Source organism: Streptopelia decaocto (assembly GCF_964273445.1).
Source record: "Streptopelia decaocto genome assembly, chromosome: 2".
Taxonomy (NCBI): domain Eukaryota; kingdom Metazoa; phylum Chordata; class Aves; order Columbiformes; family Columbidae; genus Streptopelia; species Streptopelia decaocto.
In genome coordinates this window covers 118950376-119021438 of record NC_138655.1, presented here as the reverse complement: position 1 = coordinate 119021438, position 71063 = coordinate 118950376, and the positions used below count along the sequence as shown (strand labels likewise).

Below are 71063 nucleotides of genomic sequence, written 5' to 3'. Positions count from 1 at the left end.
TAAGTGAAAACAAGAACATTAGCCCAAAATTAGCGGCTGAACCTCAGAGCTTTCCCTCACCTCATCGTTGTCCCGGCTGAGAAAGCTTCACGTAACGACTGTGATTTACAAGAAAGCACAGTTTTCCCCTCAAAATAAAAGCCGCGGGGGGGCAGAGAGACGCACATCCCCCCTCCTCGGGGAGCCCCCGGCCCCTCGGCGGCTTTTCTCCCGCACCCTGCCCGACCTACCTGCGTGAGCCGCGGCTGCTCCGCTCTGCCCCGGGCTGAGGAGAAGAGGGAGAGGGCGCACCCTTGGTTCAAGCGGAGGAGGGAGATGTGCAGCGGGTCGATGCAGCTGAAGCGTTACCGCGCCCGGAGATGCGGAGGGGAGCCTTGCGGGGCGGAGTGAGGCTGTGCCCAGCGAGGGGTGCTCGGGAAGGGCGTCCCGGGGTGCAGTCCCTGCTGTCAGCCCGGTGCAGACACGGCCGCTGTTGGAGCCGCTCCAGCGGTGAGGGGGGCAGGTCGTGCTGGGACCAACCACCCGCCTGCAAAAATTCCCGCAACGCGGCCGCGTCTCCCTCTTTTCCTCCCTCCCTCCAGCAGCAGCTGCTCTGCTCTCTCCGGAAACACTGATCAGGCTTTGCCTGCAGCTGGTGCAGCAGGGTGTTGCTGGCTGTCCCTAAGTCATATTCCTCAGTTCCCTCCCAAACCAGAGACAGAAAGAGGGTTTTGTCTTTAGAGGCGACACTGTGGGTGAAGCAACGGTATATCCCTGCCTTTTCTAAAAGGAAAAAAGTGCTGTCTCAGGAGGGCTTTTCTCAGCCCTCAGAAATGGATAGTCCTCCAGTCTCAGAGCTACCTTTCCATTCAAGTTTCAGAGTACTGGCGTCACTTGTTTTGCAGTGTTTCTGGAGTTCCTGCCAAACCTAGACTGCTCAGTGGAGCTAGCACATGCGTAAGAAATATACATAAAACATACGTGGGAAACATATGTAAAACATACGTAAGAAACATATGTAAAACTTGCTGCCATCACCCATCTGACCCATGCGATCAGCTACAGACAAGGATCAGCCTACAGCTTGCAGGAATGGGCTTTGCCAGAGACACGAGCACTGGAATCACAGTGAGAGACTTCAGCCACTTTGCCACTGTTTGCTTATTGTTCTAGGATAGAATCATAGAATATCAGGTTGAAAGGGATCACAGGGATCATCCAGTCCAACCTTTCCTGGCAAAAAAGGATGCTGATTCACATACCGTAAATAACTAAATGCACCTCTTTGATTAGTTTTCTCATAATGATCTTGATGAATTACATTATCTTTGGCCTCTGAATAAAGAAAGGAGAACAAGCAACCAGCTGCAGCCTTGTGAGCCATCTATAAGCATCCTTCCATAGACTACTCATTTTGGGAGTGGTGGTAATTTCCTCTTTTTGATGACAACACATTATTAAAGCTGGTTTAATGATGGTCTTGGTGGATCAGTTCAGCTGTTTCTAGTACATGAAGACAAAGCCTGCCATCCCTCCTGATTCTCTGTTGCATGTAACTCTTTTTTCCTGTATCATTTCCATTCCTGTGGCTTCTTTTTCATCTCCCATCCAAGTGTATTTGCTTTAATGCACTAGCTAACTATATTGGTCTGCTCTGCTGGGGCAGAATCTGCCTCAGGTGTCCATTTAAAATGACAAGTGAGCTGGGTTGATAACCCCACAAAAAAATCATATTCTTTTTGCTACCATCAAACATAAACATTTTGAAATAAAAAATATGACATCAACACCCACTTCAACCAGTCCTACAACTGACCTCCACCAGTGACTAAAATTCAATACTTGCAAAGAATGCAAACCCTACGTTCTATATCATCCACTTCTATAAAAGCAGACATAAGAGATTTTTTTTTCTTTCTATACCATTTCCAAGAGCTGGGCTGTTGCATGAGCTGCTTTTCTTGTGTAATTTATTGCTATGCTGAAGCCACAATAGCATTATAAGCGATACAGGCTATAAAATCCCCCAGCTGCTTTCAAAGTCCAGTACCCTGGTCCTGAACCAAATGGACTAGAAACGAGATTCTCCTCCAGGCCTGCCCAGTGTCTGTGGCACAGTAACTGGTTTCATCAGATCCTCTGCATCAACCCTGGGAACCCATCTTAGATCCACTACTTCTTTTTTTTTTTTCCCTGAGCCTACATCTTTGGCTTTTCTTCAGTTCCCTCCTCAGCCCCATCCCCCCTTGTCATAGTTCCCTCCACCTGATCCTCCATCCCTTCCTCACTCCCAAGGCACAGGTTGAAGTTGCTGCCATTTTCCCATTCTTTGCTAAGCCTGTATAATGCATACCTCTCCTCTCCATCATTTGCTTTGATGAAGCATCTATTTCTTCTCGCCCTTCAAGTATTCTTGTTTGAATGCATTTAGCATAACTAACTGTATTGATTTGTTTTGCTTGGACAGAATCTGCCCCAAGTGTCCATTTAAAAATGAGAAATGAGCTGGATTGCTGACAGCCCCAGGGAAAAAAAATTATTGCTTTTGCTACCATTGAGCACAAAGATGTGGAGTTAAAAGACAATGACTGATATTGGCAGATTCATAGATGAATACCAATTGCTATGATCAGTAGCAAATTCTAGAAACTAGAAAATATTGTGGGCATGAAGAAAGTGTTTGTTACAGACACATTTCTGCAGAGCATTTACAATATCACATTTACACAGGTTACACAGTGGATATGGCTCCATTTCCCTCTACAATGACAGCAGCAACATCAGGAGAGGGGATGGATGATTATACATCTGTCGAGGTTTTGACTGCGGGGTGACAATAAAACCCTGGCAGATGTATTGTTAACCACCTCTTTGCCCCCTTCCCCCTTCAGCTACTCCCTCTCCCCCCTCCCCACTAAGGACAGGCGATCAGGAGGGAAAGAAGGACAGGGAGAAGAGAGTTGGAAAAATTAAAAATGTTTTACTAATGCTACTAATAAGAATAGAGAAAATAACACAAAATATACAAAACCAATCTTGAAAGTCTCAGCAACTGCAGAGCCGGCAACCAAAGTCCTGGATTGGACTCTGCAGCCAACCGGAGCTGGATTCAGTCTCTCACTAGGCCTCAGTTCGCAGGGACCACTAGCAAGGTCCTCTCCTAATGTCAGCCATAAGCAAAAGAAGGGACGAGATCCTTGTGATCTCCCACTTTTATATGAAGTACTCACGTGAATGGAATGTTATACACAGTTGGTCAGTTCCTTGGTCACCTGTTTCTCATTGCCCCTCTCACGAGATGTGCATCAATCCTTATCAATAACTTTGCATTCCATTGCTATGTTTACTAAAACATGTATCTGACTTTCCAGGAAAATGCAGCTAATATGAAAGCTTTAGCTGACAGGCAAATTCACTAAAAGAGAAACTTGTTTTTAACAAAACCAGGACAACACCTCAAAAGACTGCATCTGTTCCTTGTGTAAAGCTCATACAGCATTTGATGCTTGAATATTAAGAGATCTCAAAACATCCTCTGAAAAGAGAGCAATGGGGTGAAATTGAGAGAAATGTTAATGTAAAAATGGAGGTAAGAAGATACTGGTGGCTGCAATAAGATGAGTGGTTTCTTGCATGGTATTTTGTAAGCTCACAGGAGCGAGGTCTGTCCCCCATTTCTGTCCACTCTTCACAAATTCCAGTGAACAAGGCTTCTCCCTTTCCTCCTAATCTTTCACTGCCTTTTTCACCACTTGTATTGGCATCAGCAGAAGGGTGTGATGCCCTTTAGCTTGGTTCATCACTTCCATCAATCTTTTTGGACAGTTTTATCCCAGGACCTTTCATCAGTATTGACAAAGACCCTTCATTCACCAGGTTTCTGCTTCCAAAGACCTCCTGTCTTCATGTTCACCTATGTTCCTTAGGGTCAGCTGTGAGAACTGGCAATGCAGGCAGAACTGCCTAGAGAATCTGGGACCCTCTGGACCAACAGGACTCAGGACATTTAAATTAAATAAAGTTTCTAGGCCATTTTTGCATCCAACATTTTACTCCAAGTCAAAAAGCATTTTTTCTAATTGTTTCGGGCAAGTGTTCTACATATTATAGCAGCATACTTTGTTGGTTGCCTGATTTAGGAAGATAGCTCCCTAGGTTTTCAAGAAAGCAAGTCACGAACCACATCTGAAATCCACATTTTGAAGAATGTCAGGTGTGATTCTCCTCAGAGACTGTCCTCAGAGATCAAGAATGCATTTTTGGGTGGTTTTTGTTTGTTTGTTTTACTTTTACACAGTCACAAAACTAATTTTTAGTAATCTTTAAAAGCATTTGCTGCCCTATAGTCTTTTATCATCACTGACCAAAAAAAAAACCATAAAGCAAATTCACAGCTATGGCATAAGAAATTCAGTTTTTCCCTCTTTGTTTTGAATAATGGCTGGATGTGGACATTGCCTTTTCCCTTTCAGAATTTCACTGATGGCTTCTTTGACATACCTCAGACAGCCACTTGCTTCTTTGTGTTTTTATTCCTTTACCACAGCCCTAAAGCTAATGATGTGCCTTAGATTCAGTTTCTGAATCTTCTGTCTCATACACATGACTCTGTGGTATAACAATAAGAGTTTTCTGGTCCACATCTTGTGAGGTCTTGAAATGAAAATGAATTTAATTCTGAAGCTGAACCAACATGCTTTCAAATCTATTTATTTCCCTCCCTGAGACTTAAAGCTTTATACCTTGCATGTCTTGTCCAAATAATCAAGAGCTGCTTTAATCCATTAAAAACCCTCGGGGACAGCCTTGCTCACATGGTTATGAGCCAGGATAAGTTGTGAGCATGGGCAAAATAAGCACATAATTAGGGCAGCAGATTGCTGGGACAGCAGAAAAACACAGCCCTTTGTCTGTTTTGCTTTGCCTGAGTTTTAGAAAGCCAAACGATCTGCTGCAGCAGGAGAGGGTGTGGGACAGCCACGCTACGCTGCTGGAAGGAGAGGAGCTCCCCCGGGGTACCAGTGGCTGCTCCCATCCTTCTTGCTCCCTGCCCTCAAGCTGCAAGCCAAGCTCACAGAGCTTTACAGAAAACTCATTCCATTTTTTTAGCCATGCCTGCAAACATATGTTATATCCCAACACGTATATTCCATTGTCATAAAACTGACCACAGCAATCTGATACAGCAGTACCATAGTCTTACGAGAAATTAATTGTTGTACTCAAAGAAATACATTCTCTCCAGTGAATGGGGATAAATTCCAGAAATTACTCCTTGGGACTTAATCCTTTAAAAATTGCTGTGTGAAAAACTGCTAAACATGGAATAATTCTGTGAGGCTGACAACTCTACATGAATAATGTTTAACTTTTCCTGGTTCAGAAGTAATTGCTGACAAATTGCTAGTTCAGGAGAAGAGACTCATCCTCTATGTTTTCAAAGAAGCATGAAGAATTCCTGGTGGCAACACTTCTATCACCTTTTTGTGCTCTTCCAGGAATGGATCAAATTGGCTGAGTAACTGTAAAATTCCTAGATAAAATTGTTTCCATTGCAATTGCAAGTGCAATGGATTTGCACTTGTAATTGTTTCCATTGCAGGTCAGGTTATCTCCTTGAGTACAAGATCTGTGGATGAAAAAAGCTCTATTAAACTCTTTCTAAGTCCACCTGCCAGTATTGTTATTCACCCTTGCATTGTTTCGCTAACTCTGAGTCAATGAAACAAGTTCTTTTTGTTGCTTTCTGTGCACTTACATTAAACTGCAATTGTTTGGGCATGTTGATAGGCTCAGAAATGCAATTATAGCCATTAAAGTCAGTTGTACAGAACAAGAAGCCTGTGGGAGAAAACAACCAGCACAGAAAGGAGTAGAATGATCCCTGCTATAGTGATCATAACAACCATTTCTAATTTGCAGACTCACCCTTACATAGTTCCTGCTAGAAAACAGCCTGCACTGAATAGCTTGTTTGCTCACCAACTGAAAAAAGTATAGAGAGATTTACTAAGACCACAGCTTTGATTCTGACAGATGGAAAAGCTTTTTCACAGCCAGTATGGGGGAACAGTACTTCTTGCTGATGGGAGTGCAAAGCTGGGTCTGGTGGAGGGCATGAGGTGCACACTGGATGTTCCTACAGTCTTCACTGTGTTTCATTATCTTCATTCACCTTTGCAGTCATAAGTAGAGTACCATTTCTCTAATTCATTATAGTAATGGTAAATAATACTCCTGATCTGAAAAATGCATCCACTTTTGGTACACTGTGATTTGTCCTTTTGTTCATTCCTCTTGTCTCCATTTTGGTACCCTTATGACCTGCATAAGAGCATGTCACACACACACCATTTCACCATTGGCTGATGGGTTTATGAACCCTCTCAAGGCAAAGTCTCTGGATTAAGTCAGGCAGATTTGTGACCAGAGTCAGTCCAGAGTGTAACTATGAGTGCCAGAGACAATATAAAAGCTAAGTGACTGAGATCCTTCCTGCAGCTGGAATCTGTTATGTCAGTCCTAAGCAACAGGCCCCATCAACCATGCAATTTGGTGTAAATCCACGGTAAAGCCAGACACATTAAAGGCAGCTGATGTATGGACCAGCCATGCCCGCCAGCGCTGTCTGTCTCAAACACAAACACTGCATCAGCAGTATGAGCACAAAATAGGAAGGGTGCTAAATTTGTATGAACACTTTGAAAGCTGGTGTCAGTCTGCCTAGGTAATAGTTTCTTCTCCTCTCTCCCCAAGTCAGGCCTGATGGTATCCTGTCTGTTCCACCTCCAAAGCCAAATCCAGCTTTTGGCCTCTCAGCATGACACTTATCCTGCATCTTGCTTTGCTCATCACCCAGTTTTCTTCAGCTCTTCCCACTGGTCGTGCTGTTCTGGTGAAATGGTTTTCCTTCTTGAATGACTCACACGTTCCTTCAAATAAATCCAGGACAAAAAAACCATTCTCCTTAAAAAAGCATATGTATGACGATCTACTGTGGACAGATGGGACATGTTGTACACTAGCCTGGTGAGAATATTTGTTGTTGTATCCTGAGTAAGCAGGAAGAGGCAAGTGCCCTTGCAGCCATGATGGCTTAAGGACATAGTGAGGACAAGTCTATAGATGGAGGCAGTGTCTTATACTAGACCTTGTATAAAGATGGGATAGTTGGAAAAACTAGACAAGCTTTGAGCCCTCCAGACCTTCTTCTGGCCTGAAATAGCAACAGCAGACTTCAAAGGCAGAGACAAGTTTACAACAATTGCTTGAATTTAAGCAGATAATTACCTGGTAGACTGTTTCTGAGGAAAAAGAAAAAAAAAAAAAAGTAATTTTGGTAATTCTTTGGAATAAAGCAGACATTAATAGGGGGAAGACAGACAGCAGAATACTTATTTCCTGGGGAAATAAGAAATATAGGAATATGGAGCACCAAGGAGAGGCAGAAGGAAACAATAATGTGCCATGAAGCCAATGTTTCCATTGAATTCCTGATTTTAAAAGTTTTTGGATGACTGCGCAGTATCAGGTGACCAAAAGCTGAAGGTCCTAAGTGTCACTGGTTCGTTATAGTCATGGGAGCCATGGTTAGTGGTCTCCAAACTATAGTAGCACTGGGTAACGGACAGGAATTCAATGCACTGGGCCCAAACCCTGGTCGGCTACTCTGTGACAACAGCCAGGGCATGGTCCTCCTATCTCCCCCCAGTCACGGTCTGTCCTGTTGAGCTCTCTGAGGAAAGGATTATCTCTGAAGTGGAAGAGTCGTGGTACCAAGAACAGCGGAGCCCGCATTTGTCCAGGGTACAGGGCAGGACGGTGCCGAAAGAGATTAATCATCAGGAGCCAGCACATGCTCGTAGTCCAGGTGACTTTGATGAAGATCCACAAGTATGAAAGCTGACATCCCTGGAGTCACTTCACATCAGTGCAAACGATTATCACCCACATGAAAACACATCACTTATCTACAGTTTCAAAGCTATTTGCCAAGAACAAATTAGCTTCCTGTTGTACTGCAGTTATACAGATTTTTATGTAAACCTGTATATGCAAAGTTTTAAATGTGAGAGGCTGCCAGACAGGCATTTTCACTTGGACTTCTGTCTGCTGAGCAAGGCTAACCGTATTTCAGGAATATGCCTACGCATACTTTAATACTATATTTTTTCACTTTGTTTCTCTTTCTTCACCTCAGTAATTCAACCCTGCTTTCCCAAGACTAATACAAAAGAACTAACAGATGAACCGGATCAGACAGAAGGTGGATGTGTCTTGTCTCTTGAAAATCGGTAGAGGCAGATGTCTGTGAGAAGGCTGTCAGGACTGAAACACCCTCTCAGCTGCTGCCATCTCAAGCCTTACAGACCTCTTGAGTGAGCTGTTGTGTCCGCTCTAATAGCCCCTGATGGACCTCTCTGCCCCTGAGTGGATTTGATGGCTTTCCTAGCACATGCATGTGCAGCAGGCTAATCCACAAGGTGTCTGTCTGTTCCTTAAAAGTTCAACAGCAGCTCACGGTCAGGCTTAATCAGCTTGGCTCTCCCAGCAAGTTCCAGACTTGCACAGAGAAACCTTTTCCAAAAATGTCTTTTTTTTTAAATTCTGTGAGACACGCTTCGTTCTTTTATAAACTGAAGTATATTTATACAGTGCTTGATAAATATACAGTTGGGAACTGTAGATTTTTTAGTGTGTATTTATGCTTGCCTACTGCTTATTATTAGATTATTAATTTTAGTATAATGAGAAAAAATTAATACCATGAAATGCTCTAATATTACTGCTTCAGATTCCTGTGTCTGCATGTGTAATCCCAAATAGGACTAGAAAAGCCTGTGCAGTAATAATGGTAATAATAACAATACTAATTTGCAGGCACCCAGCCTTTCATCCTGGTTTGCACCAGGAGGTGCAGGTCCGTTATAATAACAGTAAAAAAAATGGCACACAGACTGTGTAAGGTGTCATTTGAAATGCTATTTATTGTTGCTAAGTGTATAAGGAGAGATTGGTATAATCTTACGTGTGATGAGCAGGTGATGAGCACCATGTTGGGCAGACACCTTCTATAGAGGAAATATTCCCCCATTTCATTCATTGGAGCTACCATAGGGTTTTCTTACCAGAAACAACTCTATTCAGCATTTCCACTGCCAGAGAGAAAGAACATGCACATGACGACTTGCAACTGCACACCTAGATGACAGCATGGACATCACTGATGCCAAGAGGCTCCTCCGCAGCAATCAGTCACCAAAGTTTATCCTGAGGCCATGTGGTTTGTGCCATGCAACTCTTCCCTCCCAGAGACAATCAGGAATTAGGACTCACTCCTCAGTATTTTCTCCTCCATTACCTGTGGCTGACATTTCTGAGGGGGATGTCATGAATCCTGTTTGGAGGCATTTCTCTGCCTCCATCCCCAACCTAGAGAGCCATGGGGACAAACTAATGGCTGTGCACTTCACCAGGAGGTGAATGGGTGGCAGATATCTATATTCTCTGCTAGGTCTGGACTTCTACCCTTAACCACTGACTGAGCAACAACAGTGAAGGCTGGCACCATAGTAGCTTCTCTCTAGATACAGGTGGTAAGGAAATAGCTATGGCAAAACCTCATTTCCCTCCCAGGGTTTGTGGTCTAGGTTCTTGGGTTAGACTGGTTTTGCCAGCTAGTCCCGCCCTGAAAAGCAAGATGGTCAGAGCAAAGAAGTAAAAAACGCCTGTTTTTAAATAAGTGAATAAGATCTTGTCTCCTAACAAATACTTGCCTTGCAAGGATTTATTCCCAGAGGCTTTTGTGAATGCATTAGTTTTATATCTAGATCTTCAGTAGAAGACTACATGTCGCTAGGACAGAGACGTGCCGCTGTGAACAGCCGGGGGACCAGATATTTCATAGTCTTTGGAAATGATTTTAAATGGTGGTCCCAGCAATTCCTGTGTTTAAAATACATTAAAGCTATTCACGACACTGCCTACAATGTGATTTACCAGGCTGGGGATTGAAATGGCAGGAGTAAAAAGGTTAATGCATTCAAGGCAAGAGGTGGGAAGAGCAAACACAGGTAGGATGGTGAGCCAAGCTAAGAAACACAAAGGTTTTGCTTTTTCCCACATGGTTTCCCTGCTGGTTTAGAAATGTTATTTAGACTAAGGTGTTGGGGTCAATTTGAAAAAAAATAATAATTCTTTATATGCTCCCAAAATGAAAGATCTGCCACATGTCTTGCACTGAACCACTGGTGGACTCTAATTCCCCTGGTGAAATGTGCTCTCAGATGCACTAGTACTGAGAAGCACAGGGAAACCATCACTGAATTTTGAGCCGAATTTGAAGTGAGAGTATGACCAGTCCTGCTTTGTGTACACCTCTCTATATTTCTCACTTACTTGCAGAACATGGGAAAGGAGAAGAATCCCAGGCTTTCTTCCCCACTCTAGTTCTCACTCCCTGTGCTTTTTAGATCTCAGTCACGGTATCTCTGTCTCCATGTTCACCTGTCTGGTGGTCGGCAGGGGGTCCTCCAGTGTGCTTGTTCACTTAATGGGGGTTTAACTTTCATTTTCACTGCAGTCAGGAAAACAGAGGGAGCACTGCCCATGACATATGCCAGCAGGTACTAAAAAGACTGGAAATAACATATGCATAAGCTTGAAAATGGAAGCAGATCCACTTTGCAGTGATCAACTAGCACGACAGAGGAACTGATCCTATTTAAAGACCATTTTTTTAACCTGCTGGAAAAGCAGGGCCAAGGAAGCCACAGAGGGCAAAGAGATGTTAGAAAATACAACCAGAAGACAGAATGAAGAAAAAATAAATAAATAACTCTCCTTGCAATGAGAGGGCTTTGTAGAGAATTGTAGCCATTAGCTATGTAGCAATTAGCAATTCCTCCTAGAAATAAATTCTGCATCGGACCTGTAGGCAATATTCTCAATTGGTATTAAGCAACAGAGCTCTCAGCCACTTCAGACTAGCACAGGATCTGCCCCTACATGGATCACAGAATGATTTTGAGGAATCCTGCACCTCTCCAGGAAAGAGGCAATTTTCTTTTGCCTCAGTCATGTATTCCGCCTAGAACCTTGTGTCCTCCTTGGGCCTAAGCAGAGCTCCCTGCTGCCCCAGCATCCAGGTCCAGCAAAGAACGGCGGTTCTGTGCATCAGCCCTCTTTGTCTATGTTTATTTTTGCAATGTCTCATCTGTACAGAACTATATTAGTTCACTCATATCAGCATTGCGAACTTCTCTTAGCACCAGACTATATTCAGATACATCCCAGAACATTTTCCCACAAGCTCTTGGGAGCCTCTGCTAACCTCATGCCAGTGGCACTTTAAAATATATAACAAACCTACCCCTTCCAGGAAGAAAAAGGAGATTTAAATCAGAACAAGGTCTGTGATAGGAGACAATGTTGCATTAGCACAGAGACTACTCCTTAGGGTTTGGCAGCTTTTGATTAATATCAAGCTTAGTTCACCTCCCAAGAAAGGTATTTTCCAATTGATTTCTATGGGGTTTGGCTAAGGGCCACACTTCACATGCTGTGGATCATTCCCTTCATCCTAGGCTCTCAAAAGTACTAAACAAACAGGAATGAACATAAAAAGAGGAAGAAAAGTTCCAGTTTTGCCCCCTTTGTACATATATAGGTTCATTGGGACTTTCAGGAGGTAGATCAACAGCCTGACATCTTTTAATTTTATGTCTCTTTACAATTCTGAGGGGAGTGTCACACTATACTTCCAGCTTCCATTCTCTCATGTCTAATTTGCTTAGTAATCCTGAGTAACAATATTGTTCCATTGAGAAGCAGTAAAAATACACGAAAGTTGCAATTTCTCTGATTACGTACCCCTACTGTTAAAATACTGGAAGGCCAAAATTTTCTGTACAAAAAAAACCCCCAAATCTTAAAGTTTTCTGTATTGCTGCTGTTCACAGAAATTTCCTTCTGACATCCGTTCAATGGTAACAGAATTGAGCAATATGCTCCACAGGAAAAGATAACAAAAAATCGATGTCTAAGCAATTTAAGGATCATCTCTGAACTTGATGTCCAGCTGATTAGTTTATATTATAATGGTTCTTCGGTCCTATTTTGAGAGGAACACTTTGTAACCCACTTAAAATGCTTCCTTACTGGACAGAAATCAATACCCAACAAGGCAGCAATGTCCTCCCTCAAATTTTGTTATGCTCACCACAGTAGAGCTTAAAATATTAATCCTAGCGAATGTTCTGCAAAAATGCATCAGGTTTTTAATAATCCAGCATAGTAAAAGGAGCTTCTAACAATTCATCTGGAGAAGATTGCCTGTTCCTGGGAAGGGCTACTTTCTCCTTCCCTCTGCCAGATTGACCGGGTCTGGGTGGCTGTGCCTGTTTGGCTTGATTTTCATACAAGGCAACCGTCAACACTTGTGTGGAGGTGTGTGTGGTGGAGGGAGGCAAGGCGAGCCACTCCTGAGAGCGTGTGCCCTGTGTGTCAGTGCTACCGAGTTTGGGGTGGAAGGGCTGAGGGAGTTCATTGCTCTATTCCCTTTAACTCCTCACAGTGCCTCTGACCTTCATGCAACCTCTGTTCTTGGAAACTTCGTGAGAGAAGAGCTCATATATACCTCATACATATATATACACATATATTTATACAGATATCTATATTCTTCGCACAAATATATATATTCCTCTGTGCATTGGATCTCCTCATCTCTGTTTCTGGAGTAAGGGTCGTAAGACAGTGTTGTGCTAGATGCCATGCATGGCACATAGGCTTGAAGAAAAAATATTTGTTATATTGATTAGACATATTATTAATCCAGTTACAATCATACTGACACATACAGACCAAGCTATCAAATTATTGCTCACTCCTATTAATTCTCTAGTTTAAAATGTTATACACAGACTTCCTGGTATTCAGTCCTTTCTCTGTTGCTAATACCACCCTTTCCATGCCTTCCTGGGTCCTAAGGTTGACGGTGCCAGTCTTAAGAGCAAAGGTTTAAAGTGAGTCAGCCATGTCCCAGGTTTTTTGTTGGGAAGTGTCTGCTCAGTATGTGTGTGTGGGCAGGGGCATCTGTCCTTCTTGGTTTGTTGTCCACTTAGCGTTACTTTTACATGCTGTCTGTTTTTTCATGGTCATTCATTCTTCCCTTACCAGTCCACAAGTTAGATATAATAACTACTTAGTTTTGTTAAACTTTTGCTTAGTTTTGTTAGATTTTTATCACAAATTGCCAAACCATACCATTGCAGAATCAGCATTAAGATATAGAAGAAGATGTTGCAATGGCACCACAATGCTTTCCTGACTCTTGAGCAATGTTTTGCCGTTAGAACTGAACAGGTTCATAACCACCCACAAAACTCCTGACAGGTTCAGAGGCCTGAGCTGTAATGTTAGTAGAAAGCTTGTGGCCCGCTGCTAGGAATGGCCACCCATAGCTACTGATTCAGAGCAAAGTCTCTTTTCATCAGGCTAGACATGAAGAAGAAAATTTTTACAATGAAGTTGGTGAAACTGGCCCAGGTTGCCCAGATGGTAGATGCCCCATCCCTGGAGACATTCAAGGCCAGGCTGGACAGGGCTCTGAGCAACCTGATCTAGTTGAAGATGTCCCTGTTCATGGCAGGGGGCTTGGACTAGATGGCCTTCGAAGGTCCCTTCCAACCCAAACTATGATTCTATGATTCTATAATTCTATGATTCTATGATCCATCTCCCTACCAGGGAGACATCCCAAGGCAAGGTAAGCTCTTGAAATTATGATATAAAGATATAAGTGTGAATGATGTGGACAGTTCATGCAATGTGGAATTATTTAAGGGCTTTCTTCCTCCTTTATGTCTACTCCCTTGGAAAGGACAAATTACATGAGTCAGGAATGTCATTAGGCAGAATTTGTATCTGTAGCCTTTTATACTGTAATATGAATGGCTACATGGCCACAATGGAGGCTTCTGTGAGAGGAAGAAATCAGTTTGCTAGAAGACCCATATGACCCATATGACATGGAGTGCAGTCTTGGACAAAGTTATTTTACTCAGACCCAGAAGTGGCACCTATTTACTGGTAAGTCAAGACACTTTGAATCATGGCAATACTCAAAACCAGATACTAACAAGCAGCATATGACACACAGCTCTTTTGGATTAAATCATCCTTGACTTGATTTCATTCCTCCTGGACTTGATTTCATTCCTCCTTATACTCATTTTTCTTAACGTTTTGCTGAAGTCCGCTCTGTTCTGCATGCAACTTTCTGACCTTTACATTAATGACCCTCATCAGCTGATTTTTTTAATTTTTTTTTAAATTCAGAGCAGCTTTAGCTACCTGTGTTACACTCTGCAGATCTGCATTCTAACTGACCTATATCCTTATGTCCCTGGACTTCATGGAATGCACTCCTCTTGCTGGAGTAGCTGGACCTAAGAAACCTTAGTGTAGTTGTGCTCCTACCTTCCAGGGTCTTGTCTCTAATATTGCAAAACACAATGTGTTCAATCATTCAGAAAATTCCCGACTCTCCTTTCCTAATGCACCTGCGTGGGGCACCAGCTGGCTATCAGATAATTTCCCAGTCCTACCAAAAGCCAATATAGGAAAGAAAAATGAAGGCAAACCAGAACAGAAGGATGTGGTCTGAGTCAGGCCTGAAGAAGCTCACAATGACTTGAAAAGGAGTGGAAAAAATTATCTGCTTTGTTGATTTAATGGACCAATTATTATTAATCTAGAATGGTGTTTGCACAGCAAAGTGTTCACAAAGGGAACATTTCTCATCCCTCTCCCTCTCTAAACCAGAATGGATCGGGACACTCTCCTGCAGACACTGCCGGAACAAAAATGGGATTCTCCTGTCCTGATCAGTCAAGAACATTTTATCTGTGGCAGGAGAAATAAAATGATTACTGGAGTAAGTATCACACAAACTAGGACTTAGGGGGCTTCACGATCACTCTTGTTTAGTATCAATTGTTTTGACTGATCCACTGGATCACTACAATCACTGGTAGAATGGGGAATTAAAGGGATGGTTGGGTCACTTGTTTGAGAGATACAAGGTATATATAGTTTTACCTCCTTGGTGTTCCAGGACAGGCACTGAGAATTTTGTGCTGCTTAAATTAGAAACAGACAGACTGTGGTGTTTTTCCTCAGTTGCAAGGGTGATTAAATTCTGAGCTAATTAAACTGGATAGTAATTACTTTTCTTTTTTAATGTGCCCTCTAAAAGTTGTACCATTGTAGCCATCAGATTGGTGAGTGCTTATAAAATACTTCTCTATTTTGCTGTTGGTGGTCAGAGGGAACTCCTGGGGGCTCTGACATTCACATCCACCACTGCTCAGACCCACTTCTGTCAGGAGCCAGATGTCCCTGGGCAGCAGAGAAGCACCAAGCACCAGACACCCAAGAACATAGAAACCCCCAGGAAACCTGAAGAGAAGGAAGCTCAGTGACCAAATAAAATTCTCCTGTTCGGCTGGTGAATCTGGAAACAGCAAGACAAGAATATTGTCTCCATGAGGAGGTGAGTACACAAGTCCTGGTGTGAAGTCAGCTTGTGGCTTCAACCCTGGCCCATACCACTACAGGGCTTATCTGGGATTATTGGGGTGGCGCCACTGGCCTTCACACCCAGTGCCTGAAGCAAGGGAGGACCATGGCTTGCCCCTGTCCTCCTTCTTCCCATCTTTGAACCAACTGATGAGCACAGGGCTGGAGGGCAGAGGAGGCTGCCAGCCACTTCCAGTGCATCATGCTCTCACCCCTCTGTCAGGGAAGTGAGTAATACTGCTCTCACACTTTTCCCTGCTTATACCCCAATTTGCTCTTCCACCGTGAGCCATCCCAGGCAAATCCAGCCTTTCCTCACGTAATACCACTCTGCAGTCAACAGGAGTTTGAGTGGAAATGGAGGAACAATCCAGGTTTGGGCTACAGCTGTGGGAAAACTTCATCCTCATGAGAGTTTGGTTATAACCACATTTTCATATTAGCAAGATATTTAAAGCTTAAGAAAAAACATCTCTTTCCTGCTCAGCTCTGTTATCTCTGTCTGTGTTCTAGCCAAGGAGCACCTGATAAAGACTCAGTATTTTTCCACTAATTAAGTTGCTTTAATTAGTTGTGACTGCTAATTTAAATTAGCTCTAAGAATAGGTATAGCCCTCAAGAGAGCAAAGGACAATGAATGTAGACTCTTCAGAATAATGTGAGGGAAAGCTCTGCTTTAATAAAGGCATTCAACCAGGTAGACCAAGGCATCATTGGATGCACAGCTGGTTACTTAAATTCGTCTTTTCTTTTCTTTTCTTTTCTTTTCTTTTCTTTTCTTTTCTTTTCTTTTCTTTTCTTTTCTTTTCTTTTCTTTTCTTTTCTTTTCTTTTCTTTTCTTTTCTTTTCTTTTCTTCTTTTTCTTTTTCTTTTTCTTTTTCTTTTTCTTTTTCTTTTTCTTTTTCTTTTTCTTTTTCTTTTTCTTTTTCTTTTTCTTTTTCTTTTTCTTTTTCTTTTTCTTTTTCTTTTTCTTTTCTTTCCTCCCTTGCCTTCTTCCCTTCCCTTCCCTTCCCTTCCCTTCCCTTCCCTTCCCTTCCCTTCCCTTCCCTTCCCTTCCCTTCCCTTCCCTTCCCTTCCCTTCCCCCTTCCCTTCCCTTCCCTTCCCTTCCCTTCCCTTCCCTTCCCTTCCCTTCCCTTCCCTTCCCTTCCCTTCCCTTCCCCCTTCCCTTCCCTTCCCTTCCCTTCCCTTCCCCCTTCCCTTCCCCCTTCCCTTCCCCCTTCCCTTCCCCCTTCCGTTCCCCTCTCCCTTTCCCCTCTCCCTTTCCCCTCTCCCTTTCCCCTCTCCCTTTCCTTTTCCTTCTCCTTTTCCTTTTCCCCTCTCCTCTCCTCTCCTCTCCCGACAGTGCCTGTTTATTCCTTCTGGAATTACAGTCACAGTTTTTTTTTTTCCCCATGATGTGATCCCAGCTGGATTTTTGCCTGGACAAAAAAGGCACTTTGGACAACCCTGTATTACCTTCATACAACATGAGAACGAGAAATAACACCCTGGCTGTGCCTTCCCAGTGACGGCATACTGCATTTCCCACACCTCTGAGACAGTCAGGCCATTAGCAGTTCTTTCCATTGCCACCTTGCTTTCACCACACTGAGGGACCACGCCGTGTGAAAAATGAACACACTGATGGTACATACCAGGGCTGGCTCACCCAACTTGTTAGTGCATGGAGCAGGGGATGAGATCAGAACCCTACAAAGGAGAAGGAGATCCAGGACTAATGCTATAGATTACCTGGTTCCTGATTCAGAAATGTGCAAAGAGCTTCTCCAAGGGGGCAAGCTGGACTAGAGGTGCAGAAAAAATCAGACATATTTTCTTTCTCATTTTCACAAGCACAATTCTATCCACAAAGGAGGGGAATGGGAAAAACAAGGGGCGAGTTTTGATCCGCTGTTGTGATTATTTTAGCAATACCTCTGCATTTTAAACACCCTGATGTGTTTATCACTGCAGGAAGAACTTGCTCTGCGGAACCAGTAGGGCTGCCTGCAGATGCAGACAAATCTATAGAAAATCTATTGAAACATGCCAGTAGGCTGTCCTGTGAAAGGATTTTGAAACTAGATACAAAAAAACCCAAACTGTTCACTGAAGGGTGAAATGTTCTAGCTAACCAAAACGTTCTGGAGCCAGGAGAGAGTCTTTATCACTTGCACAGATGTACATATAACAGCCTCCTTCAAACTCAGTAAAATACAGCTATTTTAGAAATGGCAGCAACTTCTCATCCTTGTACAAACAGCTGTGGTTGGCCATTGTTGGAAAGGCCAGAAGGTATTTGCTTTCCCCTGGCACTGACATGAATCTTTCAGCTGTGAAGCAAGATTCCAAGCCAGCGATTTGGACTTCTTGATGGCACGCTGCTTTTATTTTTTCCCAGGAAATACCACTTTGAGCTTAACAAACACGTCAGCCTGTTGTAACAGAAGCATGGGTTCTGTGGGATATGCATATAAAACATAAACCAGCAGATTAAATTAAGTTTTGCAGATAAGCTGATCCACTTTCCTCCAGGGAGTACATCAGAATAGGGACATGAAAATACGCTTGCAAAAGTCTCCATGTGGTTAACCACCCTACATTCAAATAAGGGTGTTGCATTCTCCACTCTCCACCCTGTCAAATGCTGTAAATCCCTATCAGCCCTACATGAGGTACCTCACCACTTGAAAATCCCCAAAGGGCTGGCCAGCATCAATGCAAAGATTACATTTTTCAACACATTTTTTCACTTCATCATTGTTCCAGGAAATCTGGATTTGTTTGGGGGTTTCTCTACTGCGGTTTCTTTGGGTTTTGTGGGTTTTTTAGCTGTTATGTTTTAAAATGGTAATTTCTTGAAAAACCTAATTGCTACTAAATACACCAGGAAGGCCTCTTCAAGCAAACAGTTAAAAAATTACAATGGAATATATTAAAACAAGGCTTCTGCGATATGATGGGATTGATTTAAGAGAGTTCCAGGAAGCTGGAGCCTGCTGCTCTGTGACAAATGACTTCCCTGAGAAAACCCAGTAAGTGAAACATAATTACATAATGGAATTGGTCTTGAAATACCACTAGCTCCAAGATTTGCAAATCAGCAGGCCCCAGTGACCTTGTACTTAACATCTTTATTCATGATCTAGGAAAAGAAAAGGTAAACAGCAAAAAGGATAAACTAGTAGACAAGAAGAGGCTTCAACTGAAGCAGAGGCTGACAATGTCAGGTTTGTTTAGTCCATGGGGAACTCAAATGGAAAGAGATCTGATTAGGGAACTTAAGCAAGATGTTACAGGCTACACCAAAAACCAAGTCTGACAAGTCATTTAAGGGCAGGACAGAATGGAGGGTTGTGGAATGGGAGAACAAGGCAAGCAGAAGCAGAGGAAAACTTTAGCTTATTGATGTGATTTAGGGTCACGTGAGAAGTACATATGATGCCCACCTGAACTCAAGAGGTTTAGAAGCGTTTTCCTTCACTAACACTGCTGCACTCACACATTAGCCCAGATTACCAGGATCAGAAAACTGAGTAGTGCAAATTGTGCCTTCCCACCCACTTCATCTTGAAAAATGACAGTGGCAATGGCACGCAACCACGAGCCGTCCCCTGGGGCCACTGGTAATGCCAGTCAGCCCTCAGAGTGGCAAGCAGGTAGGAAAGTCTGCTTCTTTCCATGGGAACCAAAGTGTACTTGGGGCCCCAGAGAGTTTGGCTGTGGCTTCAGAAGGGATTGATTTCATTCACGAGTGAACATGAGGATGAGGAAATGTCAAGACCCTGTTCCCTGGGACACAGACAACTGTGCCCAGAAGATGAGCGAAACCGGGGAGGCTATGTCATGGAAACCTTAGGCTTGAATTCCATAGCCAAAACTGAAAGGGTAACTATTGCATTTAAAGCAACTACAAAATCTCTGTTCAGTGCTACATAACACCATGGGGTGTTCATCCCTTCCAGAGGGGGCAGGGGCTGGGGTGAGAACCAGCCTTCCCCATGTACAGCAGAATGAGTGGGGCAAGCACCAGCCTTCCCCATGTACAGCAGAATGAGTGGGGCAAGCACCAGCCTTCCCCATGTACAGCAGAATGAGTGGGGCAAGCACCAGCCTTCCCCATGTACAGCAGAATGAGGAGATGGTGAAAGATGCCACAGCCTTCCCAAGCAGCAGGTTTCCATCCACGTCACTCCCTCCCTGCACAAAAACTCCCTGCTGGCAAAATGAAACCTAGACCAGAGTGAGCAATACCCACGGTTTTGTCAGGGGCTTTCCAGTGTCCCCCTTACTTGAGGGTGAGGAGAAGCTGCTGTCCCAGTTATAGCCTGTAGGAAAAATCCAGAGACGGGCAAATTTTGGCTTTTTCTGCACACTGCCAAGCCTTACAGCCGCCCTGTATTCCCCGTGGAGCGAGAGTGTCACCTGGTGGTCACATTCCCCCCACACTAGCCACAAACTGATTTTTTATTACTATCTTTTTGCACGCTCGGTATAGTGGAAATGGCGGGGGAGCACTTTGTAGAAAGCAGTCCTGATTAATTAGATCAGTGACAAATGCTGGCTGCCATTATTCCTGTAAGTCACTATTTTGTGACGTCCCTCATCACACAAGTAGCAGCAATTCACTGTCTTCGCAGCATGCCTGCTGCACGAACCTCCATACCCACATCATTATGCTCCTGGGAGTGGAAAGGAAGGAACAAGGACCTGTTTTAACTTGCTGAAAACGTGTATCGTTTTTTTCCTGACTGCTTAAAATAATAAGAATAAGAATAAGAATAAGAATAAGAATAAGAATAAGAATAAGAATAAGAATAAGAATAAGAATAAGAATAAGAATCAGTGTTTCCTATGCAGGCAGAGATAAAACAGGCCAGTTTCCTATCAGCTACCAAATGTGCATCTCTAGAGCTGCTTAGGGCCACACATGCCTTGGAAAAAAATGTTGTTACTCTCCTTCTGTCTGTCTCTGAGACATTCTGTGCCTCGGCAGGACATGACATCTGTAACTCCCTGCACTCTGCAAACCCCGTGAATAATAGATGTGCTCTGAGGCAGAACTTCTGCCATCACATCACTGACTCGTCTAGCAAGCTGAATCTTTGGTGCAGAGGGCTCTGTGTGAGAGATGAACAGAAAAACAAGCCCATGCAAAGCACTGAACCTGGGACAGCGTGTTTTCATGGGATTCAGATCTTGCTGCTGAATGACTTTGGTACAGCTGGAGCATGAGTGCTTCATTAGAGATCAGAGACTGAGGGATTTTCTGTCCCCTTACTTCCGACAAACATAAATTCCTGCTGGAAGTTTTTCTGCAGCGGGGCCACTGTCTCTCTCCTGGGTGGGGACTTTGCTGCCTAAGAGCAGCTGTACTCAAACTGCTGCCTTTCCCTCTTTGAGACTTCTTATTTCTTTTTTGCCCAGCTGCTCCCTTTCCAAAAATTCACAGGAACTTATGGTCTCAGACATCAGCATCTCTCTGCAGGTTTGGTAGGAGCTGCCTAACCTGCTCAGCAGTCACTAGTCTGGGTAGTGAAGGATGCGCATGTAGTGGGGTAGGCACACGTGTGATAGCACGAGCTGCGCTTAGGAAAACAGCTATGAAGTCTGGGGCTGCATGAAACAAAATCCAGCTCTCCATAGCTGTTTGTTCTGCAACAAAGTGATGAGAGCAAAGATGAAGCAATCATACAGCAACTGCCATGGGGCACAAGCTGCTGGGGTTGGCTTCTCTATGTGCCAGGCTCACCTTCCTGGGCACCAGAACTGTTCTCAGAGAGCGTGCAGGCACCACCGTGCACCAACACAGGCAGAAAACAAACAAAGGTTGACTTTATGTGAGCACCACAATCTATTTTAATGAAGACTGGGATCTGCAGGTGTTGCCTGCAGACCGCTTCTCTGGTTTTTTTTTACCCAAAAAACCCCTTAAGGTACAGAAATGTGATAGTATACAATGCCTCTCTGATCTATCTGGTGAAGAAAGCAAAGAATCACTAGCACCCTTCCCTCCAGCAAGTTTTTTCTCCTGTCCTGCACCAAGGGTCACATCCCTGATGCAATGGCAGAGGCTGTGGAAGAAAGGTAAATGAGGGGAGAGAGATGGTAGGCAGAGTGCTCCATCACAGGAAACAAGGACTAAGAATATGGTCATTCAAAGTCAACTGTGACACAAGCTTGTGTCCGTCTCAACCACAACAGTCAACAATGTAAGAGTGCGAGATGGAAAGAAAAACAGCTTTGAGGGACAAAGGCTTCATTCTTTCTTGGTCTCCCTTGAGATCTGCCCACAGATGGCAGAAGAGCATTAATATTCTTGCCCATTCTTCTCCAGAGATACAGAGCTTGCCCTCGGGCTGCTCTCTTCCCCTCCTGGTTTGCAATCATGTGGCTGGAGTGAGGAAAACACAGCCAGCCCCCTAACCACCACCAAGTCCCATGCAGCTGAGCTGGACCAGGTCTTGCCACTGGTTCAAAGATCTGCTTACACAGAAGAGCAGAGCAATGGTGATCCACAGTGCAACCTCAAATGGTCATTGTCACACCAATGCAATGCTGAAGGTTGGCCTCTTATTGTGACACACAGGGATTTTTCTGGTTTAGCTTATGTCATGCTGAAATGAGTTTAAAACAAGTGGGGGAAAAAAAATGTGTCACTTTTATTCCACAACAAAAACATCCACGCAGGCCACCAGCCTAGTGGAAGGACTGAATTAAATTTACTGGTAATTGCTGAAACATTTCTTCCCAGAATCACCCAGTGGGGGCTTGTACCATGTTTTGTGAGGTCTGTGCAGGGCTAGGAGAAGTGGCACAACCAGGGCCTGTTTTAGCATCAATGTCACCTGGTTTTGCCACAGTGCCAGCACTGCACATGCAGACAGGGAGATGCTACCACCCTTCTCCAACCCAACACGTCTCAGGCCAAAGCTCTCCTTAGAGCTTCTTCTCAGGGTCACAGTGCTGCTTCTGGGAAAGCATGTGGCCACCGGGCATTCTCCTGCATGGTGGCTGGACCTACGTGATGTCTTCTGCAGCACAGAAATGGTTACAGACATGGCAGTACCAGCTTATTTTGTTTGAAATATACTGCGTGGTTCAAATGTAAAGCCATAGGTTTAATACAGGAATGGAAAACACCATCCAGAACTGAATTTGTTTTATAGTTTTCCTGTGCTGAAAAAGAACAAAAGGAGGAAGAAAATAAGAGCACTCCCAGATCATAGAAGGTAAAAGGATGGGAAGAAAGCAAATTAACATTAAAAAAAAATCAGAAATAGAATATACATGGACACTAAATAGCAGGGCTGCCTAAAGACCAGCAGGGTATGTCCCTTTAATCTGCCAGTCTAAATTCAATAGTTATAACATCCATGGGGAAAAAAATTCTCAAGTACTCGACAGCCCAGAAAGACAACCTGCTTGGTGTTTGGTGACACCCAAGTTCCCACCAGAGGAGAATGGCAATGCAAACTGGTCCCCTGAAAGGAGCAATCACTTCTGTGTTGGGAGATGTTAATGCACCCTGAGACAAGGGACCGCAGAAACATCACACTGACAAAAGTCCCTTGACACAGCAAAATAAGAGGTTTCAGGGAAACTATTTTGACAAAATGTCCTGTAAGTGTTTGCTCTGTACCACTAGAGAATTGTCATAATTCAGAAAAACTTAACATTGAGACAAGTAGAAGACCAGGTCATAGGAAAGAAGCCAGGTTTTGAATTTACACAAAAAATGAGCAGAATTTCATCATTAAGCTGTTCCCCCTGTACACTTACATACAAGATAAAAAAGTGGGTCCCAGGTACAGCTTGTGCAGTACAACCCAACATTCTTCCTTTGAAAACTGATGTAACACTTAGAAAGATTTTCAAACCCAGTGCTGAACTCACACCTGCAAGTACCTGTAGGTCTGTGAGCAGAGCAGATGCTCTCACAAGCCAAAGTGACTAAGGCCAGCTGCATGCTGGGACTGCGTGCACCACGATCTGTTTGTAAAAGCCCTTCCCCACTTTTCTTGTGTCCAGATTTCATGAACGTCATTTTTAGTGCTTTTTTTTTTCAATAGATCCCATACATTTTGTTTCTCCAAGAGTTAGAAGGAGCTCGGGTGGCAAGAAATATGTCACAGTCTGTCTGGACAGACCTGGTATGAGCAAAAGCAAGACACAGATACACACCTTTCTGTTTCCCATATCTCATCTGGAGGAGGGATTCACATGGATCACCTTTCCCTCTGCTTCTTCCTCCACCCTGAACAGCACACACCACACAGTGACATTTCAGGACTGTGCTGAGAGGGCAGCAGCCAGGGAGAGCTTGGGGCTGCCTCAGGAATGGCCCAAAAAACACTTTGGCATTGGCCAGAACAAAAAAGTTAAGGTTTTTACATGCACAGATGCAGCCACTTTAATAACTCATCTCTCCTAAATGACCGCACATGCTGTTCGCAGAAACATGTAAAAATGGAATTGCAAAATGAATTATGGATATTCCTCCTCATCAGCGGGGTTTCGAGTCCCGTGGGTCGGTGGCTATTCTGTCAGGCAGGGCAGAGAAAGAGGCTGGGCTTCAGCAGGACATCGTGGTCCCTGTTTTGTGGGGAAGGAACAAGCACAGCAACACCATGACACACTGTAAAATCATTTGCATTCATTTGCATGAACATGAGATCTCTGCAGACCCCCAGAACTTGTACACTGTATTAAGAAGCTACCACCAGCTGTAACCCTCTTGCAGCAAAAAAAAAGGTATAATTTCAGCGAAATACTAATTGCAGAGCAAATCCTACTAGGGCTCCTTGGGGAGGAGAGAACTGCTGTGGGGAGGACTGCACACGTGGTTCATTTGCATCAGTTGCCATTATTATTCCTCCAGGTTCCCTTTTTTTTCTTCAGCATTAATTAAAGCTCACGCTGTGACAATCATGGGGCAGAGAGGGAGTGGTGGTGAGGCACACTGAGTGACTGGCAGACATTTCATCAGGTTTAACTTATTCCACTACATCTTATTTTTAACCTAATTCCTTATTTTTTCCTAATTTCCTCATTTCTCCCCTAAAAATCTAAGAAGGATATGCTCAGGAATAAACTGCATCTAGGGATAAAAACCTGATGGAAACAAATTCCTGCTTCCTCTGCATAAATAACCCTGTTGATCTCCTCTATGGACAATGCACAAACAGCTTTGGATATCCAGAGTTTTCTCTCATGTTTGGGAAGCTCCCAAACAGGAGTCATACTCCTGACTGCTTACTCTGTGCAGGTTTTGTAGTTACATCCAAGGGGAAACAATGCCTCCAAATTGTTCGGAGCTTCAAACAGGTTACCACAGGTCTCATATCAGCAGCTCTGGAGCCTTTGATTTCAGAACTGATTTAACTCCAGAAAAAAACAGGGTTTCATTTAACACCCTCCTCTCCAGGAGAGTTAATTGTCACCTGAAAAGGTGGTGAACCAGCAGAAGTGTGAAATCTATTACAGTAGTACCACTGAAGCCCTGCAGGTTTCTACTCAAGTCTGATGAGGAGTGGCTGAGGGAACTGGGGCTGTTTAACCTGGAGAAAAGGAGGCTGAGGGGAGACCTTATCGCTGTCTACAACTACCTGAAAGGAGGTTGTAGCATGGAGGGTGTTGGTCTCTTCTCCTGAGCAGCAAGTAATACAACGAGAGGAAATTGCCTCAAGTTGCACCAGGGGAGGTTTAGATTGGATATTAGGAAAAAATTATTCATGGAAAGGGTTGTCAGTCATTGGAACAGGCTGCTCAGGGAAATGGTGGAGTCACCATCCCTGGAGGTGTTTAAAAGATGCATAGACAAGGTTCTTAGGGACATGGTTTAGTGCTAGAGTTAGATTATGGGCTTCAGGAGTGCAAATTGACTGACTCAGTTAAATTAAAAATTAATCTAAATGCCGTAAATCTCAACAGCATTTGAATTAGCATTATGCTATATTTGGAATAGGTAAAACCAGCTTACACCACCCACACCAAAACTGCGGTCCTGGAAATACTGACTACTTCTCTTTGGTCATTGAACAGGCTTGGTATTCAGTGCAAAGTATAAAAAATTGAAACCTCAACGTATTTTAATTTGAAAATGCCTTTTTGAGTGATTAGGTACTTAGAATTGAAAGTGGCAGTGTTTTAAATTAATTCTTGTCCCATAAGTTTAACTGTAATTTTGCTAACCAAGGTTTTCACGTGCATAAACCCAGCTATGAGATCAGGGACTCAGTCTCCTCATTTGTCAAACATCTGACTTTGTAACATTTAAAGTCTTGAATTGAATAGCATGAAAAAGAACACAAGCTTAAGAGTTTCCCCTTGTTCAAAATATACATGGGTTTTGAGTGAAAAATCATCAAAACAGTTGTTGAAACTCTGAGTGTCAAGAAAAAAAATGGCATTTTTTTTGCAGAATGTCCAAAGTTTCAATAATGTAAAAAGTGTTATGAAAGGCTGTGTAGGGATTTCTTTTTTAAACGGTTGTTTTGAGATGAAAAAGTTAACAATTGCTACGTGCTTCATTCCAATTCCTACATAAGATTTCTTCCGTTCAGAAGGAAATGTCAACCTCAGCTCACGAGGGAGAGCTCACAGCAAACCCAGATGGGCAGTTCAGCACACACCAATGCCCTCCGGCAGGTTTGGTCCCTGGGGCTGGCTGATTTTGGGGCACATGAAGCTGTGAGCTTTAGTCAAAAGCTGGGGGCCCTCCAGAAGCCTCTCGTGTGGGATCCCCACCATCCCACAGACATCTCTGCCTGTTTTCTTGAAAGCAGCAGAAACTTGGTTATCTCTGAAGGCTCTTACTTTCTGTCACCTCTGATTGAAATTAGCCAGCGGTCCAGCAGCTGCTGGAGGAGCAGCGAGACAACCTTCTCCTTGCAGAGTTTGCATTTCCTCAGGGAAAGGGGACTAAAAGCAGATACCAGAAGCAGATTTTCAAAATCTGCTGTTCAGCTGCTCGCTGTCTTAAGGAGCAAGACTGAGGGAGTATTGCCGTATAATCCTATGACCCGTGTAACAAGTGAACATGATGGTTCCCTCTCGCCCTAAAATATTTATTCCTACATAAGAAGAAGAAAAAACAAATCAAAACATCAACCCCAAAACAAACAACAAAACTAAAAATAGAAAACTGCTTGTCAGGAAGGATCAGACTCATATTTATCACTTTGTGTGTTTTATGATGAATCTGACTTTGCCCACGCCTTTCCATTGGGAAAACTAAAGCAGGGATTCAAATGAAGCACTGCACATGCAATCAAAGGAAGGAGGCTGCTTATTAGCTCTCCTGCTTGCTGCTTTCCCTTGCATGGGCAAAGATGTGTGCAGAGAGGCTGGGCGCTGTGCTGCCAGGGATCCTGTGCTGAATCCTGCGTGGGCTGCCTCTGCTCAGGATACCAATGTGGGCTTTTATATGTACACACACACACGTATATATATGCACATATTACTTCAGCGGCTTATTGCTTCTTCACACTGGTGAGACCCCACCTGGAGTCCTGCATCCAGCTCTGGAGCCCTCAGTACCAGAAAGACATGGACCTGTTGTAGAGGGTCCAGAGGAGGCCACAAAGATGATCAGAGGGCTGGAACAGCTCTGCTGTGAGGACAGGCTGAGAGAGTTGGGGTTGTTCAGCCTGGAGAAGAGAAGGCTTCAGGGAGAACTTATTGCAGCCTTTCAGTACTTAGAAGGGGCCTGTAAGAAAGATGGGGACAGACTTTTTAGCATGGCCTGTTGTGATAGAAAAAGGGGTAATGGTTTTAAACTAAAGGGGAGAAGATTCAGGCTAGACGTGAGGAAGAAATGTTTTACATGAAGGTGATGAAACACTGGCCCAGGTTGCCCAGAGCGGTGGCAGATGCCCATCCCTGGAGACATTCAAGGCCAGGCTGGGCGGGGCTCTGAGCAACCTAATCTAGTTGAAGATGACCCTGCTCATGGCAGGGAGGTTGGACTAGATGACCTTTGAAGATCTCTTTCAACCCAAAAGATTCTGTGATTCTATGCTTAAGGGTAGCCAGTAGTAAGGTCTCCTCCTGTCTCATTTGTGCATCACTTATGCCAGGGAAGGAGAGGAACTGCCTGTGCGCCTGGCTCTGCAGTTCTGCCTGCCCACACACCTGCATCTTCCCACCTTTTACTCTTGCATGTGCCCAGTTTGCTCTGAGCGTTCCTGGCTGGGGCAGGCTGAACTGCTTTACTACTCTAAAATCCTTTTACTAATCTAAAATTCATGACTGCTTACATTCGTTTCAGAGGCAGCCACGATACTCATAAGCAAAATGCACTGCATTATTATTTATAATGCTTACATTATTATTAATTTAGCGGGGGGTCTCTGACTCTCCCCGCGCTGGAGGAAAGGGCGTCCGGCTCCCGGCCATGACGAAGGCACCTTGCTTACGTCACGACCCCGCGTGACGTAATGCCGAAAGCAGTCCCACCGCTGCTACGTCACAGCGCGGAGAGATGGGAGCGCGCGGGGAGATGTGAGCGCTCACGGAGCGGCGCAAGTAGCGGGGTGGGGGGCGTGGCGCTCAAGCGACTCGCCAATGGCGAGCGGCTCCGCTCGGAGGCCCCGCCCAGGCGGCCGCCGGCGGGCGGGGGGTGTTAAAGCGGCGGCGCAGCGAGGCTGATGGAGTCGGGTGTCGGGACGGAAACGGGGAATGGCGGCTGTTTCCTGTACTACGCGTACGGCAGCAACCTGCTGCGGGAGCGGCTGCTGCTGAGCAGCCCCTCGGCGGCGCTCTGCGCCGTGGCGCGCCTGCAGGTGCGTGCGGGGGAGCCCGGGGCGGCGGTGCCGCGGGTGGGAGGAGGCAGCCCGTGGGAGTTCGCTTGCCCAGGTGGAGCCGTGCGTGGGCCTGGCTCTGCTGTCCCAGACCCGCTGGCCCGTCCTTCCTACCGGTAGCGGGGCGGCCGTGGCACGGTTCGGGCGGGGGGGTCCCCATCGTCCTCGATGTTGCGGTGTGGGGACAGGTGGGGCCTGCTGTCTGGGCTGCCCTCAGCCAAAAAAACCCCAAACAAGTTATAATAGTCCCACCTCTGTGGGGTTTCTCTTACTGTGTTTAACCAAGTTTGTAAGGCTGCAAATTGAGATGTGTGAAGAGTTGCGAACCCGAAAGTGTAAGTAGCAGGTACTTAGTTGGGTTTACGGGGCAAGTTTCTGGCAGTTTTGAAAGGATGATGCTTCATTAAAAAAAAAAATCTAAATTCCTCCTTGCCCTTTGCGACAGTGGTTACAAATGAGGAGCCCTCCCCACACCACGTGTCAGGTGGGACAGAAGCTTTCACCCTGTGCTGCACAACTGCAGCGGGCACCTTCCTGCGCCCAGCAGTTCTGCCCACACCTGGGGTTCTTAAATGTTTGTATATCAACTTGGCTTTGATGTAGACTTGGAAATATGAGCTCATGGTCATCAAGCTGTTGACATACACATCTGTGCAACTGGAAGGATCCTTGGAGGAGCAGAACATTGATTGATACCACTTAAGGATGAGTTGAAGGTTCTCTTGGGGTAACTGGCAGGAGACGACCTACATTAGAGCGTGGGAGGGTGTTCCAAAACCTTGTAATTAATAAAATCCCTGTAGTCAGGTGGTTGGCATCTCTTGGGACCATCAACCTGGCAACTGAGGCCTGCTCACGTAAAGTGTGAGGCACTTACAGATGCCACTGAGGAGCTGGATGTGCCGAGAGCCCAGCACCTTGCAGGATCAGACCTCAGAGGTGAGAAGGGCAGTAGTATTGCATACGTACCTATGAATAAAAGAAAGCCTTCTGCATTAGCCCCCCCTTTTGGGTTTCAAGTAGATTTTTCAGGTTAGGCAGTAAGTGTTTTTGGCCGCACTGCAGGTTGGCTGTTGAAGAGCTGTCAGTCAGGTGCCAGCCGGCCTTTGACCGACTGCTGTGCTCCCGGCTAACGCCGGGTGGCTTCGCTCCCTTGCTTCAAGCTGGGAGATCACTGATCCTTGGGAGGGAGGAAGCACACTGAGGTTGGAGCTGATTTCTGGTGATTGCTCTATGGTAGTACCACGTGTGCTTAAAAAAAAAAAAAAGGAAAAATAGACTATAAACAGAGTACTTTAAATGCTAAACTAGAATATTAAATTAAATTCTCTCTTTTTATTTTTTAAAGCTCTGTTAATCTTCAATCAAAAGCTGTAAGAAATGGGATTTGTAACAATCACAGAAAGGGTATTACACTGCTACTTAGAAGGAGGGCCAAAGACCACGCTCTTGATCTAAGACCGTATCTAGCATGTTCCCTCCTTTCTGTCATGCTGGCTGCAGTTGCCCGCATGGCCTAACAGAGGGTTCCTGCTTCCAGAACTGGAGCTAACCATGCTGTTTCTGTGCAGTCTCTTGCCATTTTGTTTTGGTTTGGTTTCTTTTTTAATACTAGGTTGATGTGAACACACTTGGCTCCACAGGATTGTTTCCTTGGAGCTGCCCTGCAAGCTCACATCCACATCTGTAACTTCAGTCTGTGACTCAACTGGACTGTTTACTTGTCTGCAACCTGCTTAGGCTTGACTGTCTGCAGGGACTAGTCCACAGTTCTCCTCATGCAGTAATCCAGTGACCTGAACATTGCAAAGCCATTGTGCAGCAGGTTGTGGAATGGTTGATGACTAGTATGTCTAAGTAAACATTTTTTTCTAATGAAATTAGTTTAATGAGGGATATTTTATGGGGAAGAAAGGTGATTCTGTTGATGGAGTAAACAGTATGGCTTTGCCAGGCTGCCGATTATCACTTACACTCACAGAAAAAAATCATTAGTGTTCTGATCAGTGCTGTTTTTCTGTCTGTAATCTTCCAACTACTCACCTTTAGCAGCCTGTTCCCCATATCTGGACAAATTACAAGAAGGTAACGTGTCTCAGAAAGTGAGTATTAATATGTACACACATATATTTCAAATCAAAATAATGGCTTGAAGAGGGTGATCGTGAGAAATAAGTAAAGCTGTGGGGTTGTATAGGTTTGGGTTTTATTTTTCTTGTAGTTTTTAATTCTTTTTGCCTTTGCCAGATTTTTGTTCTTGCGATTAAACAGGTAGACTTCCTTAAAGCTTTTTGTTTTGTTTTATTTTTCCCTTCTCTTCTGCAAGGGAAGGATCCACAAATTGGCTAACAAGTTAGAGTGGAAACTGAGTGTATGGAGTCAGATGGGAAATCACACTGGAAAAGTGCAAGAACCTGTTGTTCTCTTTTGCTTATATAGTAATATTTGACATTATTTTAGAAATCAAGTATCTCTTTTTCTTATAAGTGATGTTTTACCTTGAAAACACCTGAGTAAGCTCACTCAAGGACGCATATGCCTTGGCTTAAAAAAACACCCAAGAATGTGCCAGTTGAGTGATGAGATGGCACAAAACACTGGAAAATACAGAGGATGGTACTTAATAATTGGGCAGTTGTATTAGCACATGCGGACAAGACCCAGTGCTCACTATCTTATAGGCTTCTTCGGCCCTAACTATTTTCCTGGATTCTGCATGGTAGCATTTGAGTCTTATAACAGCACCAAAAGCTGCAAAGGAACAGGCACCAGGCAGGCTTGTCTTTTGAGGAACAAGAAGAAGGCAGTAGTCAGGTCCCTCCTCCACAGTACACCTCAGCCAAGGGCCCTTCAGCCTGTCTAATGGGAAGCCCATCAGTGATTCCATCACTGCCAACTTGGACAAAAGTCAAGCTGACTTCTCTTCAGCACTGCTGTATTTACTGCAGAACTGGGTATGTGTGTTACTCTTGAGAAAGGGCTACCTCTGCTTTCTTATCCCTAGAAATTGTCAGCTGATGTTTAGGCCAGACTACTAAGGGGTTTGTATGTCAATCCAGGTCTCTGCAAACCAAGGCTTTTATCAGTCATGCTTTCTGCCAGACTTTCCTTCCCTTTGTCCCAGGGCTGTCATTTCTCATGGTGAGGTGGAAGAGGCTGACTTCAGCCTCATCTAAAGTGGGACCTGGATCAGTTCCTGCCTGTCTGTTCCTTCTGTGAGCCCAGCTGACTACTTGCAGCCTCTCCTTTAGCTGCCCTTTCCATGTAAAGAATAGCCAACGACCCTTGATCTGAAGTGAAAACTGATTCTCTGCCTTGGTTTCATTTGCAGGATTTTAAGCTCGAGTTTGGCCATCATCAAGGCAGGACAAGTTCTGTCTGGCATGGAGGTACAGCTACCATTGTTCAGAGCCCTGGAGATGAAGTATGGGGAATAGTGTGGAAAATGAACACTAGCAATTTAAGTTCACTGGATAAGTAGGTGACCTAACTTTTGCTGTCTTCTACTATATTAGGGAACAATTGAAAAGTAGCAGTTACCTTTTGGTAAAGAGCTGTGTGGAAGCTTTGGCATTGAAATCAAGAAGATGCTTTGAATTTAATATGTGCATTTCACTTGACAGTACATGTATTGACTTCTAACACATTTGTGATTAAAATGGCTTTATTTCCAAGCTATTTGTCCTGTGACACTTTTCCTGTTGCTTTAGGGAGAGTTTCCCTTGAGACTGACATCAATTTGTCTTTATACATCTGTAAACTCCAGTTGTAGTGGAAAAGGAAGGGATTGAGGACAAGACTTTGCAGAAGAGAAGGAGCTCTTTAATATAGGCAAAGGGACCTTTTGAAGAGGTTGTTTTGCATGTCTTCTCTTCCAAGGATTCAAACTTCTGTGAACTTGAGGTAGATCCAAGCAGGGAGCTGGGGTTTTTGGGTTTTGTTTTTGTTTTTTTTTTCCCTCTGAATGGGAGAGGCCGTCTGCACCACCACAATGCATGATGGAAAATGTTCTGCCTGTGCCTGATAATTAAGACAGGTTTTAGGCAACCTGAGCAAGTTGTTCCCAGGCTGAAGTCTGGAGGACCACCTGGGTAAATAGATCAAGGAGTAGCAGAACTTCTTGCATGGTCTAAGGCAGGATTTAGAACTTATTTTTCAAGATTTTGGCTGGTGTCAGGTTTAGTGCAGCTTCTGGGATGTGCCTGCACAACATGGTGCTTCTGGTACACAAGGATCCTTTGTTCAGGGCAGTTCATCACTGTCAATTAATTCCAGTAGGAATCTGGGCTACTGAGGCTAAGGAAGCAGGGCATATTAAGCCCATTGAAAGCATTACATTAATACACTTCTTCTGCCTCTGGTACTGTTGCGATCTTGGTTATGGCTGCACTGTGCTGTGTAGACATGTCCTTATAACCTTGGCCATGAAACTTGAAGTTACAACTTGCTTTTCATTGCCTACAGTGAACCTGAAACACAACAGAAACTGTTGCCCAAGTTCTTTTAGCACATCGTGGGAATGGGCACGCTCAGCACTTTCAGGTCCTGGTTGGGAATGTTAGTCCCAGCAGGAGGGCATCTAGCTGGTATGCTTCTGGTTGGGGAGAGCTTCACATGTCCCTGCTTTACCTCCTCTGTTGCTTATACTAGGACTTACCTCTTGGTCCCTTTTCTGCTGACCTTTACTGAAATCTCCTGATTTACCATTCTTTCCTAAAGTGTAAACCTCAGAAGTATAAAAATCCTATCTGGTAGCTTTCATAGTAACACTTCATTTCCCCTCTATGGGGACAGCATTTTGTATTTTGTCTTCTAAAAGTGTTTACGTACTATAGAATTGTGGATCCCTGAAATTTGTTTGATAGGGGATAAACTTTAGTACTGGCTGAGATGCTAGAGCCTTAAGTGCTGTACCATCACCAAAACCAGCAGGACAGTCACTAACATTAAAGATTGCTTTTTTTCCCAGCTGCCTCATTGATGCCATGAAGGTGGACTGGAAATGGAAGGAAACGGGATGTGTTTTTGGCTTTTATAATGATAGTCGATAGTTTTCTTCTAAGGATTGCTCCTAACCAACTCAAAAGAGCTTGCATGTGTTCCTGCTAAAGAGCTTGGGATTCTTTAGCTGTGCAGAAGCACATATATTTGTAAGTTCTCGAACAAGTTATTTCCTGGAATTTCCAGGTATCATGAAAAAAAAAAAATTACTACTTGCCCTTCCCCACTGCCTTTTTTTCCTCCCAGTCTGGATAAAGAAGTCTGTGCTTTGTTATCCAGAAGCAGAGGAAGGAATGTGTAATTGATGCTGCATGTAATTAGTTGAAATACAACTAAAACAACATAATTATAGAAAACAAATATGGGAGGGGAATCTTTTGCTTAGATGGCTGTACTTTTTGGCTTCAAATGCATTTTTGGTGCTGTCTCATAGATTATTTTTTTTTTTGTCCTCTGTACTTCACAAATCTCTATGTTACAGACTGAATCATGACTTTTCCTCATATATCCTAGCAATGGATGTTACTTAACTGGAACATTTTTCTTGCTCTTACACACCTGTGTGCCTTATTTTGCAGTTTGTTGGCCTTGAATCTGCAGTTAGCCTGCGGTCTATATTTGCACTTAACCTAGTTACTCATCCAATGTGGCCTGTGTTTTGTACATTAAATGGCTTGAAATGGTAGTAAGTCTTTGAAAGAAAGTTGTCAAAATTATTTCCTGACAAGCAGCATTTAAACCCATATGGTCACTTGTGTGTAAAGTTAATTGTGCTATAAAGTCTGTCTTGTGTTGCTTAAGCTTGTCGTTTACTTCTTACCATTTCCTCAGACTGTAATTGGTTGCTAAATGCTAATGGTCAAAGACAATAAGTAGCCTTGGTTTTGAGTTTGGTTTTGTTTACCTAAGACAGCATGATTGTGCTAATTAAAAAAAAAAAAAAAAAAAGGTTTTGCCCTGATCTGGTTTATTGTTGCTGTCTTATGCAAATGAAAGGTTGTCTTGGATTATTCATTGGAATGTACACTGGAAGAGTTGTGTGAGTTTCCCCTTATTCAAATGTAACACAATGGGTGAGATAAAACTTTGCAATTGTTCATTATCTGAGAGGAAGGTAATGAATATGTGCCTGGTTCATTAATTCTGATAATCTTGGTTATGTTTCTTTTGCAGATTACCAGACTTGCACAGTAATTAATTGACAAGTATTCTCTAACTTTGCAAGTTAACCACTAGTCACCTATCTTACAGACCTGAAATGATAGAAATGAATGCTGCTGCTTCTTTAGAAACTTTTTTATATGAAACAAGCTTGCACAAAAAGGGCAGGAATATGTTTTGCTTTATTTTTCTTTAAGACTGTTAACAGCATAGACCAGTGTCCTGTCTTGAATTCTGTTATAATAAATGCATATGTGTAATCGCACAGTTTGTTTGAAAGATGCATGAGTTATGTGGCGTGAAAGAAATATATGTCCTTTACAGGCAAGAGGGAGTTGAAGGTGGCATTTATGTCCCAATAGAAGTTAATGTCCACACTGACACAGGAAAGGTACTGACCTGTCGAAGCTACCAGATGAAGGACTACATCTGTGGTCCCCCTTCTCCTCAGTACAAAAAGGTAGGTGTTGCATCACTGTAATTTTTGAGAGAATAACAGAAATATATAATGCAGTAGTTCTGTTATATTTTAAAAGTACTTTATTTACAGTGGATGGAAGGCATGAGAAGCTCTAATGTAAAGGTATAACTTAACCCTTGTGCAATGTAATAGTGTTATGCCCACATAAGATTGCTAGCTCTTAAAGGCCTACTAAATCAGTTTCATTTTTTGGCTTAGTTATGCCTTACATGAAGCCTCCGTTTAACTCGTGAATTAGTTATGATGGATGCAAGGATTTCTGAAGGATGTTCATTACATAGATGCAGCAATTCTTTGTTTGAAAAAGTAATGTACTCCACTAAAAGGACAGAGGGAAGCTCCTGGGGGGAGAATACAGCACCGGGCCTGTAGTCTCAAGGACACAGATTATCCCTATTGTCTTATGAAGTATCTTACCATCATTTGATAAAAGGAGGCAGTTAGACTCTTGTATCAGGAAGAGGAGGGGCAGGTGCCGATCTCTTCTCTCTAGTGACCAATGACAGAACCTGAGGGAATGGCAGGAAGATGTGCCAGGGGAGGTTTAAGTTGGACATGAGGAAAAGGTTCTTCCCCCAGAGGGTGGTGGAGCACTGGAACAGGCTCCCCAGGGAGGTGTCACAGCCCCAAGCCTGACAGTGTTCAAGAAGAGACTGGACAATACCCTCAGACACACAGTATGAACTGTGGGGTTGTCATATGCAGGGACAGGAGTTGGACTCAATGATCCTTGTGGGTCCCTTCCAACTCAGGACGTTCTATGATCAGATGCATTGTCAGTGCATCACAGGACTTCCCACAACACTGCAGAGTGCTGCAGGGTTCCCACTTGAAGGCTGGCGAGGCAGAAGTGTTTCAACACCCTTCTGCAGCACGCTGACTCTGTAGAGACACATGATCCAGTCACACAGCAGGCCTGACCTGCTTAGCTTGTGAGATCCGATGCAGGTCCCAGCCTCAGGCAGCATGACTGCGTGTCTGGAATTGTGCAGCTATTAGCAATTGCAGATAGGCATCACTGGAACATGTTGACTTTTTCAGCCAAAAGCAAAGGGGCTTGAGCTTGTTAAATCCCAAGTGCGCCACCTTCTCTTAGCTGAGGAACTCACTCTATGACTCAGCTTCCAGGGGGACAGCTAAGACCAGCTGCTGCAAGACTTCTGAAAACAAAGCTTGCTTAGAAGGCAGGCTCTGCTGCTTCACAAACCTCCTCCCTGCCAAGCCGCATCCTGTCAGGACAGATCTTTCATGGCTTTTCAGGGAGTTAATACATAGTCTGCTGCTGTGTGTCAGCTCTCACTACTGTGCTGTAACGGCAGACCTCTGATATTGGCAACTTTATCTAGCTGGACGTTCCCTCCTGCTGTTGTCAGGGTCAGTTTTTCGTTCTCTTCTTCAGCCCTGCCCCCAGCTTTTATTTCTTCAAGTTAACCAGGCAGGAGGGGTGAAAATTTAGTATAGGTGACTGCATCGGCATACACTGATCTACATCCATCTACTGTTGTGTACTTTTTGTGGCAAAGTTCATCCTTTCTAGACACTTCATCCTTGAATTTCCTGGCTGTTGAATGCATAAAAGAATATTTACAATAGCATCAGCTTTTAAAATCTATGTATTTATCTATTCATTTTGATATGGGAGCTTGCTGGTGTCTCCTTTCCCCTCAATGGCACTTCTTTTTTTTCTTGCACCAATACTTAAGTTTATTTTGTATGTATAAGGAAAGCTCCAGTAACAAACTGTAGGGAATCTCTGCATTTTCACTAAGCTAAGTATGTGTTACTGTTATTCCTATAACCTGTCTAGGTACTCACTGTTGTGCTTTGGATTTGAACAGCTTAGTTTTTAAAATAACTTCAATAATATATGCTGCTTCTCACTCAGATGTGATACTAAGGCTGGCTGAAGGCATAAAAAGTTTTCATCCTTGCTGGAAGAAATAATGGAATAACTGAACAACAGCATAATTGTACAGTCTTGTGCACATTAGTAACATGTCAGAATCTTAGGGGTATGCCTTGGTAGTTACAAGCCTTTCCAGAGGAATTTTGTTGACACTATTAAGGTCTTCAGTGGTCTTTCAGAAGCTTTTTGCTGTCTTTAGGTACCAATAGCATTGTTTGGGATGAATGCTTTTGTTACCTTAAGTGGTTCTTCCTGTACGCGTAAATGTTTGGAGGGGTCTGTCCTTCCTAATACTATTACTGAAGACTTTGTTTGTTTGTTTTTTCCCCCTTTTGATTATAGGTTATCTGCATGGGTGCAAAACAGAATGGCTTGCCAGCTGACTATCAGAAGAAATTAGAAGCTCTTGAAACAAATAACTATGCAGGGCCGGTACCAATCATGGAAGAGATTGAAGCTGCTATTAAAGCAAAGAAAATAAAGTCTGCATAGAATACCTCTGCACTTGCTTGACCATTCACCTTGATTTAGATACCTCTCCTCACTGTGCTGATCAGCAGTTTCTTTATTTATCAAGAGAAGATGAGTTTGCTGTGCATCTACAGTAAACCATTAGACACAATTTGCACTCTGAAGGCACACTGACATTGGTAATTTCTTTGCTTTGTATGTATAGCTCGAGTACCTGCTGAAGTTTCTGCAGATTTAGAAATTATCTTTCTGTAATTGTCATGCAGTGCTGCATGAAGATTTGTGCTTCATGTCCTGTTTACTGACCTTTTTAAAAGAAAAATGCCATCTTAATGAGTATTGGCATCTGTTGCCTCCAGAGGAATAAGGGCTGCAGGATCAGGCCCTTTGTTCTTAAATGTTGTATACATGATTATCAAGAATTTCAAAGATTTGTTAGATGCAAAGTAGACTCAAAACTCTAAACCAAAACTAAACCTTTTCCCTCTGCTGCTTCTCTTAATGGTTTGAAGCCCAACCTATCTGAAGCTATGGTGTTCTTGTTTCCATTTATATAGTAACCAAAGAAAGATAAATATTTTTAACTATCTCCATGTTATTAAGTATTAGTCCAAAAGGCAACCCAGGCATGAAGACAACATTCAGGAAAGGATCTCATTCAGAGCATAATGGACGACTCCTATCTAGGTCTAGTAATCGTCATGAGTGATCTGGTTAGGTACAACCAACAGGTTTTGAACAATTCATTTTAGCTGGATAATTCCAAGGTTTTTTTTAAATGACCTTTTTGATGAGCTTGTTGCTTATCTAGGCCTCGGTCTTGTGTCCAGTGAAATCAGGAAGTCTCCTGTGAGTCCTAGTGCGTTTGTTTCACTGTTTTGTTTGTCAAACTCCAGATGAACATACTTGGCCTCTCTTTTTTTCCACAGCTTTAACATCTCCTGCAAAACTGGAAGCTCTTGTAAGGTTTAGAGTACTTATCTTCATGGTACTTGGCAACCCCTGTAGTTAGTCTGTGGGGGACAAGGAAAAATTTACAATCTGGAATATTTCAAACCACTGAATTTTGTCTTCTGTACAGTGTTTTTTTTTCTTTCAATGTACAGAGGGGTGTAGATACAATCAGTGTCACTGAGTGACTACTTAGATAAATGATGACAAAGTAACAGACTTATGTCTTCTCTGCACAAAATTTTTCTGTAAACTGCTGCCATGCCTGTAGAGGTGCTGTCCTGATGTCTTATGCTGATTTCTAGAGCTGGGCATGGTGACCACAGTAAAACATGGTACTTTCTGTATTAGCACTGTCTAGTCTGAGTGAATAAAACTGCAATGACCAAACATCTCCCTGTTCTGTTCAAGGCATGCTTCAAGAATATCTGTGGTGCTTATGTCAGCAAGAGCTGGTGCTGTGGAAACATTAACTGAAACTTCCATGGGCTATTTGCATTTTTAATGGTATAATTTCAGTACGGAGGGCAAAACTTGATGCATGAACACACTCCTCAACATCAGCACCACTTCTTTTGCTTTACCCTTTTGGACTTTTAAGGGGGTTATTTTACTCGTGTGAGAAGAAAAAAATAATATTCTGATGGAATTTCTGCCCCTTGGGGAGAATTGCCAGAGGGTACTTGATGCCTCCTGTTGAGGAGAATGGTGGAAGCTCCTGAGGGCCGAGGGAAGGCCTCCTGCCCCAAGGCGGGACCCCCGGCAGCTCTCTCGGGGAAGGAAGCCTTCTGCCATGCCGGTGTGGGCAGCGAAAGGCGATGTTCGTGAGGCAGAAGAGCCCTTCGGCCATGCCTGCGTGGGGAGGAGCCGGGGCGGGAGAAACCCAGCGTGGGGCGGGAGCTCCTTCCCGGCGGGCCAGAGGGAAGCAGCCGTGGGCCGGCCGCCGCCCTGCTCCTCCCCTCGCCCCCTTCCCTTGGCCGCTGCGGTGAGTGCGGGGGAAGGGCCAGGGGCGGAGGAGGGTCGCGGGGCCGCCGCCCGCTTCGTCCGCCGCTCGGCGCCGGCTGTGCGGGGGGAGCGGCCGCCATGTCGTGAGGGGCGGGTGGCGGGACGGGGCGCTCGGGGCAGACGGGAGGGGACCGTGAGGTTGGCTGCTGCCCAACCCCGGGAGAGTGCCGGAGGGTGTAAATCAAAGTATTCTGCATTTTGTAAACCAAAGTTTCTCTGTTACCGCGTGAAAGGCTGCGAGGTGGAAGGGGAAAGAGCTTCGCCCCGGCGTTTCTCGCTGGCGTCCGCCTCTTGGCGAACTTCTCCCGCTCCTGAATTGAAAATTTTAGGACTTTTTTTTTTCGTGTTTGTTAAGCAGGGACGCCCCCCGCCCCCCCAGCCTCCGGGGAGGAGGTTGCCGAGTGGTGGGGGGCGAGGAGAGGGGCAGGCAGCGCTGCCCTCGCAGCGACCCGGCAAGGGAAACAGCGCCTTCCCACAAATACACAGGAATAAATACTATTTTATAGCTGCTGGCCGGTGATTTAATTATCCTGAAGGCCGTTGGGAAAGGGTAGTGAGGACCCGGGGGAGGTGGGAGGGCGCGCCCCGCAGCCGGGCGGGAAGCGCTGGCTGGAAGCATTGCTCGCCTGCCGTGCAGCCTGCCTCGCCTTTCCTGCCAGCGACGGATAAAACAGTAAAAAGAAAAAAAAAAAAAGCCATTAATTTGCCCTAAACCTGACTGAAGATCCGTATCCGTGTGCTGACTCAACGTGGGAGTCGTTTCAGGCCGGGTGCTTTGCTCATTTAATAGGAAAGAGGCTGGGAAAGCGGGAGGTGGGGGCGGTTTGGACAGGTTGGTGGCCCATGGTTGTGTGGAGGTCATGGCGCGGCAGGAGGATGGTCTTAATTCCCACCCCCCTGTGCTGCTGGCACCTGCGGTTAATTCAGCCGCACCTTGGAACTTCGGCTGTCCCTGCTCGGGACCCCGTGTTGCTGGGTGGGTGGATGTGCAGGCATAAGCGAGCAGTGGTGTTGGGCAGGTGGAGTGGCTGTGGCTTATTAGGTTTGCTGTTAATGACCAGGACAAAGCTTGGGTGATAGAATGAGGAGAGCTGTGAACATGTGACTCTGTCAATCGCAACTTTAATTGTAGAATTCACTTTAGGCTGAATGTGAAAACAGTAAATAATAGCAGAAAACAGGATGTGGATGTTGTGTACGTAGACTTCAGTAAAGCCTTTGACACCGTATCTCACAGCATTCTCCTGGAGAAGCTGGCAGCTCATGGCCTGGATGGTTGTACTCTTATCTGGATAAAGAACTGCCTGTATGCCTGGGCCCAAAGAGTTGCAGTGACTGGAGCCAAATCCAGTTGGCAGCTGGTCACAAGTGGTGGTCCCCAGGGCTCAGTATTGGGGCCAGTTCTGTTTAATCTCTTTGTCAATGATCTAGACAAGGGGACCAAGTGCAGCCTCAGGAATTTTGCACATGACACCAAGCTGGGTGGGAGTGTTGACCTGCTGGAGGGTAGGAAGGCCATACAGGGGGATCTGGACCGGCTGGATCATTGGGCTGAGGCCAACTGTATGAGGTTTAACAAGGCCAAGTGCCGGGTCCTGCACTTAGGTCACAACCATCCCAGGCGGTGCTACAGGCTTGGGGAAGAGTGGCTAGAAAGCTGCCTGGCAGAGAGGGGTCTGGGGGTGTTGATTGACAGCCAGCTGAACATGAGCCAGTAGTGTGTCCAGGTGGCCAAAAAGGCCAAGAGCATCCTGGCCTGTATGAGGAATAGAGTGGCCAGCAGGACTAGAGAAGTGATTGTGCCGCTGTGCTCAGTGCTGGTGAGGCCTCATCTCAAATCCTGTGTTCGGTTTTGGGCCCCTCACCATAAGAAGGGCATTGAAATACCAGAGAGAGTGCAGAGGAGAGTGACAAAGCTGATGGACTGGAGCACGAGTCTGATGAGGAGCAGCTGAGGGAACTGGGGCTGTTTAGCCTGGAGAAAAGGAGGCTGAGGGGAGACCTTATCGCTGTCTGCAACTACCTGAAAGGAGGTTGTAGCATGGAAGGTGTTGGTCTCTTCTCCTTAGCGGCAAGTGAGAGGACAAGAGGAAATGGCCTCAAATTGTGCCAGGAGAGGTTTAGATTGGATATTAGGAAAAAATTCTTCATGGGAAGGGTTGTCAGGCATTGGGACAGGCTGCCCAGGGAAGTGGTGGAGTCACCATCCCTGGAGGTGTTCAAAAGACACGTAGGTGAGGTTCTTAGGGACATGGTTTAGCATTAGAGTTATGGTTATGGTTGGCCTTGATGATATTGAGAGTCTCTTCCACCCAAAATGATTCTATGATACTATGAAAAGCAGTTCAATTTTTTACACATACCAGCAAATAATTTCCCTCCATCTCTTAAAAAAAACCCTCAAGATTTCTCTGATTGAAGAAAGTTTGTTTGCTTTTTTTAGTAGTGGTTTCTTCACATTTATTGAACTTGTCCCACCAGAATGGAGTTATCAGTAAGCCACATAAAGTCTTTTTCACAGGGACTTGTTAATTCATCCAAATATTGTTAATAAAGTTCTGTTTCGTTAAAAGTACGCTCTTAGGAAATGTAGCAGCAAAACCTGTGAGGGATATGAATATTTCTTTAAAAACCTGTGCGTTTTAACCAAAAAATTGTTAATTTACCAGGTGGAAGCAGAAATAATTTCTTACGTGTACTTTTGTATCTGTTGCTTTTCAAACAAAAAAGGAATGGCTGCAAAAGCCTGTGCTACAGTCAAAGGAGAGAGAGAGAGGAGGGAGGAAAAATCACTGAAAGATGCTGAGCCCAGAATAATGCGAAATGAGTTGTAGTGGATTTACACTAATGTGATGTTAACGTATGACTCCCAGGGCGTTTATTGACATAGTTAGAATCTATGATGGTATTTGTACACAGATTGCAAACTGGGGTATGATGAGTATGTTTTAACTCATAGACACAAAATATCATTTAAGATTAGTGCAGAGACTCTGCACAAGCTCTACCAGGGGCACCATTTGTGCTATAAAAATAAAAGGCTATTTTTTAGTAACTCTGGGAATATATTACATCGTTTCTCATCAAAACTTGCACATTTTTTGTGTAATATATGTGTCCATTTGCTTCCAATCTCTACTCATTTTTTACTGTTCTTGAACTATGTAAAATAGTTGAGTTCTTTTAAAAGTGAGACCTGCTGTGTGGAAATAGGTTCTGTTTTACTTATCTGTTGTAGTCAAAGACTGGCTGCTGCGGCACACATCAAAAAATATTCGGAAAATCAGTGTCTTTCTGTCTCTCCCGATGATACTCTGTTTCCCTGACAATAAGACCTACCCTGAAAATAAGCCCTAAGTTTCATTATTTTTGAGGGTGCTTGAAATAGAAGCCCTACTCCAAAAATAAGCCCTAGTTACAGTTCATTAAAAAAATCCATTTAAATAGTGTCCAGGCAGCTATACATGTAAAAAAATAAGCATCTTTTGGAGCAAAAATTAATATAAGACCCTGCCTTATTTTCAGGGAAACAGGGTAGCAGAAAGTTACCCGTAGCAGAAAGACTGGCCCGAGTCTAGATTACCATTATTAATGAAAAAGCATGGTGAAGTCTCCAGTTCTCCTCTTTCTGTAATGACTCTGCAGTGGGGTGGCTGGCATTGTAAAGTAGCTTTTGTCGGAAAACGAATTTGACTTGGAGACACAAAGGACACATATTTTCATGTGAAATGGGGCCCTATTTTCATGCAGCCACCTCCCGAAGATTAATTGAGTTTTGAATACCATGGGCAGAAGGCTATGCCAACAGGGACTCCATGAACCCTGGGCTGGCACTGAACTTTGTGTGTAGGCACTTCGCTGTTGTCCTGCCAGAGCTTGCTAAGGACTGTGAAAATCCTGAAGATATTCCAGCTATTGGCAGCTGATAGCTGGGTATGTGGCATAGGACTTTTTTTCACGGGCAGTTTAGAGGAACAGTTTTTGTCAGAATAGCCAAGACTACAGAAGAAGTAGTATTGTCTGAGTTTTCTGCTCTTCAGAAATATTCTAGTCGGGTCTTAAGTTTTAAGGGACAGTTGCTAATTAATTTGCTCCTTGTGTTGCCTTTACTGCTTCATCCTACACAGTCTCCTTGGGAGCAGCCAGCTCAATGAGGAGTGAATTCCCTGGCTCACCCAAAAGTGGAAATGTTTTTTGGCTATTCTTTAAGATCTTTCAGCCCCTTTATCTACAGAGTTTACATTTGGTAAGACCTGGTAGTGATAAACCAGCGTATTCTTCACTGTCAAAGGACTTGCAGCACTGGAAGCTGAACAGGCCCAGCAGTTTTGTTAGAAGAAGAGCAAGGAGATTTTAGCGAAAAGGGGATGTGAGAAGGGCAGGGCTAGGAAAGATATAAATGTATATATGTTGCACAATGCTGAGAATAGAGGGAAGTGAGAAGAACCGCTAGATAAAAGTGCCAGTGCCTTCACGCAGAGGCCATCAGTGCCACTGCAGTTTGTTGACGTGGATTATACAAAACCTTTCTGTAAGAACTGATCCTTTTACCGTACCTCTTACCATGACAGATTTCATTTCCCTTTTTCATTTCCCTCCTTATCCCTGTCCCAATCACCATCGTGCTTCCTCTTTGTTATTCTCAGTTGTGCTGCCTTATGATACGATATGCATCTCTTGCCACACTTGCTTCTCGCATCACTTCAGTCCCCATTGACACTTCATTTGGCCACGACCCTGTCTTCTCTCTCTTCTCTGCCTTTACAACGAATGGGTGAGCACTCTGCTCTCTGGCTCTTTTTAATTCCTGATAGTCTGTTTTATGTCTTCTTCACTTGACCAAAGCTGCTGTCCTCAAAATGGCTAACTGAATTTCCTCTCCAGCATCATTGGCAGCCTCTTGAGTAAATAATTGTTTTTTTCATTTGTCCTCTCAGGAGCAAAAGTCTGTTCTGTTCCCACATAGGAAACTTTTCCGTATAAGCATCTCCCCTGTTGTCTTCCTATACTGGACTCCTGCTTTGCCCAGGTATCATATCTCTTGTTTCTCTCCATTCCTCCTTAGGTGTGTTCCTGTTTCAGCTGATCTATCAAGCTTGCAAATCCCTTTCTCCCTATGTACATACCTTTCTGTGTACTAACCTCAATGATAATGCTCATTTCTCTAAATATATGTGTTCACAAGCTGTTGCTGTTAGAGCAGGTGATCTGTCTTTGCTGTAACTTAGTGGTATTTTACAAAGGATTGTAGGAGCATTAAGATGGCCTTTAGAGAAATGGTGTTATTCATTAGCCCTTTCAGAAATGGAAGAGTTCCAGAAATGAGGCAGTAGTTCTCAGCAATGGATGTTCTTAGACCTTGGTCAATGCACTGAGGTGTTACACACTAATTTGTATGTCAGTCTTTTCTAGCAGCACCCCCATGACTGATGCCACATCAGTCACAAGAATTGCACTGGAATTGAATCCAGCATCTACAGTGCCCAAGATAAGTCAAAGAACACTATAGGCACTCTAGCAAGGACATGCTTTCAACACGTATTTACAAGCTGCATAAGCATTTACCTTTAAACATACCAGATGTGTAACCTAGCATTGCAAAACTGACAGATTCTTGTAACAAGAGACTCAGTACTTTGTAACCTTGTGATCCCTCACAGAAAATACTCATGTTGAAGCACTAGGGAAGCTTGGACTCTTTCCAGAAGAGGTGGTGGACTTGCTGATTAAGTTGTGTGCTTCATGCTGTCAACGCTTGGGCCTTGTGTTTAAAAAACAAAAGAAAAATGAAACCAAAATACAACAACAACAACAAAACAGCACCCACAACAGAAAACAAACAAACAAAACCAAAAAACACACTAGCAAAGCAGAGTCTTGTATGTCAGAATCTTACAGACAATGTGTTTCTCTAAGAGAACAAGCGCATTTCTCAGGCTGATCAGGACTTTTAGGTGCTGTTGCACCTAGAACTGCAACTATAGAAAAGTTTTGTGTTTACTTTAGTCGGAGTAGGACTTGAAGTTTCTTCATATAGCTGATGTACTTTGCTACAAACATGCACATACCTGCCTTGCTGTTAACTACATGTGGCAGAAAGTCTTTCTGTTCCAGCACTGTTTAAAGTGTTCAGCCGCTCATTTGATGTGGCATTTTCTTAGTCTATGGATGGTGGAAATTTCAATTTTTTCTTATTAAAAAAGACTGATGAAAATTACTATTTTCTTCAGTATTGGAGGTTGTGCATTTTTTGCCTTGAGGTTAATATTGCCACTGCAAATATCACTGAGTAGGTCATCGTGTACAGAATTCATATTACCAGCTCTGCCTTCCCTGCTTGACATTTTTGCTCTTTCTCCTTTTCTCCCCTGATGCCTCTCTTTTTGATTGCTTTCTCATGTCTCCGCTCTCTTGCAGGTCACCTTGTGTGAAAGGGAACATGTTCTCTCCTGCAGCACAGGTGTGCACAGCCCTCCCAGTAGCAACCAGGTGCTGTACTGACTTGGACTTAGTCAGATGCAGGGCAGGCATCTTTGAGACCTTCTGATCATTCCTGTCCTGTTGCTGTATTTCTTCTTTCTTTTCTTATCCTCTTTGTAGATGGATCTGAAAGAGTGAAGAAAATACTTATATTTGGGTTTTACACATGACACCACTTTGGTTCATTTTTATGGTTTCCGGGATGTTTGCCTCAGTTCTCACAAAGTAGGAAGAAAGAAAATGCATTAGGATAACGTGGTCCCTGAATAAGCAGGGCAAGCAGGGAATGCTGGGTAGACACAGTATCTTGAAAGGAAAGGGTTAATATTTCTGTTGCATGTGTTTTAAGGTGACTCTCTTTAACTAAAAGCTTGCAAAAGCTTTAGAGTAAATGTTGTTTTCAACATTGTTTGGTGTTCATGTTAGAGTTCGTTTATGGAATGAGCTTTCCTGAACAAAGAGATGTGCCAGTGTGGCTTCTAGGAAGCTGAGTGACTCAGAAGTCAGCCACTTCATCTGGTAGGTCATGTGAATGGCGTAATGAAAGGTTGATTTGTCCGAGTAGATGCAGTCACTTATTCATGTGGTAAGAAAGTCAGATCACTTGGTTACATTCCCTTTGATTGAAAGAGTTTTGCAGTTTTGGAGTCGGCTGTGATCCAAAAAGGTTGTGCTGGGGATTTGTCTGGTCTCAGCCTTTGGAGGGCTCAGTTCTTAATGCAGTTATTTGTGTCAGCAGCAACCATAAGTTAGGACCTATTGGTCTCCTGAAGTCAGAGGAGCTAGGGGCATTTGGCCTGTGGTTGTAAGTGCAGATATTGCTAAAATACAGTAGTGTAAACTGTGTCTTCCTCCAGCATTGAGCAGGTGAAGCTACACTGATGCAGACTGCAGCTTCTGCTGTGGAAAACCCATTGAAATGAGTTTGTTCCAGTAGCAGAGTGCTGGGGAGCATTTGGCAAGTTTGCCGACACTGTAAACATCTTGGGAAATCACGACAATTTTGTAACAGCAGAACTGGCACCTTTACAGAATTGTTGTTCTGTTTTTATTAATATGACTGCAATCAGAACCTAAGGACTTTCTTCCAAATATCTCTTGACCCACTGAAGAAACAGGACATTTTACTTGTTACTGGAAGGTGCCAGTAATTTGCATGGGTCATGCACATTCTCATCATCTATGTGGAGACATTTCAGTTGTGATCTTGCAAAAAAATCTGCTTTTTGTGTGGGAAATTGTATGTGCAAGTTTCATACCTAAATAGTACCTAAATGAACTTAATGTTGAATTCTAATTACTATATAACTTCATGCCTGCTATGTGCTATATTAACTGAATTTCAAAAAAACCCTTTAGTAATGCAATAGAGAGCAGTCTGATCCTGATTCCTACTGTTTTATGCCTTGTAAAGAAGAGTTGGAATAAATGGCCATCGAAAAAGATCTCTCAAGAGCTGGTAGAGAGAATGAGGGCATACACAGCATATGTATTTCTACAGCCATGAGAGGGTTTCCTGAGCCCACAGCTGTCTGGGTTAATGATCACATTGTGTCTCTGCTTGTACATACAGGGGCTGAGATCAGGCATTCGAACCTACGTGTTTGCACAGGCTTTAAATTGATATCTTAATTACAAGCTGTATTGGGTGCAATCTCCTCCCTTTATGAAGATGGAGGTGGGTTGGATGCCAAATCCAGTGATTAATATTAATTGCGATGCCATCTTCAGGCCTAGTTCATCATACGGGGAAAGAGTCTGTGAATTCGGTTACTCTGTGCAATTCCTGCACAAGGAGAGGTCCAGATTTTCCTTTTTGTGAATCACTGGAGGTGGGATCTTGTATATTAACAATCACTTATTTCAGTCCTTTCTGTAACATTGTTATTTCTCAGATTCTGAAAAACCATATGCTTAACTTTCATGGCTACTCACTTGAATTTTATAAGATTGACCAAATTAAACCAATGCAATAATATTTTCCCTGTTTTGCACGCTGTCTGAACCAATAGCTTTAGGAGTTGCGAAGTGCTCTGTGCCCATCAGTGGCATATTAGCTCTGAAACCTACAGCAGCATTTTCACTTTTAGCAGCATTTTACTCTTGGCTTTCTTAACAGAAACATCTGATCAGTGTTTTTTCCACAGTTTCACTACTGCCTCTCAAACCTGCTGCCCTGAAGCTAAATGCTTTTTTCTAGTTCAGCTAAAATTGTCTCCGAGTTCACAAGGCTTTGCTTATAGGAACAGTCATTGTATTGGCAACACTTTATACACAATCTGTTGTTGTAACAAAGAAAAAGCAAAGTGAGTTGCTACTGTAATTAATTCTACAAAATCAATTGCTATGAAATATAATTTTATTCTGTTTATTTTCTTGTCCAGATACGTTTGGATAGATGACCTTCTTTGGCTATTGAAACATGAAAAGCTAATAAAAAATATTAAATTGTACACTGAGAACAAGAAATTAATAAAACAGGTGCCAGTGGTGTTGTCTGAGGCAAGCTACAGTAAAGTACTGGTACAGAAGGGAAACTGCCTGCTGTAGATATTTTTTTCCAAAACCTGAACAAATAAATGGATGTACCTGAGGAAGAAACTCCTTAATAAAGTTGGACATGATATTATGCAGAGTTTAGAAGAATTATTTGATGGCTAATTGAAGGATATATCTGCATAGGATGAGGTTTAAATTGAGGTTCTTCCATACAATTACTTTTTACAGGCTCAGTAACGTGAAGGACAGATTATTTGTTTCCCTGATGATAACTCCAAGCTGATTCCTCACTGCAAATGAACATTTTGTCAAAGATGAGGCTTGGCAGAGCATCTTCTTGCTATCTCAACTATGGAAGGCCAGCTTTGTGCTAACCCAGAGATTTCTGTGAAAAAAGCTCCAGGAGCAAGTCCTCCATCCTTCATTGCTTTGCTGAAAGTGCACCGAGAACTTCTGGTCAGTAGAATCCGAAACACGCAGTGTTTGATTGACAACTTGATTAAGAATGACTACTTCTCCACTGAAGATGCAGAGATTGTTGTCCAATTTCCAACTCAAGCAGATAAGGTATTCTTTTTATTCCACTAGCCAGTGTAAGCTTTTTGTTATTTTTAATTTACCACTAAGGTTGTGGGCTTATCAGGCAATTTTACATCTAGTGTCTTTTCCAATCTTTGTTACTTCAGAGCTTCCCCACCTGGTTTCTTCTGGACAAGTGTCTCCAGCTCATCTCTTCACAGCACATCTGGCACAGCTTGTAATGCCAGTTGGTAGCTGTAAGAATGAGCAGGGTGATAGTTGTTGTTCTGTCCCCCCAGCTGCAGCTTTTTCCTCTGATAAGGAGGTGACCACAGTGGCTGTTTGTGTGCAGCTTGCTATACACAAGCCTTCCTTTTTGTGCAGAGTATTGCAAGGAAAATCCACTTCAGGATGCTGTGGGACTCATCATCCTGCTTTACAGGAGGAGAGACAGAAATGAAATTTTATTTTAGAAGTTAATGATTGTGTGTTGTCCATGTGCACACCTTCCCTTCTCTTTAAAGACCTATGTACATTGTAACTGTTTGTATGGAAAATTGATATATCCTGACACATTTCTGTTTTTGATTTATCTTTGGACATCAGTAGCAAAAATTATTTCCTAGAAAATTATCACATTTACACAGTTGCTCTTTGCATTTTGACTTAAAACAAACTCCTGATCTGTTTCTCTGACCAACGGGTCATGCAGCTTCAGAATGGTGTCACAGTTAGAGGCAGGCAAACCATAAAAAATTCAGGGACCTTGGACTTCACTAACAGTGCAGATTTTCATAAAATAGTAATTCTTGCTGGCAAGTTGAAATGGTAAAACAGTGCTCACTCTGTGCATAGGGTCAAAGCAGAATAAATGCATGCTCTATGTTCATCTCCATTTCTTATTGTTCAGCATAATGTGGATGATTGTTGTAACAAAGCTGAGGGGGAGGCTGTGCATCAGGAGTCTAAGCAGAGACAGGGAGCAGGCCACAATAGTAAGTGAACTGGACTCTGTGGGAGCTTCTCTGAAAGGCATGAAATTGCTTTTTAGAGCATACAAATTGTCAAAAAAATACCATGTTTTTGCTCTGCTGTATGTACCTCACCCTGCTTTAAGCTCACAAGAGATCACAGTCTCTAGAAACCTTTGTCTGGTTTAGAACTGAGTTCTTCATTCATTTATAGCAAGAACAGTATCCAAACATTCAAAACAGGCCTCTAAATGATTGCTCTGTCTTGCAGAGGGTTTTGTACTAGGGTTGCCCTGTACTGGTTGCACAGAGATCAGATTTTGTCCTTAGAGATAACAGTCTTGAACTGCTCCAGCCACTGCCTGGTAGCCATTAGTTTTAGTAAAAGTTTCAGGCAACAAGTCTGTTGTGCAGAGGGAGGCTGCAGTGATAAAAGGAAGAGTTGTAGTTTTTTGGATCTGCATTAAGATCCAGAAAGAGAGATTCTGTCTACCCCGCTCTGGATCTGGCTGGATCCTGAAGTAAATCTAAATGTGACTGGAATATTTACAAATCAGAGGGTGAATATTAGGGCACTAAGAAACCACCCCTTTCTTTTTTATTTTAAACAGCATGGGATTTAAAATTACTATTTAGCCAGGCTAAGGAAAACCTTTGGGTTCCATATTGAGGAACAGTATTTATCTGTTTTGTTTCAGACCTTAACTTGCAGATCCAACTTTCTTGCAACATCCAAATACAAACAGAAAGTTGGTTTTGTGGTGGTTCAAATTCAGAGCTAGATTTTGAATTCATTTTTGAAGCATCAGTTTTGATATTGGGGCCCTACTCCAGCCCAAAAAGGATCCTAAAGCAGTCTACAAGTGTAAGTAACTATGATAAATTGCTGTATATCAATGATCTTTCATGTGGTGTTTTTTCAGGTTCGCAAAATTCTAGACTTGGTTCAGAGCAAGGGAGAAGAAGTCTCAGAATATTTCATCCTTGTGCTGCAGAAAGTCACTGATGCTTACTACGAACTTCAGCCTTGGCTGGATGAAATAGGTTACAAGCCTTCAGAGAGTATTTGTAGTAAACCTGTGGTAAATACAGATCCAGGTGAGGTCATGCATCTATATCCCTTTCCTTAGAACTACTCTGCTGTGTCGGAAGCTCTAACCAGGTGATGTTAGGATAAGAGAGTCTAGGCACAGCCAGGGAAAATAAATGTGCACATGCTGTGCCTGCTAGCAGTGGTAGCCAGATAATTAAAAGGCAGACCGTCTAACACAACAGTGGTTGATATATTACATCCTGGTTTGCTAACGTCATGCTCTTTCTGCGTTTGTTTGTGGATATGCAGCATAATGGCATAACTACCTTGTGCCAGCTGTAGTATTTTCTAGGCCTCTTCTACAATTTATTAGCAACACTGGGATGTTTTGGCAATGAAATAGCCATCATTTCATGCTGAGGACAGTCAAGCAATGAGGCAGGTTGCCCAGAGAGGCTGTGCAGTCTCCATACTTGGACGTTTTCAAGATCCAACTAGATAAAGCCTTGAGTAACCTCATCGGATCTCATAAATGACCCTGTTCTGAGAAGGAGGTTGGACCAGACACCTTCTGAAGTGCCTTCCAGCCTGAATCATTCTATGATAATAAATGATGAGTTACACCAAAAGTCAGTTTAAGTATTGCAGAAATAAATGTTTTCTTCTTGAGAGGTTTCTTCATATTATATAAATACAATAAACACTTTGCCCCATGTGAAGGAAAGTTTCTTTTGCACTAAAAACACAAGCAAATGTTGCACAATAACTGAGACTCTCTCTTTTTTTTTTGGTCATCATCTTGAGGTGCGTGGCACCCAGTTTGTAAAATACATGCCTTCTATTTAGAATAATAACAATTACCAAACATGTTAGGAAGGAATAACCACCCATCTGATAGAAAATGCAGGTAGAATATAAATATACTGAAAAGACAGTTGCCAAAGCTAATCAGTGACCACCAACCTCTGCCTTTGCAGAGACTAAAAGAGTCTTTAAGAAAAAGTCAGAGGCTTGGCTTCGAGTCTCAGATGAAAGATAGCAGCCCCTTAAAGCAGTGCAGTGTCAGTACTGGCTTTCAGGAAACGGTGGCTCACACATTACCTCTTTCATTAGCACCTGAATTTGCCAGGAGAGTGATGATGGCAGCACAAATCGATAGAAGTGATCTGCCAAAGAACCAATTTTAGATAATATATTATTTAATTTATTACCCCCTCTCAGTTCCCAAAGAGGTAGGTCATCGTATGCATAGGTTTTTTAGTAATAGTCTTTTTAATAATAGTTCGCTGTCTTTTTAGTTAGCAGGTATTGCCAGAAACTCAGATATGAATTGGGACGGGACTCCAAGTTTGTTACGTCGTATGCTCAGAGGGAAGAGATGCTGCTTGAAGAAATCTACTCTGACAGTATTATGGAGCTGGTCAGTTTTACCAATGACAGCCTAGGCAAAGTGTGTCAATTAGAAACCCTTTTTGATGATGCAGTTGGAGTAATCAATGAAGATGGAGAGACTATTTATGTCTTTGGTGATGCAGGAATTGGAAAATCCATCTTGCTGCAAAAGATACAAAGCCTTTGGGCCAAAAAGGAATTGGACATAGGGGCCAAATTTTTCTTCCGTTTCCGATGTAGGATGTTTAGTTGTTTTAAGGAAGATGAAGTCATATGTTTGAAAGACCTACTCTTCAAATATAATTGCTACCCAGACCAGGACCCCACAGAGGTGTTCCATTACATCTTACAATTCCCTCACACAGTTCTTTTCACATTTGATGGCTTCGATGAGATCTATTCCAACTTTGATCTCAGTAGTGTTCCTGAGATGTGTTCACCACATGAAGCCATCCACCCCCTGGTGCTGCTGGTAAGCCTTCTCAGAGGAAAGCTGCTTAAGGGATCCAAGAAAATTCTTACGGCGAGGACAGGAACTGAGATCCAAAGAAACATCATTAGAAAGAAAGTGTTGCTCCGTGGTTTCTCCAGCAATAACCTGAAGCAGTACACTACCATGTTTTTCAAAGATATGGGGCAACAAACCCTGGTGTTGAACCAGTTGGAAGCTAACCCCTTTCTCTGCAGTTTGTGTTCGGTGCCTTTATTTTGTTGGATTATCTTTAAATGCTATGAACACTTCCATTCCATGTTTGACAGCCATGAGCTTCCAGCCTGTTCTGTTACATTGACAGATGTATTTTTGCTCATGATTGAAGTCCATCTGAACCGATCTCTGAAAACAAGTTTGCTGAAGAACAACACCAGGAGCCAAGCAGAGATGTTCAAATCAAGAAAGGAAACTCTTCTAGCTTTGGGTAAAATGGCACATAAAGGAATGGAGAACTCTTCCTTTGTCTTTGAGCAGGAGGAGGTCTCATCAGCAAGCATCTCTGAAGAAGATTTGCAATTGGGCTTTCTCAGGACAGTTAAAGGTTACAGTGGTTGTGACAATCAGTCCACTTACGAGTTCTTGCACTTAACCCTTCAGTCTTTTTTCACAGCTTTGTTTCTGGTGATGGAGGAAAAAGTGGGTGCTAAGGAATTACTTCATTTTTTCAATGAATGTTCTTCCACTGAGACTGCCCAGCCTACTTGCCTTCCCATTCCTTGGTTGAAGAAACAAATAGCAGGGAAGGATCCTTTCCGAAATAATGAACACTTTCATTTTACCAACCTGTTTCTTTGTGGCCTGCTTTCTAGATCAAAGCAGAAGCTCTTCAGACATTTAGTTTTGCCTACAGTCATTAAGAGGAAGAGAAGGACTCTCATCACATACCTCGGGGAGAGCATGAAATCCCACCTGAAAGGCCTCACTCGATCCAGGCTTCAAAACTACAACCAGCTCCAGGTCCAGCCTAACTTTGTTTGGATGCTGAGGTGCCTTTACGAGACTCAGAATGAGAAAGTGGGGAAGCTGGCTGCCAAACGTATGCACGCCAACTACATCAAGCTCACATACTGCAATGCCAGCTCTGCTGACTGCAGTGCGATCTCCTTTGTCATGCATCACTTTCAAAAGCGCCTGGCTCTGGATTTGGACAACAACAACATCAATGACTATGGAGTAAAAGAGCTGCTACCTTGTTTCAGCAAGCTTGCAGTGATCAGGTAGGAGTTCAAGCAAGCAGGTCCTTGCTTATCCTTGGTCTGTTCCACATACTGCTGGGCTGGAGAAATTGATCTTGAAAGTGGAGAAAGATGAGGATTCTTACTGCTGCTAGAAATTAGTTTCAGATCTTCTGAAATCTTTGTTCTGCCAGTCACAGGAGCAGGGACAAGCTGTGAATTTGGAAACCCAAGTGTAAAGGGTGATAAGAAGTCCTTAGAAGGACTTCTCCTGGCTCCTTAGAAGCCAGGACTGTTCAAACCTGTAGGTTTAGTTAACTCAGTCTCAAAATCTCAGAAGAGGATTTTTATGGGAGAAAGCGCTTAAGGGAAAAGAAAGGAAACAGAAGTGCTTCCTCCATTATCTGAAGATTGCCTGAACCTATCTCTGCCCTTGGTCATACAGGGTAAGAGAGGATCTACTATTCAAAATAGCCCTTGATCAAAAGCTCTGAATTTCTTGCTTTTATATCCTGCCAAGATGTCTTACTTCCACAAAACAAAAGCGAACATGTAGTACTCCATGAAAGGATATAGTTGAAGTCTTTAGATGTGGTGTTTCCCCGAGGTGATGTGGAGGGAGGACGTGGCTTGGTGTGATCAGGGAGAACTAACTCCATCTCTCACATCACAGGCCATGTTGTTCTACCTCCAGCCCTTTGAGGTTGTGCCATGTAGCTGTATCTTATTTGTCCAAACACTTAGGTACAGAAAAACAAGAACTTCAGTTATCTTTTTTTAAAGCTGCTTCAGCCTCATGAGATTTTTGGGTTTTTTTAATAAATGGATTTATTCCTCCTGGTTGTCTGTGCGCTGCCTTGTTTTCCTCTCGGACTAAATCAAAGCAAGTGATGCTTGTTTTTTCCAGTTAGTTGCAAATCAACTGACCTTCCAAGAGAAAGCAATAAGTAAACTCTGGGGGGCAATGCATAAGTATGTAAGACAAACCAAAGAGGAAAGGGTCAGACTTTCACTCCTTATCCCTGTCATATGATTGTGCCATACAGAGCGTGATCTTAACACCATCCCCAGCACCAAACCAGTCTGTTAGGTTGCCTTTTTTTTTTTTCCTTTGTGGCTTTTCTGATGCTAGGAGTTCGATTTCTAATAACCAATTTCTGCAGGTCAGGAGATGTTGTTTCTAACAGCTTAACCATCCCTTTCAAAGAAGACGACTGTTCTCATCTGTAGAAATTGGGTCTGATTTCTCCTCTCTGCTAGTTCATTGCAAAGTGGCCAAGTTACTAATTAGCAAGAGTCAGGGAGGCTGTTGATGATAATGGACTCTTAGCAATTAATCTTCAGCTTCAGAGCTTGTGTAGAAACTAAAGCTGGTCAAAATGTTTTCACAGGGACAGCTTTACCCAGAAAATGTGATTTATCAGAACTGGAATGCTTCACTGAGAACCTGTCTGTTTAGGCAAGGTGAAAAAGCTTGAGAAATTTAAAAAAACCAAACTAAAAACCACCCACCAAAACAACGGTTAAAAGAAGTATTTTTATTCTGTGAATGACTGATGTTGATTTGGTTTGTTTCTAGTTGGGACAATAAAATTAGAAACCTCTAGCGCACTCATGGGACTGCAGTTCTATTTCCTGGCAAGGGCTTTTCACAACCTTTATTCAGTGGAGCCTGAATGTGTTGTGGCTTTCAAGATGCCTGGCTTTCCCTAGGTACTCAGAGAGCAGGTTGCAAGAAGAGTTGTTTGGAAAGCTTGCTTTTGCTAGGGCGTCAAGCAGAATTTCTTTCTGCATTCACAGTAAGTACAGGAGGAGGATGAGGTGTTTGTCTCTGATTTCTGACTGACTACATTTTATTGTTTTCGGTTCTGTGGACAGCTTCTATAGCATTACCGTGGAGATTTGGGGCTTTTTCTTTTCCATGGTTTTTGAAGTGAGCTGTATGAAACTGACCTTACATTTCCCTTAATGGCTTTTAATATGTGGCTTAAGGACCTGTTAAAATATCAGAGGAAACTGCACACAACTCCAGTCATTCATTAACTCGTGGGTGATGAACACTTGTAATCTGTATTGATTCAAGCTTTCTTTTATTTGCCTTCATTCCAGGCTTAGTGTAAATCAAGTCACAGATCACGGAGTAAGGATCTTGTATGAAGAACTCTCCAAGTACCAAACTGTGACTTACTTGGGGTATGTACCACTATATATTGATACTAGAACATAAAACTGCTGTGCTGACAGTACTGACACAGCAAAGGTGAGGTAGAAACCACACTTACCTCCTCATTTATTGAACATAAGCAAAGCAGCATTTCATGTCAGAAATCATTCAGCTGCTGTCCTGTAACAGGTCACTGGGAAAAGGACCAGAAATTCCATTGCACCACCTCACAGGGTGGCCTCCACTGACATCACGCTCTCCTGTGACGCAGTGCTGACCGCTGTCAGGTTACTGAACTGTGTGGGCATGCTAATTTTATACCTAAAGCCTTCTGCGAGTTGTGGAATAGGGAGAGAGACTGCGAGCAAGAGATTGTGCACTTTATAGCTAGAGCTTCCTGCTTTCTCTGCTGTAAAATGGTTTATTTCAACTGTGCATAGCACATATGGCTTTGTGGAGACTAGTACCAGAAACATATAGTTTCAAGCGTCATCTTTGTGGTACCAATTTCTTTAAGACCTTAATTGCCTCTTAATCAAGTTGAAGCTGGAAGGCACGTTCGCTCTCACTTCCAGCTCTTGGTTAAGTAGCTACACAAAAATGACTTTTTGAGAAGTGAACATGAATACCAAGAATCATCTCCTTCCTCCAGTGCCCTAATGTAAATACATCTGCTCAGGTATCTGATCTTCAGTAATATTTGCAACAGGATTATATAACTTTTAAAAGACCAAAAATACATTCTTCTGGTGTTTTCTGACTTCTCTTCTGGCAATATTATTTCTGTACTAACACAGGAATAAAGGGAAGCTTTGTTTGCTTGGAGAGACCATTTATTAAAAAAATGTATATATAATTTTTTTTGTCTCCTTGAATTTTATGTCTAGCCATTCATAATATGAATTGTATATCAAAATAGAAATACAGAAGCTATGAATATGTACAAAGCCATACAAAAAAAGATAGATGCTATGCACGCTTTATAAAATATTCAGGCTGTAAATATTAAAGTAACAGCAGAAATAACCTATTTTTACCAATGTGATTTTTCTTTAAGCTTATACAACAACCAAATCACTGATGTTGGAGCCAAGTATGTTGCAAAACTAATTGAAGAGTGTTCAAGCCTTGAATATGTTAAGTATGTTGGATTTTTTTTTTCTTCCCTACAGTATCCTTATTAAGGTAAAGCAACTTGAAATAGGAGGGAGAGTGCAAAAAAAAAGGACAAAAACTATGTTTCATATAAAATATAGCTTAGTTTGCAGTTGTTTATTCTTTTTTTTCTAGCAGTGAATGGCAGCAGGTGAAACTCTTGAATCCATAGTCTTTACTGGAATATAGTAGTAAGCAAAAGGAGAGCATAAGACCTGTTCTTTACCTAAATCCAGTCTGAGCACCTGAGTGAGGCTTAAGTGGTACCTGAACCTTGCTGTCTCTTGCAATAGGTGAATTCACATAGATTTAGTACCAAGCTTCTTCATATCTTGTCTTTTACAAGCCACTGGAGTCATGCTGTGCTGGTGTCATAGTTCTGCAATTCCCCAGATTCAGTCAGTGTTCCCTTTAATTCTGGAACTTCCCCGGACAAGAGTGTCTGGCCATGCACAACACTGGTTTTACATAAAGGTAGATCATTAACCAATGGTTTAATTGTGACCATAGTAGAAAATAGAGGTAACTACAGCTATGTCAGCTGCTGATTTTAATTTAGCAACCAGCAGCCAGGGGTTCTTGGGTTCTTGTTCTACCACTAACTTCCCCTGAAACCCCACACTAGCCACATCCTTCCCACTTAAAATATTTACAGAATTTTGAAACCCAGGAGCACTCTGGTTCTTTCACTGCTTTGACACCAGACTTTGCTTATTTAATCTGACTTTCACAAAAAAGCCTGTTGGAAGATAGTTACTTTCAGGCTGCATAGTAACCCCAGAGATTATTTTGAGATAGAGTGCATATTCATGTGTCTGAAGTCAATCAAACAAGCCAGCTTTACTTTATGTAAATGTAGTGGGTTGAGGGGTTTTGGTTTTTGTTTGTTCTTTACATCAACTTATGCAATAGAGACTTAACTCTTCCTTGAACTCCAGCCGTTTGGTATCCCCACTTAGGCCAAAAAAACAAAAGGTCTTCTGTAGAGTGCCAGCCAAGGGCACTCGCTGCTGCACTGGCCTGTGCCACCACCCATAGCCTGTGCTCAGGACAGAAAGACCTGAAATTATTACAATCTGTGCTTATCAGCTGCAGTCTCCTCTGGAGCCACATAACCAAGAAATATTCTGTTCCCTGTGGCTTTGTGAAACAAGCTGCATGTAATTAATGTATTCTGTAGCAACTGCTGACTGAACTGGATTAAAAACTAGGCAGGGGTCCTTGTCTTGGGGATCAGTTCCTAAAGCTCATTTCTGACATACCGAGCACCAAACCCAAGACTCTACAGTAATACTTATGATTTGAGGGCCTGACATGCAAAATATGTAAAAGACAACAAAAATTATGTCTTTTGGTCAAAGGTAATGTGCCTGCAGTATTTTTTTACTCTAGGTTAATCTTTGATAAGTGTAGCTACCCTCCAGAGTTAATTAGCTTTAAATACTTGTATCCCTTTCAGAGCTTGTGTTCTAATAGCTGTACTGTTGTAAGTGACCTACCTCATCAATTCATGTATTTTGTGCAGAATAGGAGCAAACAAAATAACGAGCGAAGGAGGGAAATGCCTTGCCCAGGCCATCCAGAAGAGCAAGACAATGTTTGAAATTGGGTAAGTTCAGTGCTAAGGAGCAGAGCTCAGGGCTTGGTCTTGTCAAGGCATCTGTAAATCCCTTAGGATTCCTTCTTTCAGTCTTACCTTCTTTCCTTCTGCCATTCCTCCTCATGGCAGCATTAGAACAATCTGATGCAGGAGCATAGCCGCATTTTTGACTCGGAGTGAAAAGGAGGGCTGCTTTATTCTTCTCCAGTTCACACAATGTTTGTTTGGGGTTTGTTGTTTCTGGTTTTGGTTTGGTTTTTTTCCCTGTTCTGAGAGAACCTTGAAGGACAGGCAAATTAATGAGGACAGTATGTAAAGACAGCCACTTTCCTTATGGCAACACAGCTGCTCTAGAGATATTTGGTCATTTTTAAAAGTCTGGGTGGTTTTATGACTGTTGGCAGTGTACCCAGTTATTGAGTGTCATTGTTATAATTGTCAAACGTTCTGCATAAAGTCCTGATAAAGTTGCAGCCTGGGAGAATAAGAAGGAATTCCCATCATCCTTCCCTCTAGTCTGTCCCAAACTGGAGAGTCTGCTATTATTGGAGAGAGGTCTGAATGTACTGTAAACTTTAATTCTTGTCCTCTTTCTCAGGAGTAATGCTAAATTTGAGAGGTTCATATTACTTTTCTTTTTTTCCTTCCCCCTAGCAAATTCCAGATTCTCTTTCCACTCTACAGAAGAACATTTTTCTCGGAATCTAATACTCAAATACATAGAATTAAAACCTCTGTTTGGCCATTCGGTAACCCTGAAATATGAAAATTGGATTTGAACAATTAGATTTTTGGCCTTTAATGTTGTTGTTCTACAACATTGCACAAGTACAGGCAACAGCTTGAACACTTCCATTGTCATATTGCTGGGCCTGCTGTGCTGTACTTGCTGTAATTTCAGTGAAGTACTCCTATTTTCTCCTCTGGAGGAAATAATCACTCCAAATGGATTTAGGATAGCTTGGGCAGAAATGTTTGAACAGATATATTCAGCATTTACATAACAAACTGCACTGGGACTGAAGGACAAGGAAATTTTAGGGAACTTACTGGAAGTGCATGTGTTTAGATACCACAAAGCTCAATTGATTTTAAAAGAGCTGCCAACTAATTACCCATCAAGCTGAGTGTGGCTCTGAGTCATCAAGCCATGATCCCTGTAAAAAAAACAAAAACACCTTATACCTCAACAGAGGCGCTTTCAGGCCTTATAATATAGGGTGAATTTTCAAAGTGGTTGGACTGCATAGAAAAGATTTGACCAGATACTGCTATTAAATGTTGATAAATCTCTGCAGCTTTACCATATTACCTTCTCCTAACCCTTTCTGTTACCAAGGGTTGTTTCACCATTGGAAAAATTAATGCTATTCCTTACGAATGTGTGGAAGAACCCAGGGTCCTACTGTCCCTGTGAGATTTTGCTCTTTCTCTTGGCAGCTGGAGAGGGAGGAGATACCACTTGGGTGTAACACTGAAGGAATCGTAACTCTTTTGCCAGACGATTCTGAAGGAGAAGGGGAGCTCGTAGGGCAGTTCACTTCAGAACTCACCCATTTGGGTGCATGGCCCGGTGCAGTTGTGCATATGAGGAGTGTTGCCCAAAACATGTACTTTGCACTGTGTAAAGGCCAGTCTGTGCCCAGGAGAACTCTGGCCGGAGTATGAGGAGGAAATGCTGAGCAGGAAAATGATCAGGTTTAGGACTTTGTGTGTTCATTTCTCGTGGCAGCCCACTGTACTCACAAGACTCCCTTACCCCATAAGGGTACAGGGCCACAGAGGGTTTGCTCAGCCCCCCATCCCTGGAGACATTCAAGGCCAGGCTGGATGGGGCTCTGAACAACCTGATCTAGTTGAAGATGTCCCTGCTCATGGCAGGGGGATTGGACTACATGACCTTTGAAGTTCCCTTGCAGCCCAAACTATTCTATGATTCTATGAAGGTGATCCCAGAAGCACCCCTGCTGCAGCAGGCTGTCTCCTAGAGCTTCTTCTGTGCTGTGGCCTTAGGGTACTGGTGAGTCAGCGGAAGCTGATGGGGTGGTGTGCAGGGAGTGGAACACGCCTGGCTCAGCAGGGAGGGTACCTGCCAGTTTTCTCGCAAGCCTGAAAAACTTGAGTGGGATGGGAGGGAAGAGAAAAAGGGAAAATGCAATGCCAAGGGGCAGGACGGCAGCACACCTGATTATCTCCTGGTTTCTTCTCTTCACCAGGATGTGGGGTAATCACATTGGAGATGAAGGAGCAAAGGCGTTTGCACAGGCCCTGAGGAACCACCCCACGTTAACAAATGTGAGGTAAAACACCAGCGGAGCTGGGCAGCTCAGTGTACTGCTGGGTTTCCCCTCATGCTTCGAAGCGATGACTTTTCCGACCAAGCGTTAGTTTGGAACCACCATCTGGTATTGCAGTCTTCATATCTAACAGGCTCCTGATGTGAGGAAGAGGCCAGATTGAAACAAAAAGCCCTGTGCAGCCATTGTGCAAGTTAAAAATATTGCAGGGCTGGCATCCTTTCCTCTGTCTGCACCTCCTCCTCCCCTCATGCTGCACAGTTGCTGGCATTTGTGAAAGCACATGGTCAGTGGGTGCCATTTTGATCTGGGAGCGTTAGCAGAAGGACACACCAGCTGTCACAGAATTGGGCTCCGAGTGAGGTCAATGTTAAAACAGTTTCTGTTGCAAAGGTACAGCAGCTTTTACCAAAGTAATTTTTAGGTGAGAAACTGTTTGGGTAGGGACTGGGACATTCTTAATTTCAGGCTCTTCGTGTACCCCAGTGGAGCTACACCACTTCAGTGCTAATGAGATGTAGTTCTCACTGAAGTTCAGTGATTCATCTCAAACTGGCCTTCTGGAAGCCCTGGCATGGGTGAAGCTGCTAACACAGCACAGGGAGAAGCCAGCAATATAAAATAGCCTATCCCCTGCCACACTTTTAAATGCTGGCTAGGGATTTAAAGATGCTTACTGTGGTGACTGCTGCTGTTCTGGTGTCCCTCCACACAGCTGGAACACTGGGTTCATGGTGATCCTTTCGATTTGTCTCCCATTTCCACGGGCCTCCAGAGTGAGGGAGCAGACAAGGCTCCTGGGTTTCCCCACAAGGTGGCACATGGCACTAGCTTCTTTAGAAATACAGTGCTTGGAGTTTGGGGATCTCTGGGGAGCTTATTGCTGCCACTTCAGATCCAGGGATTTCAGAGCTGTTGCCTTGTCCTCCTTTCTGGAAGCGGATAGCCAGGCTTAAAAATTTAAAAGCTGAACAGGTGCAGTGACCTAGATATATTTAAACTTAAAAGCTATCTGAAATAGCCGTCTTCCTGTAATTGCAGAACCCATCCAGATGCATCAGACTTGAAAGAAAACATTTCAAACCGGGATTCTCGGATGGGAACAGATATGCGGATGAATGTGCTTGCAAAAATAAGGAGTTACTGTGCTGGCTAGGGCTGGGTTTTGCTGGCATCTGTGCAGGGTGAATCTTCTGCTCTGCAGTGTACTTGCACTTGAGTTCATTTTTATCTTCCACTGGTTAATCTTGCTTCATTATTTGAATTCACAGCACCAGCAGTAGCTCTATATGAAGACTGAGGGAAGACAGTCCCTACTACATTAGTTTACTTCAGCATATTTGCCGTTTTCAGGGTCCATCTCGTGATGGACCGAGAATATCTAGTTTCAGCTGAAGCTAGGAGGGACTCGTGCTAATGCATATTTGTGTCATTACCCTACATGATCCCCCTTTCTACCTTTTTTTGAGACCAGGCTCCAGCCTGGGTTTTGAGGGGAGAAGATGCTTTTTGAACTCCGAAAGCCTGGAGCATAACTTGAACTGGATGATTTTGCCAATGTCTATTCAAAGAATGAAGGGCAGACTAAGAAATGTTTGTGGTTTGTAATGGAACACATGCATTTGGAAGCTCATCTCTCCATAGACAACAGAAGGTGTTGTGTTTGGATGAAGGATGAAGGACTTAAAGGACAAAGTGCCCAGTTTGTACAGGGACTTGGGATGACAAATGCTTGTAAAAACCTGTGTACTGCTAAGCACACCACTTTGTCCTTGTTAAAAGCCTTGACTTTAAAAATCACAGGGTGCAACGTTGCTGTCAGTCCCAATAGTACAACTCACTGACAGCAAATCTTGTGGCCTGTGTGACAGACCTGCACTCAGACTGCAGCCTGTGAACTGTTCTCACTTGTAAAAGTTGTAGGAGCTTGCTGGTTTGTGAAGTATGTGAGCCTTTGAAATGCCCAGAATGCTGAACCGTAGAACTGGGAAACAGATCATCCAGGATATTGGCAGTGATTGGTCAAGTGATTCTGGCTGTTTCTTACACGTTTGTGTCTTTACTTTGCAGTCTGGCATTCAATGGCATCACGACAGAGGGAGGCAAGAGTATTGCTGAAGCTATGCAACACAACAACTCCGTGAGAATATTCTGGTAATTGGCACTGTGGTCTACTTCTCCTTTCTCCAGAGAAAGCCACAACCTAATTTTGTTTCCTCCAATCCCATCACTTCCTACTCTCCCCTCCTCCTTCTCTCCCTCCCCTCATCTCCTATGCTTTCACTACCAGCGAGCTATAAGCTATATCCGAGTAATGGATCAGGAGCACGTGTCCTTCAGGACACATTCCAGTGTCCCAGTGTCATGCTTTGCTCTGTTCCCTCCATTGTGCTTTCCCCATCTTCTCTCACTTCCATCATCTAGAGTCAAGTTCTTTGTCCCCAGTTTTTGCACCTTTTCAGTGTTGTCTCTACCTCTCTTTTTCCATTATACTTCATCCACCTTTTAGACACTAAAAAAGTATCATTAGAACATTGCTCTGAGAAATAAAGATCTGATACTCTTGTCTCTTTTACCTCCAGGGCTTCTCTTCAGTATCTCTTTGTGTCCAGCCTTTAGAAATTGCTCAGGGCAGGAACAGCACATCCCCCTTTGGCTGTCTAAAGCTAAGTCACAGACAAGCTGGAAAAACAGGAGGCTGAAAAACAATCACAACATCCTAAGTGAACATTTTCTCTCTCACTTAGGTTGACTAAAAATGAGCTGGATGATGAGGCAGCAATGAGTTTTGCAGAGATGCTGAAGGTCAACAAGAAACTGGTGCATTTATGGTGAGTTACATTCCACAGAGGCACAGGCTCTTTGGCAGTCTCTGCATTAAAGCTTCACCTTCCAAGTCTATGTAGGTCACAGTAAGATTTCTGTGCGTAGTCTGGATGCAGCTGACTGGTTGTAGACAGTTATAATGGAAAGTTAATAAAGCTGCTGTCTAGCGTTTCGAACCTGCTTTCATACAGGGAGAAGCTGAAGCTGTTTGTGTGTCCTGGTAACTTCTGAACTACTGATTGCTCCTTAGGGGAACAGTACTGGCTTCAAACATGAAAGTTTAAAAAAAAATACAAGCAGACAGCTAGAATAGAATAACCTTACTATGATTCTTACTATCTGTCATCACACTATGAAAGTAGCAAGCTCAACTCTTACTCTTCAACCAAGAACCTACATGACAGATGCTTAAATACATGTCCCCTTTGCCTAATGTTTTCTTGTAGGACTAGTGCTTTCACTCATGTAAGACACTCATCTATAAGACATAAATCCCCAGGAAACCAGGGATTATTTCTAGCTATCACAAAGAGACTTGTTAAACCTCCAAGAGAACACAACATTGCCTGTTGTAACCCAGAGGTTCACAAGAATTTGTTAGTGGATGGAGTCAGGCAGATGTGGGCTGTGAAACAAATAGCCACCCATTAATTCCAAGTGACCAAGAGAACATAATCAATGGAGTCCCTTTACAAAGACTTTGCTAACCAGACTCCAGCATCCCCTGCTGTATTCATCCTAGTTCCCTCCCCTTAGGAAGCAAGCTGGTTGTCAGAGGTGCCAAGTACTTGTAGCTGCTTTTGAAAGCAAGTAGAAGGTCTGGTGCCCATCACCCTGAAAATAAAAAGAGAGGAGGAGGGCTTGATTTCTTTTTGCACAGTTGCAGATATACTTCACTGAGCAGTTTGGTTTGAATTCATGCTAAAAATTTCCCCAACGAACACAGGCACAGTAATCTAGATGCATGTCTTTACCATGGCTCAGTGTTGTCCAAGGGATTCTGCCAGCAGACATATTTATATCATACTTTGTTGGTTATACCAGTGGATACCTTCAGAAAGTAGTGACCTATACAGGTAGTTGAGGCAAAATTAAAATCTCTTTCCAGTAGCTGAAAGCATCTACTGGTTCCCTTTGCATTTTGATTCATTTACCAAGTGTGGAAAGTCCTTTGATGGGAATGCCTCCTTCATTCCTTTCTTTCTTCCCTCCCTAAGAGAGCCTTCAATTCATTCAGATTTTCAGCCTCATCCTGAATCCTGTGGGATTCACGCCACCAGTCACATGGAACGGTGCAGCTATGGTAGGCTGAAAGGTAAATATTGAGTTAGGCTAGGCTGATGAGTGTTTTTAAACTCATGCAGATGAGGGGGCTTTGCTCATTTTTAGCTAGGGGGATGGTTTACAGTGGTTAGTAAATTACCTGCTGCTTCATCAGTTGTGCTACTTGAGGATCTGTCTATCATTTTTTTCCCTCAGCTCAGATGAGACAGACTTTATAGCTGCTAAGGTGGCTTCCCTGGGACTTGCACCTGCTCAGACCAGAGTAAAATTCAATGCCTTGTTTTTCAAAGATCTTGCTGGTCTGATAGTCAAGACAGGAGGATTTGGCAACCTCTAGATCATAACTGCTAAAACACTGGGTCTACACAGGGTCTGTACTCAGAATTTTCTGTACGTCACTTAAAAATGTCTCACAGTGTTCTTAACAAGAAAACAGCTAAGAGGTTAGTCTGTCTCAGAATCCAGATATCTCAATCCCATACCAGTAGTAAATGGCTCTTAGGAGAAATGTGTCAGCTATGTAATTAAGCTCAGTATCTCCAGAATGCAGCCACATGCAAGATTTAAAGGAAAAGACTAATACTCTGGGCTCTGTTTCTTAAAGTGTACATGTGGCATTTGACCAGAACTGTGTACCATCCTCACAGACAGAAATCACAACCATCCTGTGGCAAACAGACGGCTTTGCTCTTTGATAGCAAGCTTGACAGCAAGGTTGTGCGTGTGCTTATATAAATTACTTTGTGTGTTAGTTTGACGTGAAGTACTTTCTTTTTAGGCTTATCCAGAATCGAATTACAGCCGAAGGGGTGAAGTACCTCAGTGAAGCTCTCAAGGAGAACACAGCTATTAAAGAAGTCTGGTAAAGATCTGTTCCTCAAAGGCTCACTTTGTAAACTTTATTTCCCTTTAAAACACTTCTGGCATTACTACTTTCCAGCCTAAAAAATTCAGAGCAAGTTTATGTGAGGCAGGGGTTGTAGTTCCAGCTGCGGGTTTCAAATAGGTAAAAACTCCCTGTTATTGAAACACTTCCCTGTGTGTTATGAATGTCAAGCAGTTTTGCTAGTTCACGTCTGTATCACTGATTTGCAGAACGTGTGTGTTTGTTTGCAGAATTGGGCCCTAAATTTATAGACCAAGTTTCACTTGTCCTGATCTTTGAATTTCTGAACATGTTCATGCTTTTCAGGAGCTAAATCCCAACAAGCATGAGATGGTTACATTTAATTAGCATTACTAATTTGGTTCATAGTATTTGTGCTTAGATTTTCTTTGGGCAGTGCTCCAAACACACTGAAAGTGCTAAGCTGCAAAAAGATTAACTTTCTGTTAAGAGCTGCTTGTTTTAGATCAGGTAGGCAACACATAGTCGCACGTGTGCATTGTAAGGCACAAAGCCAAGTACCACATTCCTTCCCTCACCTCAAGGAGCTCAGGAGTCAATAGGACTGTGCTGTTTTTACCACCACTGCTTTATTATCACAGTATCACAGTATGTTTGGGATTGGAAGGGACCTCAAAAGATCATCTAGTCCAGTCCCCCTGCTGGAGCAGGAATGCCTAGGTGAGGTCACACAGGAACATGTCCAGGCAGGTTTTGAATGTTTCCAGAGAAGGAGACTCCAAAACCTCCCTGGGCAGCCTGTTCCAGTGCTCTGTCACCCTCACTGAGAAGAAGTTTTTTCTCAAATTTAAGTGGAACCTCTTGTGTTCCAGCTTGATCCCATTACGCCTTGTCCTATCATTGTTTGCCACCGAGAAGAGCCTGGCTCCATCCTCATAGCACTCACCCTTTATATATTTATCAACATTAATAAGGTCACCCCTCAGTCTCCTCTTCTCCAAACTAAAGAGACCCAGCTCCCTCAGCCTTTCTTCATAAAGGAGGTGATCCACTCCCTTAATCATCTTCGTTGCCCTATGCTGGACCCTCTCCGGCAGTTCCCTGTCCTTCTTGAACTGAGGGGCCCAGAACTGGACACAATATTCCAGATGGGGTCTCACCAGGGTGGAGTAGAGGGGAAGAAGGACCTCTCTTGATCTACTAACCACCCCCCTTGTAATACACCCCAGGATGCCATTGGCCTTCCTGGCCACAAGGGCACAGTGCTGGCTCATGGTCATCCTGTTGTCCACCAGGACCCCCAGGTCCCTTTCCCCTACACTGCTCTCTAATATGTAATTTCCCAACCTATACTGGAACCTGGGGTTGTTCCTGCCCAGATGCAGGACTCTACACTTTCCCTTATTAAATTTCATTAGGTTATTCCCCGCCCAACTCTCCAGCCTGTCCAGGTCCCGCTGGATGGCAGCACAGCCTTCTGGCATGTCAGCCACTCCTCCCAGCTTAATGTCATCAGCAAACCTGCTGATAGTGCACTCTATTCCCTCGTCTAAATCGTTAATGAATATATTGAATAATATTGGCCCCAGCATTGACCCCTGAGGCACTCCCCTAGATACTGGCCTCCAACTAGACTCCGCACCATTGACTACCACTCTCTGGCTTCTCTCCCTAAGCCAGTTTGCAACCCACCTCACTACTCTATTGTCTAGACCACACCTCCTCAACTTAGCTGTGAGGATGCTGTGGGAGACTGTGTCAAAGGCTTTACTGAAGTCAAGGTAGACCACATCCACCGCTCTGCCATCATCCATCCACCTTGTTACATTCTCATAAAAGGCTATGAGGTTGGTCAAGCATGACCTACCCTTGGTAAAGCCAAGCTGACTGTCCCTAATAACCCTCTTATCCTTGATATGCCTTGAGATGGCACCAAGGATAAGCTGTTCCATTACTTTCCCAGGGACAGAGGTGAGGCTGACCGGTCTATAATTACCCAGGTCCTCCTTCTTGCCCTTTTTGAAGACTGGAGTGACATTATTGAACATGAAATTTATTTTTAAATATATATGTATTTGTTTTAGCGAGAGGACACTGAATTCTTGCTTAGAAAGACGATGACTCACTACCTGACTGGTGGGTTCTCTGGAGATATGGAAGTGATGCTTTTTTTCAAAGGGCACTGTCAGCTTTCTTGTGCTGAAGAGGCATCAATTCCCATTTGAATCACTCTGGATCTTCAGACCGAAATCTCTTTCAATTCTTGCCTGAAGTTAGAGGGGTGTTAATTAACCTGAATAATTTCAAAAGCCTAAATGGTTTAATAGATTTCAGCAATTCTGAAATCTGCACCTTCTAGGCTGCTCATTTTCAGGGGTGTAAATATCAACGTAGATTATGTAGCCAGACTTGAAAATGTTACTGTAAGTCATTTCACATGAAAAATACCTGAGTACTTAACAGAGTTTATTTCCCATGTTGTCATGGAAGACACAAAATGCTCCGAAGGCTTTAAATTTCTTTAAACTAACCCACTGCATGGTAAGAACCTTTGTCAGCTCTGTGCTGCTTGCTGAAATGCAAACAGCTGGGTATCCAACACTGATTTCAGCTCAGTGAAGTTTAGGTGATAGCTCAGTTGTTTTTTTCTGTTGTTTGTTTGTTTCTGGTTTTTGCCTTATTCCTCACCTGTGCTGTGGCCTGTCTGGGCCTGGTTCCCAACGGTGGCCCTTTGAGAAGCACATGGCTCACATGGCATTGCAAAGCTGTGGTTCTGCTCCAAAACCTTGGGAAAACAGAGGATGAGCAACAGTCTCTACCTTACTTTCACATCCTTTTTATTTTTCCCCTCCAGTTTGAATGGGAACCTGATAAGCCAAGAAGAGGCCAAAGCTTTTGAAAACGACAAACGCATCGTTTGCTTCTAATGAGGACTTTCCCATTTTGTCAAGTGTCATGTTACAAAGGTCACTCCTACGCTTGGACTGCAGAGTTTATAAAGGTGCAATTCTGCAGTGCTCATGGCAGGAGAGAGAAACGTGATTAGCTGCCTTTTTATGAACATGCCGTACTCCCTTAGCGCCACCCCTTCCCCTGCCTGTTTTTCGTCATCCTTTTGGTGAGTGGGAAGTTGCCTGGGTAAATAATTAATGCTTGTTTGGGGCTTTGAAGATGAAATGCAAAGTGTTAACAGACCAAATCTGCTGGCAGGTGTATGCATTTTGATAACTGAGTTTAGATTTATTCTGTACACTGATGTAAATAATCTCTAACTTATTTATATACATAAATATATACACACACACATATATATGCAAGAAAGGGCGCAAGACGCACAAACTCCACAAGCTCGCAGTATTATCTGCTCATAAATTAAAATGAACACGCATAGCTTTATTTGGAGCAGAATCCATCTCTAATCGTTGCATGCTACCAGTGTTTTCAACATTAATACCTTTCTTCTGTCTAGAAATTAAGCCCTTATTTCTCTGCTGTCTCCAGGCAGTGGTGTAGATGCTGGGGCTTTTTTGTTGTTGTGTTTTTTTGAGAAATGGATACATCAGGCTCGGATTACTTTCAATAATCTTTTTTTCTGTGTTGAAGCCAATACATTTTCTTTCGTACAACCAGAAGTCCTTACTGCCATCACAGTAAAAGCATAAAACTGGCAGTAAAACACTTCTGCTGAAAATTTCCCGAGGGCTGGAGAGAAACTGCTACCTCCTGTTTCCACGGTGTTTGTTCTGGGGAGGGGGCCTGGAGATAAATGTGAAATATTAATTAGCAGGCTGTTCAGTGCCTTGGCTCTTGGCCGAGACGCCGTGCCGGTGGCAATACAGCAGTAGTGAGTTGCCCAGCTTCAGTGCGGAGAAAGGATGATTGAAAATCAATTGTGACAAGTAGAAATCCCTTCTCCCAGCAACATGTAGGCACAGAGAAGGACTGAGATTTGCTTGGAAAGCTTTTATTCTGCACTTGAATTAGTGGAAGGAGCAAGGCAAAGGGCAGGTAGCAATGATAAAAACCAGCAAGAAAACATTATCTTCCTCCCCCCCCCCCCCACCCCAAATTAGCATTTAAGGAGTGTAACTTCAGATGTACTTAAAGAAAAGTTTGCAAAGGAATTGTGTATTTATATTTTTGTGTGTGTGTAAATTAGACATGCTGTATAAAGGTAAACTCAAATTCTACCCCACAGTGTGTACAAGGAACCTAAAATGGAAAAGCACGATCCCTTTTCCTTCTTCTGTGTTACCACCCCTGCAAAACTTGGAGATATGATTCTCCAGTCGCTGCCTGACCCACAAAACCTTGGTAGGCTGGAAGAAAAGTCTCCAGTTAAAATGCCAAACCAATGAGCCCTCACCTTCCCATCTCCCAAATCTGCCTCATAAAGCAAAATATGAAAGAAGGTTTGCTTTGTAGGTTGGAGTTTCTCCATTTCTGGGTGATAGCTGATGTTTCACAAGCCCCAATTCTGTCTGTTCCCTTCAGCTCCCCAACACATTTTCAAAGTCACAGCTTTTCACAAAACCCATAGTTTGTTTCTTTTTTTTTTTTTTTTAAAAAAAAAAAGAATAAGAACTTAGTGCTCATTATTTTTGAGTGGCTTTGCCTCCCTGTCCATGATATTAGCACTGATTTTTCACAGGGAGACAGATGAGGCTTTTGGCCTGTACCAGGGGAAAGTCAGCTAACGTGAATTGATCTCTGCACCTGAGCCATTTGTTTACAGAGGCAAAAGGGAACACAGTTACTGAAGAGCTGGAGTTCAACAGTGAAAACATCTGCCAAAGCCAGTCATTTAAAGGCTTCTCAGTGACTTTAACAAGTCGGACAACCGTGCACTATCAAAATGTTATTCCTGTTTGGCCACCCTGCCCTCATGGCAGGGAGGAAACACTGGTGCAGAAAGGCCTTCACCAGAGGTGGCATTTGCCTGTGTTGAAAGGCAGAGTGCTCTCAGTTTGCTCTAATAATTGAATTACTTGCTAATTTACCTGGTAGA

At 43.3% G+C, this 71063-nt stretch overlaps 2 protein-coding genes across 4 annotated transcripts; both read left to right on the top strand.

The window, feature by feature from the left end:
* Window positions 1-28160: 28160 nt before the first annotated feature.
* On the top strand, window positions 28161-38709 carry GGCT (gamma-glutamylcyclotransferase). Its single transcript, XM_082046659.1, has 4 exons — window positions 28161-28326; window positions 31676-31821; window positions 34831-34966; window positions 37236-38709. Exons 1-4 carry the CDS (start codon window positions 28192-28194, stop codon window positions 37383-37385), a joined length of 567 nt encoding a protein of 188 aa, XP_081902785.1. The 5' UTR covers window positions 28161-28191; the 3' UTR covers window positions 37386-38709.
* A 537-nt stretch (window positions 38710-39246) lies between these two features.
* NOD1 (nucleotide binding oligomerization domain containing 1) lies at window positions 39247-70611 on the top strand. 3 transcript variants are annotated; one of them, XM_082046964.1, is made up of 12 exons: window positions 39247-39300; window positions 48528-48866; window positions 50713-50887; window positions 52121-53924; window positions 55992-56075; window positions 57104-57187; window positions 58727-58810; window positions 61018-61101; window positions 63169-63252; window positions 63846-63929; window positions 65987-66070; window positions 68910-70611. In XM_082046964.1, exons 2-12 carry the CDS (start codon window positions 48651-48653, stop codon window positions 68980-68982), a joined length of 2856 nt encoding a protein of 951 aa, XP_081903090.1. In that variant the 5' UTR covers window positions 39247-39300; window positions 48528-48650; the 3' UTR covers window positions 68983-70611. The 3 variants fall into 3 exon arrangements, 2 of the variants coding, with proteins under 2 accessions (XP_081903090.1, XP_081903091.1); XM_082046965.1 differs by lacking the exon at window positions 39247-39300 and adding an exon at window positions 44040-44094; XR_014183480.1 differs by lacking the exons at window positions 39247-39300; window positions 63846-63929; window positions 65987-66070; window positions 68910-70611 and having other exon boundaries at window positions 48203-48866; window positions 58732-58810; window positions 63169-63224.
* The last annotated feature ends 452 nt before the right edge of the window (window positions 70612-71063 follow it).

Excerpts from the sequence above, each read along its gene's own strand:
- NOD1 (XM_082046964.1), top strand. The coding sequence starts at position 48,651 with ATGGAAGGCCAGCTTTGTGCTAACCCAGAGATTTCTGTGAAAAAAGCT. Across the intron at positions 53,925-55,991 it reads AGCAAGCTTGCAGTGATCAG|GCTTAGTGTAAATCAAGTCA; the intron begins GTAGGAGTTCAA and ends CCTTCATTCCAG. Across the intron at positions 66,071-68,909 it reads ACAGCTATTAAAGAAGTCTG|TTTGAATGGGAACCTGATAA; the intron begins GTAAAGATCTGT and ends TTTCCCCTCCAG.
- GGCT (XM_082046659.1), top strand. The coding sequence starts at position 28,192 with ATGGAGTCGGGTGTCGGGACGGAAACGGGGAATGGCGGCTGTTTCCTG. Across the intron at positions 28,327-31,675 it reads GCGCCGTGGCGCGCCTGCAG|GATTTTAAGCTCGAGTTTGG; the intron begins GTGCGTGCGGGG and ends TTTCATTTGCAG. Across the intron at positions 31,822-34,830 it reads AATTTAAGTTCACTGGATAA|GCAAGAGGGAGTTGAAGGTG; the intron begins GTAGGTGACCTA and ends TGTCCTTTACAG.